The following is a 66,564-nucleotide window of genomic DNA, read 5'->3' as shown; positions in this document are numbered from 1 at the left end:
CTTCCCTTCCCTTCCCTTCCCTTCCCTTCCCTTCCCTTCCCTTCCCTTCCCTTCCCTTCCCTTCCCTTCCCTTCCCTTCCCTTCCCTTCCCTTCCCTTCCCTTCCCTTCCCTTCCCTTCCCTTCCCTTCCCTTCCCTTCCCTTCCCTTCCCTTTCTTTTCCCCTTTCCCCTTCCCCTATCCCCTTCCCCTTTCCCTCACTCCATTCCCTTCTCCTTCCTTTCTTCGTCCCCTTCCTTCCTTTTATCCCCTTCCCTTCTCCTTCCTTTCTTTTTCCCCTTTTCCTTCCCTTATCCCCTTCCCCTCCCACCCCCAGGAACGAGCACAGCCCCCCCCCAGCCCCCCCAGCCCCCCAGCCCTGCCCGGGCGGGCACCGGGGGTCCCCGCGGTGGCAGCAGGGAAGTGCCACCCGTGTCACCCGTGCCCAGGGCCGGGGGTCCCCAAATCTCCAGCCGTGCCCACCGCAGGAGCCGCCCACCCCCTCCCCAGAGCCCTCCCACTGCCGCTCCTGGGGACCCCCACAAGGGTGGGGGGATGTCCTCCCTCCCCATCCTCCCCCCGCCCCATTTAACCCTTCCCTCTCTCGGGGGTTCTCCCCATCCCCTCCCCATCCCCTCCCCATTCCCTGGCACTGGTGGCACCCCCAGCCCCGGTGCCCCTCTCTGCCGGGGGCTCCGGGCAGTGCAGACCCCCAGGGACGGGCAGAGACCCCCAGGGAAGGTGAGGCGGGTCCTGAGCTTCTCCTCTGCTGGTGCCTCCCGAAATATCCCCCACAACGTGAGCCTTCCTCAGGAAATCCCCTGAAATCATCGTCATCATCATCATCATCATCGTCATCATCTTCCTCCTCAGCCGCGGGGGACAAGGACAGCGCCACCAGGATTTAGGGGGAGGTGGAGTCCTCCCGAAGGTTCCAGAAACTGAAACTCGGGATGCTCCCCCAGACGATGCCCCACCGGGCTGCTCCCCCTGGAAAAGGGGATGCAGCCCCCCCAAAGCCGCGGACGGAGCCGAGCTGGGGCTGCCGGCAGCGAGGGGAGCCCACCCCACCCTGTCCCCGCGCCCCCCCCCGGGCCGGGGCCCCCGGTGCCCCCGCGGGGCTGGCAGGGAGGGCGATTTCCAGGGCAAATATCGGGAAAGGGCCCCGCGGCCCGGCTGGCATTCCTGGGCCCGCGCGGAAGCGCAATTAGCGCGTATTAACGGGGTCTAATTTAATCCCGGCAGCTGCGCCCTGGCCGCGCCATTTGCATGACACTGGGGAATGCAATTAGGGAGAAGTGAGGGGCTGGGGGGCCCCGGGCTTGGGGAGGGCGGGGGGCTGCGGCCAGCGCTCGCTGACCCCTGCTTGTCACTTTGAGCGATGGTGGCACCGGCGGGAGGGGGCGCGGGGGCGGCGGGGACAAAGGGACGCTGTCCCTGGGGTCCCCCTCGGCTGCGTTTTGGGGTGCCCGACCCCAAACGGGCAAACCAACCGCCGGGTCCCGGAGGCTCCGGGGGGAATTTCCCAACCCCGATGGAAATTGTGGAAATGCTGGAGAAGGGACACGTCAGGGGCTGGGGACACTCGGGGGGAGCCTCCTGACCCCCCAAAACCTGCGGGTGCGGGTGACAGAGTGGGGGGCGCCTGAGATGTGCGGACGGAGCCTCCCGCACGCCTCCTGCCTCAGTTTCCCTTTCCTCAGGTTCCCCTTCCCCATTTTCCTGCTCCAGTTTCCCGGACCTGGGAGAGCGCACATCCCCCCAGGAAGGGGCAGGGAAAAAACAACTTTTTGGAGCAGAACCCCCTCAGAGGGGCTTTTCCTGCTGGGAACCTTCCAGAAATCCCTCAGAGGGAATTCTTCCTGCTGGGAAGATGGCTCGTGGGGGGTCCTGGGTGGGCTGGGGTCCTTCGTGTCCCCCCGCGGGGGAAGGTGGCAGCGCACGGGGAGTCGCGCGTGGAATCAGAGCGGGAATCACCCGCGGAGCCGCACATGGAGCCGCACGCGAGCGGCTCCCGCATCCCCGGGCCGGAGCTGACCTCTGCTGGCGGGAGCCCTCAGCAGCCGAGCCCCCCCCGGCTGTCCCCCGGCCCGCTCGGGGGGTCCCCAGCGCCCCCACCCCGGCGGCCGCGGGGATTTGGGGGAGCCGGGACTGGTCCAGGCTGGGATCCGCGGGCGGGGGCTCGAGAGGACCCGGGGGTCTCTGCCGTGTGGGGCTGGGGTTCGGCACTGCCCGGGGGGGTTTGGAGAGTCGGGATTTGGGGTGCTGGGGGGATTGGGGGGTCCCAGTAGCGGGGGCACAGCGCAGCTCTGGGGTCACAGGACGCTGGGACAGGCGCGCCCCGCACCCCTGGGTGCCACCCCGGGGTGCCCCCGCTGCTGTTTGGGGCCGCGGCCCCCGCTCAGACCCCCGTGGGGTCACAGCGGGACCCCGGGGGATCCCCACAGGGGGGTCCCCCCTTCCTGGGACCGGTTCCTCCCTGCGCGGGAGCTCCCGGCGTCTGTCGCGACATTCCCAGGGCATGGAAAAGGTTCCTCCCCAGCCGCGCCGCCCCCGGCCGGGCTCGGAGGAGGAGGAGGAGGAGGAGGAGGAGGAGGCGGCCTTGGCACAGGCGGGGGCACTGCTGGCTGGACGGCGACCGCGGGCCCCAGATGTTGAGCTGCGGGCACGGCTTTGCCCGTTTGGCAGCGTCCTCGCCCAGCTGCCGCCCCTGTCCCGCGGCTCCGCAGCCGGGGCTGCCGAACCCCCCCGGAACGGCCCCGGCTGTCCCCGGGGCCCGCGGCGACACCTGGGCCAGCCTGGCCCCGACCCAGGCGTGGAGCCGCGCCGGCATTCCCGGAGGGAACGGGGATCCGCGCCAGCTCCCGGAAAATCCCTCGGGACGGGCGGCCCCGGCCCCTCCGCGGACCCCGGGGTCGGGCGGGCCTGGGGGGCGTTTCCGAGGGCCAGGGTAGAGACCCCTGGGGACCCCCGGCTCCCCGCGCGGCTCCGTGCAGGGAACGGGGATTTCCCGAGCCTTCCCAGGCAAGTCCGTTAATTACTCGATGAACCGAAATTAATTAGGATCGGTTCCTCCGAGTGCGGCTGCTCCGAGTCGGGTCCTTGCTGAGGATCCAGGATCCACATCCCAGCTGGTCCGGGGGGGCTCCCGAGGGGACCGGGCCTGGAGGGGACATCCTGGGGTGCTCCTTGCCCTGCTCCTTCCGAGGGACCCCCAGACCCACCCCCATCCATCCATCCATCCATCCGTCCATCCGTCCATCCGTCCATCCGTCCATCCGTCCATCCGTCCATCCCACCCCATCCCCAGCCCGGCCTTCAGAGCCAGGACAAACCTTCCCTGGCCCCGGAGGTGCGGGCTGGGGGCTGGGCCCGAGCCCCCCCAGTGTCCCCAGCGCCCCCAGTGTCCCCCAGTCCCTTTACTGGGGACATCGCGGCCTTTTGGGGCCACCGCCCCGGGCCGGGACATCCCGAGAGCCGGCAGGAGGTCACGTGTTTGGATGTCACCACCTGGGAGCTGATGACGTCGCGCACACGTCACCACCTGGCAGCTGCTGATGTCACCTGGATGTCACCACCCTGCTGATCCCAAATCTCTGTGGGCTCCGCTTCGTTTTTTCTGCTCCGTCCTTTATTTGAGGTCAATTCCCGGGATTTGGGGACCGCGTCACGCCCGGCCCCGCGCCCCAGGTGGCCGCAGGTGACATTTGCACACCGGGCGGCCCCACCCGGGTGGGTCCCAGCAGCCGGAGCCTGATCCCAGCCCCAAATCACGCTCGGTTCCCCCTCGGGGGACAACGACAGCGCCAGGAGCTGTCGGGAGCGACTTGTGCCACCTCCCTGGGGACATTCCCCGCTGCGGCAGCGCCGAGCCCGGCCCTGCTCACCGCGAGCCTTTTCCTGGGGAAAAAAACAGAAAAAAACCCCAACCAGGCCAGCCGGAAAAGCAGATTTTTGTGAAGCTGTGAATTCTCTCACCTGCGCTGGGAGCTCGCACCGAATTCATTTTCCCGCCCCCTCCGCGTCCCGGGGCCGGCTCCGCATCCCAGAGCTGGCACCAGGCGCCTTTCCCCGGGAAAAACGGCTCAAAAAACGCCGGGTTTGGGAAAAAAGCTGCCCGGCAGCGGTGGGAGGAGGCGCGGTGAGATGTCAGCCAGCGAGGAGGAGGAGGAGGGTGAGGATGAGGCAGCTCTTCACACCGGGATGAGGCATTTCCCCGCGCCGGGAGGGGCCGGGTTTGTTCCTAGAGGGGATTTATTGAGGGGAGAATCAGAAATTTCGAGTGTTCCCCAGCCTCGGAGAGCTGAGGGAGTCGGGGGTGACCGGGGAGTGGAAACAGAACCAGATGTCCTTTAGCGGCCTCCCAAACTGGAAACCAGTAGGCGCCAGTTCAGCCGCGGGTCCCGAGCCCCTGGGGGGGTTTTGGGGGCGGCGACCCCGAGGGCTCACGGAACCGGGACCGGGCTGATCCCGGTGGGGCCGGGGTCCCTCGGGAGCGTCCCACGGCTCCCCAAGACCACAGAGCCGCTCCCCCCCTCCCCCGATCTCCCGCTTCCCACGGAGCTGCCACCTCATCGCCGTCGCCATGGAAACCGCAGCCCCCCGCCCCCCCCGGGCACAGCCGGGGGGTGTCAGAGCTGCCAATCCAACCTCGGCCCCCACAGGACACCCGTGCGGGGGGGATGGGACCCGCCACGGCACCGGGGACATGGCCAGGGTGGTCCCCAGGGATCGTCTGGGACCCCCCCCCCAGGGCTGGCGGTCACCCCCGCAGCGAGGAGGGACGGGAAGGGACAAGGACAGGAGGCGCTGGGTGTGGCAGAGGGGACCGAGCTGTCCCCGGCCACCCCCCCGGCCGCCCAGGGGTCCCCGCGTCCCACCCCCCTGAGCTGGGGACCCCCGCGGGGACCCCGAGCTGTCCCTGCCACCCTGGGGGAGCCTCGGGAGACCCCGACCCCCCCCCAGTGAGGGCCGGGCCCAGCTCCTGGCTGGGACGGGGAGTTTGGGGACAGGGGAGGGGTCAGAGGGGGGGGTCTGCGGCTCTGGGGTTTGCAGGGCCCAGAGGCACAGCTGGGCACAGCTGGGCACAGCTGGAGGGGTCCCCCATCCCTGGAGGGTCTCCGGGCTGGATGAGGATGGAAGACACGGCCGAAGACCCCAAAAGGGGCACCGGGATGGGGTGGGGGATCCTCGGTTCATTGTGCTGGACCCCAGGCCAGCCCTCAGCCCCATTCCCCCCACCCCCGGGACAGACGGCAGGACACGAGGGGCGGCGTTTGGGATCGGCTTTATTCGGGATGTGCGGGGCGGGAGGGGGTGCCTGGAGCGGGGAAAGCGGCGGGACGAGCCGGGAGCTCGGCGGGGGCAGCGGGATCCGTCCCCGGCGCTGGGGGAGCGCTCGCGGTGCTCACTGTTCACCTGGAAAAGAGAAAACACAGCAGAGCTCAGCCCCGGCCCAGCCCCCCCCATCCCCCCTTGGGACCCCCCCCAGCCGCCCCTCACCCCCCAGGCGCGGGGAGGGGCCGGGGGCCGTTCTGGGGCGCTGACCTCGGGGCCGCAGCCCGAGCCCCCGTGCGCACCCGAAGAGGTGATTGCTCAGATGGGTCACGGCCCAGTTGATGGCGTCCATGAGATGAGACAGGATCCCCTCGTTCTTCTTGCCTTCCTGCGCCTCTGCGGGGGCAAAACCGGGGGTCTCCAGCACCCCGAGGGGCTCCTCGCCCCCTCCTCGGGGTCCCCCGCCCACCCAAAGCGGTGGCAGTGACACCCGGCATGTCCTGAGCCCCGTGTGACGCCCCGGCGGTGTCACCGTCCCGATCCCGGCTCCGTCTGTGCCTCGGGGGGTCTGACCCGCCCGTTCCCTCCCCCTCGGAGCCGGGACAGGGATTCGGGATCGTTCCCAACCCTCGGGAACAACCTGACCCGGCAGCACCAACCCCGCCTTGGAACAGAGACAGAACCCAAAGATCTGCCCTTCCCTGGGGGGTCCGGGAGGATTTAGGGGATCCCAAACCAGATCTGCCCTTCCCTGGGGGGTCCGGGAGGATTTAGGGGATCCCAAACCAGATCTGCCCTTCCCTGGGGGGTCTGAGGGGATTTAGAGGGTCCCAAACCAGATCTGCCCTTCCCTGGGGGGTCCAGGGGTTTTGGGGGACTTGCAAACCTTTCAGTTTGTTTGCCAGGTCCATCAGGACACTCGGATCCACACTGAGCTCCTCGGACTGCTCAGAGTCCTCTTCGGGATCCTCAGATTCCTCAGGGCTCTCCTCGGGTTCCTCGGATTCCTCAGGGCTCTCTTCGGGCTCCTCAGGCTCCTCCGGGCTCTCCTCAGGATCCTCCGATTCCTCCGGGCTCTCCTCGGGTTCCTCAGGCTCCTCAGGGCTCTCTTCAGGATCCTCCGATTCCTCTGGGCTCTCTTCAGGATCTTCCAACTCTTCAGAGCTCTCTTCAGAATCCTCTGACTCCTCAGGGCTCTCTTCAGGATCTTCAGACTCTTCAGGGCTCTCCTCAGGATCCTCGGACTCTTCAGGGCTCTCCTCAGGTTCCTCAGGCTCCTCTGGGCTCTCTTCAGGATCTTCTGACTCCTCTGGGCTCTCTTCAGGATCCTCGGACTCTTCAGGGCTCTCCTCGGGATCCTCGGGTTCCTCTGGGCTCTCTTCAGGATCCTCAGGCTCCTCAGGGCTCTCCTCGGGTTCCTCAGGCTCCTCAGGGCTCTCCTCGGGTTCCTCAGGCTCCTCAGGGCTCTCTTCGGGTTCCTCAGGCTCCTCCGGGCTCTCTTCAGGATCTTCTGACTCCTCTGGGCTCGCTTCAGGATCCTCGGACTCCTCTGGGCTCTCTTCGGGTTCCTCAGGCTCCTCCGGGCTCTCTTCAGGATCTTCTGACTCCTCTGGGCTCTCTTCAGGATCCTCGGACTCTTCAGGACTCGCTTCAGGATCCTCGGACTCCTCTGGGCTCTCCTCGGGTTCCTCAGGCTCCTCAGGGCTCTCTTCGGGTTCCTCGGACTCCTCTGGGCTCTCCTCGGGTTCCTCAGGCTCCTCTGGGCTCGCTTCAGGTTCCTCTGATTCCTCTGGGCTCTCTTCAGGATCTTCAGACTCTTCAGGACTCTCTTCGGGATCCTCGGGCTCCTCGGGGCTCTCTTCGGGTTCCTCCAGGCTCTCTTCAGGATCCTCAGATTCCTCAGGACTCTCTTCGGGTTCCTCAGGCTCCTCTGGGCTCTCTTCAGGATCCTCGGGCTCCTCTGGGCTCTCCTCAGATTCCTCAGGACTCCCTTCGGGTTCCTCAGGCTCCTCCGGGCTCTCTTCAGGATCCTCAGATTCCTCAGGGCTCTCTTCGGGATCCTCTGACTCCTCTGGACTCTCCTCAGGATCTTCAGACTCTTCAGGACTCTCTTCGGGATCCTCGGGCTCCTCGGGGCTCTCTTCGGGTTCCTCCAGGCTCTCTTCGGGTTCCTCGGATTCCTCAGGGCTCTCTTCGGGTTCCTCAGATTCCTCAGGACTCTCTTCGGGTTCCTCAGGCTCCTCTGGGCTCTCTTCAGGATCCTCGGATTCCTCTGGGCTCTCCTCGGGTTCCTCGGGTTCCTCCTCGGGGCTCTCTTCGAGTTCCTCGGGTTTTACAGGGCTCAGCTCAGGAAAATTCACCTCCTCGGGTTCCTCCTCGGGGTCCAGCAGCAGCCCTGGCAGCTCTTGGGGTTTCTCGGGTTCCTCCTCGGGGTCCAGCAGCAGCCCCAGCAGTTCCTGGGGTTTCTCGGGTTCCTCCTCAGGGTCCAGCAGCAGCCCCGGCAGCTCTTGGGGTTTCTCATCGGGGTCCAGCAGGTCCAGGGGTTCCTCATTGGGGTCCAGCAGGTTGCCGAGCTCCGCCAGGAGCCCCTCTGAACTCGGCTCCTCCACGGGGCCTGCGGGAGGAAGAGGAGAGGTGGCATCGCCCGCCTGGGTGGGGGTTGGGAGCCCCAGGACCCCTCCCCTGTCTGGGGACACTCCGGGCACCCTGACCTCCCTCCTGCACCCACCGGGACCCCCCACGCCGCCACCCCAGTGCCACCCCGCTGCCACCCCGCTGCCACCCCGCTGCCACCCCAGTGCCACCCCGAGTCCCCGGCTCACGGGCAGAGGCCAGGCTGCCGGCGAGCCCGGCCAGCAGCAGCGCTGCCCAGAGCTTCAGCATCGCGGCGATTGCGGGCACGGATCAGACGCAGCCGGGAGAGCCGGGGATGAGCCGGGCACGGGCGGGATCGCGGCCGGGAGAGCCGGGGATGAGCCGGGCACGGGCGGGATCGCGGCCGGGAGAGCCGGGGATGAGCCGGGCACGGGGGCTCTGCCCTTTATGAAGGGACCGGGGCAGGGCTGGGGCACGTGGGGATTTTCCAGGTGTGGGCAGGTGCCCGTGCCAGGGCGGGATTAGCCCGGATTAGCCCCCAGCCCCCCCGGGCCAGCCCAGCCCCAGCCCGGAGCAATTCCTGACCCCTCCAGAGCTCCGTGGATCCCACTCTGGGCACCCCAGAGTCCCCCAGGACACCCCTGGACACCCCACACGCCCTCCCAGGCCCCCACACCCTGCAGCACTGGATTTTCAGGCACCTGATGGGGAAAGGACGGGAGGGGACATTTGGGGACATGGGGGTTGAGGGGACACGGGGGTTGAGGGACAGAGGGGATGGAGGCACAGAGGGGATGGAGGGACAGAGGGAAGGGGCGTGGGTGTGGGGTGGGAATGGGGCTGAGGAATGGGATGGAGGATGAGGAGAGAAATGGGATGGGAATGGGGATGGGATTGGGGATGGAATTGGGGATGGAATTTGGGGATGGAATTGGGGATGGAATTGGGGATGGAATTGGGAACGGAGAGGGGCTGGACATGGATGGAACTGGGGATGGAATTTGGGATGGGGATGGAATTGAGGATGGAATTGGGGATGGAACTGGGGATGGAATTGGGGATGGAATTGGGGATGGAATTGGGGATGGAATTGGGGACGGAGAGGGGATGGACATGGATGGAAATGGGGATGGAATTAGGGATGGGGATGGAACTGGGGACGGAGAGGGGCTGGACATGGATGGAACTGGGGATGGAGAGGGGACGGCCGTGAGTGGGGATGGGGCAGGACGTGCTGCCCCTGGGGATGGAGCTGGGGATGGATGGGGCAGGACGTGGCGCCGTAGGGACAGAGAACCCCCCGCAGCAAAGCCAGCCCCAAATGTAGGACACGGGGCCCTGCTGGCAGCTCCCCCCACTCCTTCCCTGCCCCCCCAGCAGCTCCTGCTCCCCGTGGGAAGCGGCTCCCACGGCTTGGCCACATCCTTCCTCTTGGCTGCCGAGCCGGGGGATGAATCCTGGGTGTTTTCCATCATCCCAGTGCCCGAGGGAGGATTTGTGGCACCTTCCTGCCTGTTCCTGGTGGCTCAGAGAGCCCCGTTCATTCCCGGTGGGAAGAGGAGGGCGAGGAGAGCCCAGCCGTGCCCCGGGCAGGGATTTGGGGCAGCCAGATCCGGGAGGCAGAGCCAGAGCCCCCAGCAGGGAATTGGAATCCTGGATCAGGGAGTTAATCCCCAAACGCCTCACGGCAAGAGGAGCCTCTTTGTGCTGCACCAGCACCCAGAAGTTCCCCATCCTAGAGGATTAATTAATCCTAAATGGCCCCAGAATCCCCCTAAAACCCTCCTGGGAAGCACCGAGGGCTCCAAGGTGTCCATGAAATGTGCTGGAGCTGCTGGTCTCTCCATGGAGAGCCGAGGAAGATGTCCCAGTGTGTCCCCGACCCCATCCCTGTCCCAGCCTGGTTCTGGGTGGGATGGGACAGGCCCCGGCTGTCCCAGAGGTTGGTGACATCCCCAGGGGTGCTCCCTGAGCTCAGCTCTGCCCACCGAGGCTCTCCCAGAGGTGTCCACAGCCCCTGCAGGCTCTCCCAGCTAATCCCGGGTTTATTTCTGGGCCGAGCCAGGCCCGGGCAGAGCCGGGGCAGGGAATGGGAGCCGGGATGGGAACCGGGCTGGGGCTGGCACTGGGGGGTCCCGGCACCGGGGGGTCCCGGCCACACCCCGGGGTGGGGTCCCACCCTGTCCTCAGTGAACCCAGACCAGCCGGCTCCATCCCAGGCCACCCCCCCGGGATTTGGGATGCGGCCCCGGTGGGACGGGACCCTCCCCCGGGATTAGGGATGCAGCCCCGGTGGGACGGGACCCTCCCCCGGGATTTGGGATGCGGCCCCGGTGGGACAGGACCCTCCCCCGGGATTTGGGATGCGGCCCCGGTGGGACAGGACCCTCCCCCGGGATTTGGGATGCGGTCCCGGTGGGACGGGTCCCTCCCCCGGGATTTGGGATGCAGCCCCGGTGCCGGAGGGGCCGCGGGATAATCCCGGATGATCCCGGCCTGGCCGCTCTCCATGGGGAAGCCCCGGGGCTGTTGATCCTCCGGGACTTCCCTTTCCCAGGAGCTGCAGCCGGTGCCACCCTGGCGCCCCGAGGGTCCCGGGGGGCGGCCAGGACGGGGACAGCGGCGGCCCGGCCACAAAGGGACCGTGGTGGCTCCTTGCCGAGGTCCTGGGGTGACGCAGGACCGGCCCCTGTCCCCTGGGTGGGGGCTGGGCATGATCCCACCCCCCCAGCACGGACACGGCCACCGCCATCTCCTGGGGGACTTTATTGTGTCCTCACCCCCCTCTAGTGTGACCAACCAAAGTGCAAGTGACGTCTCCAAGGGCTGGGGACACGTCCCCAAGGGCTGGGGACACGTCCCTGCTGTAGGCCCTGAGGGGACGAGGGAGGGACAAAAAAATGGGGCAAAATCCCAAGTCCGGAGGTTTTCCTGTGCCAAACACCCACACGTGCACCCACACACGCACACACACACGCACACGTGTCACACGCGTGTCCAAAACGTCCGTGGGACACCCGGCCGAGGCCACGCGTCCTCCGGAGGTGGCCTCAGGTCACGCAGTCGGGGCCGGGAGCGGCTCCTCCCCGAAGCCGCTGCTGTCGGAGCGCCCGTGGGGCAGGGAACCTGCGGGGGACACGGGGGGACAGGTGGGGACATGGGGGGGACAGGTGGGGACACGGGGGGCCACGGGGGGGCCACGGGGGGGCCACGGGGGGGACACGGTGCCACCGGGCAGCCCGTGCCCCCCAGGAGGGTGGGGAAGACCCCAACTCACTCCTTCGGGTCCTCATGAAGGGATGGGGGGACTGGGCGGCTTCCTCGGGGGCATCATCATCATCCTCATCATCATCCTCCTCCTCCTCCTCCTCGCTCGGCACCTGCGGCGGTGGGTGCGGGGCTGAGCGTGTCGCCGCTGCCGTGACAAAGGTGTGGCACGGCCTGGGCCGTCCCTCGTGTCCCCACGCGTGACCGGGCCGGGCTGTGCGTGCCGGTGCCCGCGGGGGGAGGTGACCGCGCTCCCCCCGGGCCGGCTCCGCCCGAGCTCTGAATCATTTAAACCTTAAAAGCCGGCGAAGCTCCGGGGACATTTCCCGCTCCAGCTCCTTCCCCGCGCCAGCCGGGCGGGCCCTTCCTCCCCCTCCTCCTCCTCCTCACCTCCTCCAGCTCGAAGGACTCCGCCGCTCCTCGGGGGTCGGGGGGCGAGGGGACCCTCCCGGGGGGCTGCAGCCCGGCGCGGTGTCCCCCGGCCCTCGCGGTGTCCCCCGGGTGGCACCAAGAGCCGAGGCCCGGGGGTCGCTGGGGGGTGACCGCCACCCTGCTGGCGTGCGGGGACACGGTGACATGGCCCCACGGGTCCCCTGTGTCCCCCCGCGCTGCCGTCGCCGGGCACGAAGCCCCCCCGCGCCCCCAGACCCCCCGGCCGTGGGGACAGGAGCGCTCGGGGTGTCCCCGAGCTGTCCCCACACGGGGTGGCCTCGGGGACAGCCACCACCGCCCCGTGTCCGTGTCGCCGTCCCCCCGGCAGCCCTCGGGGGCCACCCCCGGGCCCGGGGCGCTGCGGGGGCCGGGGGTCGCCCCCCGGGCCCCCCGAGGGATGTCGCCGGGGCGTCCCCCCCCCGTGTAGAGGCACAGCGAGGACACCGCGCGCTTCAGGCGCTCCCCGGGCCGCGGCCCGCGGGGCTCGGCGCTGTCGGGGATGTCGCGACAGGGCCGGGGCGGGGCGATGCGCTGCAGGGGGGTCCGCGACACGTAGGAGTAGAGGCAGAAGAAAGCGTCGGCGGTGGCAGCCAGGGCCTGGACCTGCTGGAAGCGACCTGGGGGCGACATCGGGGGGTCAGGGGGCTCGGGGGGGCCTGGGGGGGGACTGGGAGGGTCTCCCCAGCTCCCGCCTGGGGAAACTGAGGCACGGCAGCGATTTCCCACCGCCGATGGGAGCGGTTAGTGCGTCCCACCCCACAGCTCGGAGGGCTCGGGGTGACCCTCCGATTCCCGCCCGGGGAAACTGAGGCACGCGAGCGTTTCCCATCCCCCCCAGAGGGCCGCTGGCGGGCCGGGGACAGCGGGGACAGCGGGGACAGCGGTGGCACGCACTGGCCAGCAGCAGGCAGGGATCCTCCAGCTCCAGGCGCCGCGCTTGGGCCCGCAGGAAGAGCCCGAGGTCGATGCCGCTGGCGCGGGACGGGCCCGAGAAGAAGCGGGGGGGGACCCGGGACGCGACCCCCGGGTCGCTGCCCACGAAGCCCAGGTTGTGCAGGATCTCCTCGGCGTCCGACTGCCACCAGGCCAGCACGGCGGCCAGGCTGCGGGGGGACAGCCCCGCCTCAGCCCCGCGGGGCGACACCGGCGCGACACCGATCCCCGAGCGGCCCGCCCCTACCTGGGGCTGCTGGGGACACCGGAGGGGACACCGGAGGGGACACTGGAGGGGACACTGGAGGGGACACTGGAGGCCGTGCTGTCCCCAGGCCTGAGCCGCCGGTCCCACTGACTCCTACATGGGGAGGGGACAGTGCCAGCAGGACACACAGGGACAGTGTCCCCCCCCAGCCTCCCCCGAACCCCAAATCTCACCTGCCCGCGGCCTGCGGGGTCCCCGGGAGCAGCAGAGCTGGAAAAAGGAGCGGGGGGGCAGCAGGGGGTGACTCGTCCCGCTCTTGTCACAGCCCCGGGGGACACAGAGCTTGGGGACAGCCCCGCCACACCGGACCCCTCCTGGAGGAGCTGATGGTGGCTGTCCCCAGCCCCGTGTCCCCTCGGGGGGTGGCGGTGACACCGCGGGGACCCCCGGCGGGGGCGGTACCTTCAGCTCCCAGGCTCAGCTCGTCCTCGAGGCTCGTCCCGCTGCTGCCACACTCTGCGAGAGAGGGAGGCGACACTCCGCGACAGCCCGGGGACCCCCAGGGCCACCGGGACAGGGAGGGGACAAGGCTGACGTACCGCAGGGTCCCCGCGATCCCGGCTCGTCCAGCGCTGCCGCCCTGCGCCAGAGCACGGCCCCGGTCACGGCCCCGGTCACGGCCCCGGGCACGGCCCCGGTCACGGCCCCCGAGCCCGACCCCGAGCCCAGCCTGAGCCCCCGGCCCGTCCCGGGGCACCGGAGGTGGCGCAGGACAGCAGAGCACGGCGGGGTGGGGACAGGGACACGCAGGGCACAGGCGGGGACACGGTGGCTTTGCTCCTTTTCGGGTCTCCTCGGCACATCCCCAACCCCAGGGACCCCAGACCCCTGAGACCCCCAAGGCGGCGCGGGGGGAAGGTGCCACCACCCCCGCCCAGCCCTGGGGACATCCCGGTGTGGCCGCGTGGGGGTCACACGTCGCTGTCCCACCCCCCCCCCCCCCCCCCCCGCCATGTGCAGCTCCCGGAAGGGCCAAACCAGAGCCTCGCCCCCTCCCCAAATCCCCTGGGAGGGGGCTGTGACCCCGGTGACCCCCGGGGGTCCCCCCTCACCCGCAGTCCCGCAGCCACGTCCGGACCCTGCAGCAGAGGCCACCTGGGGGGACACAGAGGCCCTGAGGGGACCCGGTGAGGGGACCCAGCCCGGGGGTCCCCCCGTGCCCCAGGGTGGCCCTGACCTTCCAGGACAGCGCGGTCCCGCTGCGGGGGCGTCTCCCAGGGGACAGCGGCCTCCTCCTGCTCCTGCTCCTCTTCCTCCTCCTCCTCCTCCTCCTGCTCCCGCTCGCCCTCGGGGCCTCGCCAGCCCCGGCTCTGCCGGGCCCACGCGAGGCGCCTCTGCCACGAGGAGGGGCCGAGCACCGAGGGTCCCTCCATGGCCGGGGGGGTCCCTGGGGGACAGGAGGGACGTGAGGGACCGGAGGGTGGGGGGGGAGCCACGGGGGGCTCCACGGGCATGGCAGGGTTGAGTCGGGGCAGTTCAGGGTGGGCTCGGGGCAGTTCAGGATGGGCTTGGGACATCCCAAGGTGGGCTCGGGGCTGTTCGGGGTGGGCTCGGGGCATCCCGGTTGTTCCTCCCGGGTGCCAAAGGGCGCCGAGGGGCGGAGTGGGACGGGGCCGGAGCTGCCGGAGCTGCCGGAGGGGCGGAAGGGATGCGGGGCCGAGATAAACGCGTGGAGCTGCCCACGAGGCGGAGAGAGGGGCACGGATCCCCCGGGGCTCCTCATCGAGGCCACCTCACCTCAATCCCCCGGGGCACGTGGCCGGGAATCCCCTCGGGACCCCCGGGACCCCCGGATCCAGGAGGTGCCGTGACCCCCCCTGTGCCCATCCCGACCCCCCGGCTGGGCCTGGCACAGGGAATGTGGGTGGGGGTCCCCGCCAGCGCTCGTGTCCCAGAGCACCCCCAGCCCCATTCTGCTCATCCTGCTCATCCTCCTCATCCTCCTCATCCTCCTCATGCTCCTCATCCTCCTCATCCTCCTCTCCCCACCTGCTCCTCCCGCTGGGTTTCCCATCGGCTCCGGGTGCTTGAATCGCCTCTCTTGGTGCCCCCGTCACCCCCACGGCCCCGTCCCTTCCCTCCATCCCCAAGTCCCCAAATCCCCAAATCCTCAAATCCCCCATCCCAGACCCCTCGGCACTGACCAGCTCCAGGGCTGCCTGGGCAGCCCCCCCTGCAGCCCCCATCCCAAATCCCCCATCCCAAATCCCCCATCCCCAATCCCCCATCCCAGACCCCTCGCACTGACCGGCTCCGGGGCTGCCTGGGCAGCTCCCCCTGCAGCCCCCATCCCAAATCCCCAATCCCCCATCCCAGACCCCTCGCACTGACCGGCTCCGGGGCTGCCTGGGCAGCTCCCTGTGCCCGGCCGGGGCCCGTGGGCAGCCGCCTCCTGCCCCCCCGGCGCCCCGCCCGGCCCCCATCCGTCGTCAGCGGAGCGGGAGGAAACTCATCAGCTTGGAAGAGGAAATTAAAAAAAAATCAACAGCCCAAAGCTCAAACGTTGCCCCACATCCGCCCCCGCCGCGAGAAAAGCTCCGTGCCGCACCGGCGGGGGCTGGGGACAGCCCGGGCACCCCTGGCCCCTCCCGAGGGGTCCCCGGCCCTCCCGCGGGGTCCCTGATCTTCCCAAGGGGCCCCTGATTGTCCTAAAGCGTCCCCAACCTTCCCAAGGGGTCCCTGATTGTCCCAAGGTGTCCTCAACCTTCTCAAGGTGTCCCCAACTTTCCTAAAAGATCCCTGATTGTCGCAAGGTGTCCCCAACCCTCCCAAAGGGTCCCTGATTGTCCCAAGGTGTCCCCAACCTTCCCAAAGGGTCTCTGATCTTCCTGAGGTGTCCCCAACCTTCCCAAGGGGCTCCTGATTGTCCTAAAGCGTCCCCAACCTTCCCAAAGGGTCCCTGATTGTCCCAAGGTGTCCCCAACCCTCCCAAAGGGTCCCTGATTGTCCCAAGGTGTCCCCAACGCTCCCAAAGGGTCCCTGACCTTCCCAAGGGAAGGGGGTGACGGTGAAGCCACCCCGGGTTTGCTGGGTGACAAGGAGGGGCTTTCCCTGGCAGGTTTTTTCCGAGCTGGGATGGCAGCTCTGATGCCAGAGGGGCAGCACAGGGTGACAGGGACATCCCCAGCAGGGTGACAGGGGCAGGGTGACAGAGACATCCCCAGCGTGGGGGACAGCGCAGGGTGACAGGGACACCCCCAGCAGGGGGACAGCACTCACCTCACGGCCACAGAGGTGCCACCTCTGGCTCCTCACCCATTCCAAAGGGTCCCCAAGGGGCTGGAATTCCCTGGAGCTGGAATTCCCTGGAGCTGGAATTCCCCGGAGCTGGAATCTCCACAAGCCGGGATCTCCAGGAGTTTGGGCCCCCAGCAGCTGGAGCTCTCGGAGCTGGACCCTCAGGCCCTGGGATGCCCGGGACCCGCACAGCCCAGCGCCTCGGTCCCCAGGGCTGTGTCCCCGAGGCTCAGGTGCCACCAGGGACAGTGGCTCGAGCCCCGGGCGCTGCCCCGGCCGCGATCCCGTCAAAAAAGGCAAAGCAGCTCCGGGCCGGGAGCGCCGCGCCCGCGCCTCGGGATATTTTTAGCCCGGGAGTGTTTGTGGATAAAGCCCCGAATTAAGCGATCCTTCAGCCCGGCCCGGGCGGGGGGGCGGGAACCGGGGGGGGAACGGGAACACCCCGGGAGGGACGGGAATAACCCGGGGGGGAATGGGAATAATCCCGGGAGGAACGGGAATAACCCCGGGGGGAACGGGAACACCCTGGGGGGAACGGGAATAACCCCGGGGGGAACGGGAACACCCTCAGGGGAACGGGAATAACCCCGGGGGGGACGGGAATAACCCCGGGAGGGACGGGAACAACCCCGGGGGGAACGGGAATAACCCCGGGAGGGACGGGAACAACCCCGGGGGGAACGGGAATAACCCCGGGGGGAACGGGAACACCCTCAGGGGAACGGGAATAACCCCGGGGGGAATGGGAATAACCCCGGGGGGAACGGGAACACCCTCAGGGGAACGGGAACACCCTCAGGGGAACGGGAATAACCCCGGGAGGAACGGGAATAACCCCGGGGAGGACGGGAAGAGCCCTGGGAAGGACGGGAATATTCCTGGGGAGGATGAGAATATTCCTTGGAGGATGGGAAGAGCCCTGGAAGGATGGACACATCCCCAAGAAGGATGGACAGATCTCCGGGAGGCATGGACAGATCCCCGGGAGGGATGGACACGTTCCCGGGAAGGACAGACGTGTCCCCGGGAAGGACGGACACCACCCTGGACAGATCCCGGCGGCCTGGCCCGGGCTGGGAGCGGGAGAACGGCCCCGTCTGTGCCCCCGTCACATCCCGCACACGGCTGTCCCCAAGGATGTCCCCAAGGGGGTCCCAAGGATGTCCCCAGGGTGTCCCCATGGCCTGGCCTGGCCGAGGGACCCGCAGTGCCACCGGGGCGTGGCCGTTGGCCCTCGCTGGCAGCCGCGGGGGGGTTCCCGGTTCAGCACAGCCCCCCCGTATCCCCTCATCCCATCCCCCCCCGTTCCCTCGGGCGGGGGGGGGGGTCGGGGGGGCCTCTCCCACCAAAAATTCCCGGCGTACCCCGGGATGGGGCTGGGGGCGTCACGCCGGACTTTGGGGAAGAAGGGGGGGGTCCATCTGCCTCCCCCCCCTCAGAGCTGGGGACCCCCCCCCCCAAAACCAGCACACCTTTATCCCACCCCCGGCACCCCCGGGATGCCCGCGCTGCCCCGGTGCCCCCCGGGACCCCCGGTGCTGGCGGGGGGGGGCACGGCGGGGCTCGGGCGGCCCCCCCGGGCACCCCCCCCCGCCTGACCTACTTAGCGGATTCCTGCCGGCAGATCCCGGCAGCCGCCCGGGCTCCGGCTCCATGAATAAGTGATGGGACACGCACTCATGGCTGCGCCGGGGGGGCGCCCGGCCCCCAACCCCCGGGGCCGGAACCCCAACCCCCGGGCCCGGAACCCGCAACACCCCGGCCCCGCACCCCCAGACCCCCGGGCCTGCACCCCCAACCCCCCCCGGCCGGGAACCCCCCGGCCCCGCAACCCCAAACCCCCGGCCCCCAACCCCCCGGTCCCGCACCCCCAGCACCCGGGCCCCGCACCTCCAACCCCCCGGCCCCGCACCCCCAACACCCCGGCCCAGAATCCCCCGGCCCCGCACCCCCACCCCCCCCCGGCCCGGAATCCCCCAGGCCCCGCACCCCCAACCCCCCCAAACCCCTGGGGGTGTCACTGGGGGGTACATGGGGCTGTGGGGACACTGCACCCCCAGGACAGAGGATTGGGGACACCCCCAGCCCACGCTGTGCCCCCCCCTCCAATCCTAAATTGGCCTTTTTGGGGTTTTTTGGGCTGTCCGGGCTCTGCTGGGACAGTCCCCAAGTGCTGGCCTTGTCCCCTTGTCCTGGAGCCGGGGGGGGATCCATGGTGGGACTGCCCCTGTCCCTGACTGCGGGGGGAGGTCCTGTCCCTGTCCCATCCCTGTCCCTGTCCCTGTCCCTGTCCCTGTCCCCCTCCCTGTCCCTGTCCCTGTCCCTGTCCCTGTCCCTGTCCCTGTCCCTGTCCCTGTCCCCCTCCCTGTCCCCGTCCCTGTCCCTGTCCCTGTTCCTGTCCCATGTCCCCCCCACAGTCTGTGTGTCTGTCCCAGGGCCTGTCTGTCCGTCCTCATGTCCCCATGTCTGTCTCAGCGTCCCTGAGTCTGTCCTTGTGTCTGTTTTTCTGTCCCTGTGCCCCAGGGTCCCCCTGTGTGTCCGTCCCTGTGTTTGTCCCCATGTCCCTCTGTCTGTCCCCGTGTCCCTGTGTCTGTCTTCGTGTCCCAGCTCAGTGCGTCCATTCCCGTGTCCGTGTGTCCCTCCTCACGTCCCTGTGTCTGTCTCAGTGTCCCAGGCTCTGTCCCACTCTCCTGACTCTGTCCGTGTGTCCCTCCTCATGTCCCTGTGTCTGTTCCTGTGTCTGTCCGTGTTCCCTGTGTCCCTCCCCATGTCCCCGTGTCTGTCCCCGTGTCCCTGTGTCTGTCCCCGGGTCCGTCCCGGTGTCCCAAGCCCTGTCCCCGTGTCCAGTTGTCCATCCCCTTGTCCCGCGCGCGGGGCCCGGGGCGAGGCGTGGCCTCCGCGGGGCGTGGCCGGGGCGTGGCCGGGGCGTGGCCGGGGCGCGGCCGCTCGGAGCCGCCGGAGCCGCCGGAGCCGCCGCGCCCGCGATGGAGCCCAACAGCCCCCGCAAGATCCAGTTCACGGTCCCGCTGCTGGAGCCGCACCTGGACCCGGAGGCGGCCGAGCAGGTGCGGGGACACCGGGGGGACACCGGGGGGACACCGGGGGGACCCGGGGGGGTCGCGGGGCCGCGCGGAGCAGCGAGTCGGGGGGGCTCCGGGGGGCTGCGGGCACGGCAGGGGCACGGCCCGGGCGGGGGTGGCAGCGCCGGGGCCGGGGGTGACGCGGGGACAGCGGCGACAGGAGGGTGCAGCCGCCGGTCCCGGGGCCACCCCCGCGGAGCGGCCGCCGCTGTCCCCGGAGCCCCGCGGGGCCGTGGGGCGGGGGGTGACGGTGCCAGGGCCATGTGCCGGCTCTGCGCGACGCCACCGGGGCCGCCCCGGGACCCCCCGGGACCCCCCAGCCCCTGAAGCCCCTGCCCAGCCCCTGCTCCCGGCAGGGCCGGTCCCGGAACGGCCCCGGGCACGGGGAGACCCGGCGGGGACACGGCCGGGACCCCCCGGGCACCCCGAGCCCCTCCTGCCACCTCCCCGGGGGCTGCAGGGGACAGAGGGGTTCCGGGGGCCCCTCGGCCCCACATCTCCCGCGGGGGCTTGAGGGGTGTGAGGAGAAGAGGGGGGTCCCTACCGTGTCCCCCCAGCCGGGAGTCCTGGGGGTGGGGGGCCAGGATCCCCCCGGTGCCAGCGGAGCGGGGGCGAGCGTGGCACTGTCACCGACTGTGCCCATCTGGGGCCACCACCCGGCTCGGGGCCAGCAGCGTGGGGTCCCCAGGAGGGAGAGGGAGAGTTGGGGGTCCCCAAGAGGGAGGGGGAGAGCAGGCCGGTGGGCACGACCCCCCCAGCACCCAGCAAGGGGCACCCCCAGCCCCGTCCCCACCACAGCCGGCTCGGGGGCTCGGGCACTGCCCTGCCCCGGGCACCCCCTGCCCTGCCCTGCCTCAGTTTCCCCTCCCGGGGGTCTCACCCGGCGCCTCTCCGGGCCCTGGGGTGGGGGTGACCCCGGCCCCGTGCGGTGGCAGCAGGTGACGCTGCCGATGTCCCCTGCCGGCTCCTCTTTCTGGGGTGCCCCTCGCAGTGACGGGGGCCTCGGCCGTGCCACCCCTCTCCGGGTGGCACCGCGGTGTCCCCGCGTCCTGCGGGGCCATCCCCAAATCTGTTCGGCCCCACCCTCCCGAAGGACCTTGTCCCCCCCGTGTCCCCCCGCAGGTCGGGCAGCCCCTGACCCCCATCCCAGCGGAGCCCCCCCCCGTTTGCCCCCTGGCTGCCCCCCCGTTTTGCCCCCCGTTTGCCCCCCTGGGTGCCAGGCCCGGCCCAGGCCTTTGTCCTGTCCCCCTGCCCGTGTCCCCAAGTCCCCCCGAGGCCGCGGGGACAATCCCGGGGGGTTTTGCCCGGCCGTGCCGAGCCGAGCCGGGCCGGGCCGGGCCCCTCCCGGTGCCGGTGCCGGTGCCGCTGCCGGTGCCGGTGCCCGCTGCCGGTGCCGCTGCCGGTGCCGGTGTTGGCCCCGTCCCGGCTGCCCCCGGATCGCGCCGCGCTCCTTAATCGATGCTGGAGATTGATCTAAAAATAGCGCCGGGAGGGAGCGGGGATGGAGGGATGGAGGAGGGATGGAGGATGGAGGAGGGAAGAGGGAGGGGAGGAGGGAGGGAGGGAGCGGGTGGGGGGGAGGACCGGCGCATCCCCTCCCCGGAGCATCGCCGGGATCCCCCTGCCCGCCCCGGACCCCCGGAATGAGGGGGGGGCTCAGCGGGGGTCCGGCTCCACCCGGGTCACCTTGGGCAGGTGGCACCGCTGTCCCCTCCCCATCCCCGCCCCGGGGGTCGCGCCGGGGGGGGCTCGGCCTCGCCCCGCACCCGCGGGAGGCTCCGGTGGGGCTGCGGCGTCCCGGGGGGGCCGCGGCTTCCCGGGGACCCTCCCGGAGCTGCGGGGTCTGGGGGTGACCCCAAACCCTCCCAGCCCCATCGCGGGGGGGCCGGGGGGGACCCCGACCCCAAAGTGGGGGGGCTCGGCCGTGGGTCCGCGGCGGGGCCGGGGCGATTCCCGGCGATTCCCGGTTCCCGCTAATCTCCGGTTAATATCCAGCCCGCGTTTCCATGGCAACGGGGCCGGCACGGGAGGATGCGCCGGGGGCCGGGGGGGTGGGCAGGGGCCGGGGGAGGTGCGGAGGGGCGGGGGGGGCTCCTGGCCGCTCGCCCGCCTCATTAGCATCTCATCAGCATCTCATTAGGCAGCCCGCCTCATTAGGGAATCCTCGCTGGGAAATCCGCTTGTCGGAGGCGCTCAGTTACTGGGTCAGCGGGGAAAGGGGGCGCGGGGTCAGCGCTGTCCCCACCGCCACCGCCGTCCCCACGGCCACCGCCGTCCCCACGGCCACCGCCGCCCCCGCCGCGGCCACTCCGCGGCCACCAAGCCCCCGAAGGGCAGCGGCGGGGCCGGAGCGGCTCCGGGTGACCTTGGGCAAGGGCAGGGCCGCGGAGGAAGGGCAGGGCCCGCCGCTGTCCCCGCGGTGTCCCCACGCCGCTGTCCCCACGCGCTTCCCGCCGCCGGGTATAATTAGCTCCGGGATGGAAAAGCCACGTGTGTCCGTGTGTCCGTCCGGCCGCCGCTGGCCCCGCGGGGCCGCCACCACCCCGGGCACGGCGACACGGCGGGCACAGGGCCAGCGGGGCCCGGGGGGCCGGGGCACGGCCGGGGGTCCCAGTTCCCTGTCGGGGGTCCCAGTTCTGTGTCTGAGAGTCCCAGTTCCCTGTCCGGGGGTCCCAGTTCCCTGTCCGGGGGTCCCACTCGTCTCTTCTGTCCCCCCAGATCCGGAGGCGCCGCCCGACCCCGGCCAACCTGGTCCTGAGCAGTGACCAATCGTCCCCAGGTGGGTCCCAGCGGTGTCCCCACGTCACCCCCTGCCCCAGCCCAGCCAGGGACCCCCAGAGTGCTCAGGGACCCCCCCAAGGTGCTCAGGGACCCCCCCAGGGTGCTCAGAGAGCCCCCCAACGTGGGCAGAGACCCCTCCACATGATCAGGGACCTCCCAAAAATGCTCAGCGACCGCCACATGACACTCAGGGCCCCCCCCCACATTCCAGGACCCCCCCCACACCCCGATTCTCAGGACCCCCACTCACGGCAGGGAGGTGGGACCCCAATCCCTGCGACAATGAGGGGGGGTGGGGGTGGTGGCACTGTCCCCACGACACCCCCAGGGGACAGAGACCCCCGGCGGGGCTGGATGGACATCGGGGGGTGCAGGATGAGCCCCCCCACCCTTTGCTGACCTCGGGGGTGCAGGATGGGCCCCCCCACCCCGTGCTGAGCTCGGGGGGTGCAGGGTGGGCCCCCCCACCCCCGCTGACCTCCTGCCCCCCCAGAGATCGACGAGGACCGGCTGCCCAACCCCCTGCTGAAGGTAGGTGACACTGCCCGGGGGGGCTGCGGGGGACCCCCGGGGGACCCCCCCTGAGCCGCGCTGTCCCCCCAGTCCGGCCTGGCCATGTCCCCCCGGCAGAGGAAGAAGGTGTCCCGCAGCACCCCCACCATGAAAGGTACACGGGGGGGACACGGGGACACTGGGGGACACTGGGGGACACGGGGGACACTGGGGGGGCACGGGGGAACACGGGGGACACTGGGGGGGCACGGGGGACACGGGGGGCACGGGGGGTGACAGCGTCCCCAACACCACGGGGGACGGACGGCTGGATGTCCCCCCCCCGCGCTGGCCTCCCTCCCCGCCACCACGAGGCCACCCGGGCGGTGTCGCCGGGAGGGTGGGGACGGTCACCAGGGCCCCCCCGCGCCCCCCCAGCGCCCTCCCTGCCCGGCAGAGCTGCAGATGATGGTGGAGCATCACCTGTGCAAGCAGGCGCAGGGCGGCGACGACGACGACGAGGGGGCGGCCACCGCCCGCTGCCACCGCGGCGACCCCGAGCCCGAGCACCGGCACGGCCCCGGCGCGGCCCCGGGCGGCCACCGTGAGTGGGGGGCGCGGGGGGCACTGGGGGCACTGGGAGGGACTGGGGGCACTGGGACGGACTGGGGGGCCACCGGGGGGGCACTGGGGGGGGACAGGGACACTGGGGGGCACTGGGGGGGACTGGGGGGGTCACTGGGGGGGCACTGGGGGGGACTGGGGGACACGGGGGGGCACTGGGGGGGACTGGGGGGGTACTGGGGGACACGGGGGGGCACTGGGGCACTGAGGCACTGGGGGGGGACTGGGGGGTACTGGGGGACACGGGGGGGCACTGGGGCACTGAGGCACTGGGGGGGTACTGGGGGGCACGGGGGGGCACTGGGGGGACAGGGGCACTGGGAGTCACTGGGGGGCACTGGGGGGACACTGGGCGGCACTGGGGGGACAGGGACACTGGGGGGGCACTGGGGGGGACAGGGGCACTGGGGGCGCTGCTGGGGGACACAGGGGTGACTGGGGGGCTCTGAGGTCACCCCCTGTGCTCTGACACCCACAGGGACCCCCGGGGATGGGACTCCTCAGGCTGGGACCCCCCAGGCCGGGACCCCCCAGGCCGGGACCCCCCGGGCCGGCACCCCCGGGGCCGTGCGGCGCAGCCGGGCTGAGGACGGGACCCATATAGAGCCTGGGGACAGCGCGGGCAGCGGCCACTAGGTACGGCCTGGGGACACTGGGGACACTGGGGACACTGGGGACACACTGGGACACTGGGGACACTGGGGACACTGGGGACACTGGGGACAGCACGGGCAGCGGCCACTAGGTACGGCCTGGGGACACTGGGGACACTGGGGACACACTGGGGACACACTGGGGACAGCGCGGGCAGCGGCCACTAGGTACGGCCTGGGGACACTGGGGACATTGGGGACACACTGGGGACACACTGGGGACACTGGGGACACTGGGGACACTGGGGACACTGGGGACATTGGGGACACACTGGGACACTGGGGACACTGGGGACACTGGGGACACTGGGGACAGTGCGGGCAGCGGCCACTAGGTACGGCCTGGGGACACTGGGGACACTGGGGACACTGGGGACATTGGGGACACACTGGGACACTGGGGACACTGGGGACACTGGGGACAGCGCGGGCAGCGGCCACTAGGTACGGCCTGGGGACACTGGGGACACTGGGGACACACTGGGGACACTGGGGACACACTGGGGACACTGGGGACACCGGGGGACAGGGGGGGACACACTGGGGACACTGGGGACACACTGGGGACACACTGGGGACATTGGGGGGTGCTGGGGACACACTGGGGCACACTGGGGACAGTGGGGGCATTGGGGGCATTGGGGACACCAGGGTGGCACTGGATCACTGGGATGTCACTGGGATGTCACTGGGGTGGCACTGGGGTGGCACTGGGACATTGGGATGTCACTGGGGTGGCACTGGCGTGTCACTGGGATGGCACTGGGGTGGCACTGGGGTGGCACTGGGGTGGCACTGGGACATTGGGATGTCACTGGGGTGTCACTGGGGTGGCACTGGGGTGGCACTGGGGTGGCACTGGCGTGTCACTGGGATGGCACTGGGGTGGCACTGGCGTGTCACTGGGGAGGCACTGGGATGTCACTGGCGTGTCACTGGGACACACCCCAGCGCTCTGCAGGGACAGGGGCAGTGCCGGGCCAGGGTGGCCCTGCTGGCACAGGGACAGCGGTGTCCCCTCCCCCGGTGGCCAGCGCTGTCCCTGTCCCTTGTCCCCAGGTGTGGCCGCAGCAGCCGGACGCCAGCACAGCAGATTTTTTTATTCCATTTTCTAAGATTTCGGGGCTGCCCAGAGTTCTTTGGGGATTTTATTTTATTTTTATTTAATTTATTTTATTTTATTTTATTCCCACGGGCAAGTCCCCACTGGGGGGCGGGGGGGGGGGGGGTCTGGGGACAACGCCAGAGCTGTCCCCTCCCCCTGGGGACCTCAGGGCAGGTGACACGTGCCACGCACCCCCCCACCCCCCACTGCCACCCTTGGGTGACACCGGGGACACTGATGACACCCTGCGTGCCCCCCCCCCCACTGCCAGCCCCGAGGGTCCTCAGGGCAGGTGACACTGGGGACACGGCGCAGCCCCGCCCCTCACGGCCACCCCCGGGGTGTCCCCTGCCCCCGCCCCCACCTGTGCACACCTGGGGGGGACACCTGAGCACGGGGAGGGGACACGGGGAGGGGACAGGGACACCGCGTGCACACGGACACGGGGGGGGCGCGGGGACCCCCCCCAGCCGGAATTAAAGGGATCCTTTCCCCCCCCGCCTCCTGCTTGGGCCGCGCCGTGGGGGGGGGACCCCCTTTTGGGGGGGGGGGGGGCTCCAGGACCCCCTTTTGGGTGGGGGGGGGCTCCAGGACCCCCTTTTGGGTGCTGAGGGGGGTCTCCAAAGCCCCTTTTGGGTGCTGGGGTGGGGGAGGGGGGGTCCAGGATCCCCCTTGGGGGCCCCCCCCCATTCCCGGGTTCCGCCCCCTCCCCAAATTCCGCCCCCCCCAGTTTCCCCCCCAGCCCCCCCCACCCCCCGACCCCCAATGGCCCGAGCGCGGCCGTGGTGGCGGCGGCGTTTATTAATTAACTCATTAATTAATTAATTAATTGCTCGTTAGCGGCGGCGCGGGGGGGACACATGCGGGGGGGGGAGCTCTGCCAGCGGTGACCGAGGGGGGACACGGAGGGGACACGGAGGGGACACGGGGGGGGACACGGGGTACAAAAATACAAACACGGGGGGGGCGGGGCGGGGCGGGGCCGGGGCCGGAGCGGGAGGGGCTGGGGGGGGGGGCGGTCCGGGCGTTCCCGAACATTCCTGAGCATTCCCGGGACGTTCCCGAACATTCCCGGGGGGCGGGGCATCCCGGGAGTCCGGGATGGCAGGGGGTGCTCGAGGGGCAGCGGGTCCGGGATTCTGGAACATTCCCAAGGCTTGATCCAGGGTCCTGGGACATTCCCAGAGCCGGGATTCTGGAACATTCCCAGATCCGGGATTCTGGAACGTTCCCAAGGCTTGATCTAGGGTCCTGGGACATTCCCAGATCCGGGATTCTGGAACATTCCCAAGCCTTGATCCAGGGTCCTGGGACATTCCCAGATCCGGGATTCTGGAACATTCCCAAGCCTTGATCCAGGGTCCTGGGACATTCCCGAGGGTGGATCCGGGATCCTGGAACATTCCCAGAGCCGGGATTCTGGAACATTCCGGGATTCCCGGGCCTCACCGGAGCTGGAGGAAGTGGCTGGGCCGGGGGTGTGGGAGCATTCCGGAACATTCCCGGACATTCCCGAGCTCTCCCGGGATGTCACAGGGAGCGGGGACATTCCAGGGACGCGTCAGAGCTGGGGGACACTGGAGCGGGATCCGTCCCTGTCCCCAGGGCCACCCGCGCCGAGCCGGATGGGACCTCCCTGTCCCTGTCCCTGTCCCTGTCCCTGTCCTGTCCCTGTCCCTGTCCCTGTCCCCGTCCCTGTCCCTGTCCCAGTCCCTGTCCCTGTCCCAGTCCCTGTCCCTGTCCTGTCCCTGTCCCCATCCCGGTCCCCATCCCTGTCCCTGTCCCCGTTCCTGTCCCCTCTCCTGTCCCTGTCCCTGTCCCTGGGTGGGATGAGGACAGGGCACAGTGCCACCCTCACGGTGTCACCAGCCAGACCCCACGGGCACCAAGGGGAGCCTGGTGGCCCTGTCGGTGACAGCGTGTCCCCCTGGCTGTCCCCAGTGTGTCCCCCTCGGCTGTCCCCAGCGTGTCCCCCCTGGCTGTCCCCAGTGCCACCGTCCCCGGCCCAGCCCCTCCCGAGTGGGAAAAGCGTTTTTAAAAATCCCAAAGGACCGACCCGGCGGGGGGCCGGGGGTGGCAGTGAGGGACCGGTGGCACCGGGACAGAGGGGACAGCCCGGGGGGCCCCTGGCACAGCGGTGACACCAGACCTGGCATGGAGGTGACACCGGGCCTGGCACAGGGGTGACACCAGGCCTGGCACAGCAGTGATACCAGGCCTCGCATGGCGGTGACACCAGGCCTGGCACGGCGGTGACACCAGGCCTGGCACGGCGGTGACACCGGTCCTGGCATGGTGGTGACACCAGGCCTGGCACAGGGGTGACACCAGGGCTGGCACAGGGGTGACACCGGGCCTGGCACAGCGGTGACACCGGGCCTGGCACAGCGGTGACACCGATCCGAGCCCGGCCCCGGGCGCTCCTGCCCCGCGGATGGTGCTGAACTCGATGGCATCGAACACGAGACGGTGTCACTCGGCCGGACAAGGACCTGCCGGGAGGGGACAGTCACCGCCGTGTCCCCGCCCCTTCCCGGTGTCCCCACCTGGCTCCTCCCACTGTCCCCGCCCCCTGCCGGTGTCCCCGCCCCTTTCCCGGTATCCCCACCCCTTCTCCCGGTGTCTCCGCCCCCTGCCGGTGTCCCCACCTCTCTCCTCCCGGTGTCTCCGCCCCCTCCCGGTGTCCCCGCCCCCTCCCGGTGTCCCCGCCCCTTCCCGGTGTCCCCACCTGGCTCCTCCCCCCGCTATTCCACGTCCCCGTTCTCGCTGTGGGTCCCGGTGGCCGCGGGCTCCTCGCACGGGGACAGCTCATCGATGGATGCCTGGTTGGTGATGCCTGGGGGGACACGGGTCACCAGGGTCACCGGGGCCACCCCCCAGGCAGCCCGGGGCCACCTGCACCGTGTTTGTGCCACCTGCCCGTCTGGAGACACTGGGACAGAGCTGGCCCTGAGCAGTTCATAGTGGTCCCCAGCCCCTCCCTGGTGGCCATGGTGGCCGTGGTGGCCATGGTGGCCACGGTGGCCGTAGTGACCATGGTGGCCATGGTGGCCACGGTGGCCGTAGTGACCATGGTGGCCTTGGTGGCCTTGGTGGCCCATAATGGCCGTGGTGGCCATGGTGACCATGGTGGCCTTGGCGGCCCATAATGGCCGTGGTGGCCATAGTGGCCATGGTGGCCCATAAATGGCCGTGGTGGCCCATAATGGCTGTGGTGGCCGTAGTGACCATGGTGGCCACGGTGGCCATGGTGGCCTTGGTGGCTCATAATGGCCGTGGTGGCTGCAGTGACCATGGTGGCCGTGGTGGCCCATAATGGCCGTGGTGGCCGTCCCCTACCGCTGGCCGCCCTCTCCTTCCACTTCTGCTTGTTCTCCTGGATGTGCTTGGTCCAGGTGGAGCGGAACCCGGCCAGGTCGGCTTTGATGTCCTCCAGGTGCTCGTCCAGGGATGGCTGCCGCCACTGCGAGCTGGGGGACAACGGGGACAGCTGGCAGCGGGCCAGGGCCACTGCTGCCAGCACCGGGCACGAACCCTGGGGACGGGGACGGGGACGCCCACCTGGGCTGCTGGGTGGCCGCGGGGTTGCCCTTGGCCTTGGAGCCGTCCTCGGCCAGCGGCGTCACCAACTTCTCGGCCACGTCGGTGAGCACCGAGAACGTCGGCTCCACGATGAAGTCGATGAAGCCTGGGGACAGGAGGGGACACGGCGTTGCTGGGGACACACCGGGGACGGCGTGGGGACAGCACGGGGACAGGATGGGGACGGGACCTCGCCCGGACTCACCGATCTGCGACTGGGCCACCAGCGTGGAGGTGCGGTCGCAGAGCGGCGAGAAGGGCAGCCCCAGCTCGGCCTCCTTGTCCCCCTGGCAAGGCAAGGGACATCGGTGGTGTCCCCACGGGGTGTCCCCCGCGTCCCCCCCCCGGCCCCGGCCCTACCTGCCGGAAGAACTCCTCCATGAGGGCCTTGGTCCAGCGGCTGTGCACCGCCCACTGCTTGGTGGGGTGGCTGATGTCGGCCGCGTGCAGCAGCAGCGACAGCACCTTGGACTTGTCCAGCCTGGGGACAAGGGCCCAGATTGTCCCCAAAGCCACCCTGCCACCCCTGGGGACACAGCTGGGGGCCACCCCCACCCACCTCTCCAGCTGCTGCAGCGCCGTCTTCATGGACTTGACCTGCTGGAAGTGGCAGGACATGTCGGTGGCCAGGACCATCTCGATGACCAGCGCCCGCAGCTCGCTGGGGAGGGAGGGGACACGGTCAGGGGACAGCGCGGGGACAGCGAGGGGACGGCAAGGGGACGGCAGTGGGACAGCAAAGGGACCTTACGCGAACTCGTCCTTGGTGAGGTTGACGAAGATGTTGAGCTCCTCGTCCTGCATCAGGCGGAACACGGCGCTGATGTGGTGGTTCTCCAGCACCGAGCGGTCGTTGTACAGGATGGCGGTGTCCGACCTGGGGACACCGTGGGGACACCGTGGGGACACCCTGGGGACACCGGGCACGGGGACAGGGCCCCCACAGCTAGGGTGGCCCTGGGTGGCAGCACGGCTGTGTCCTGGCTGTGTGGGTGGGTGGCCCTGAGCGTTCCCCTGGTGTCCCCAAGGTGCCCCACGGTGTCCCCTGGATGGGTCCGCAGCCCTGCTGGGGACACGCCGTGCCACCCACGCTGTGCCGTGCCACCCGAGCCACGCCGTGTCACCTGTGCTGTGCCCATCTGCTGTGCCACCTGTGCTGTGCCATGCTGTGCCACGTCTGTTGTGCCACCTGTGCCGTGCTGTGTCCCCCATGCCATGCCGTGCCACCTGTGCCATGTCCCCTGTACCATGCCGTGTCCCTGTGTCATGTTGTGCCACCTGTGCCATGTCCCCTGTACCATGCCATGTCCCCCGTGCCATGCCATGTCCCTGTGCCATGTCCCCCGCGCCCTGCCGTGTCCCTGTCCCCGTGCCCTCACTTGGTCTGGATGTGGAAGCTGTTCGTTGTCCCTGTGTGCTCGAAGTCGTGGATGGCGGCGGCGAAGACGATGGCCAGGAGCTCGATCTCGGACAGGCAGTGCTGGGGACAGGGAGGGGACAGGGACGGCCAGTCAGGGACGGGGATGGGGACAGGGACAGGGACAGGGACGGCCAGTCAGAGACAGGGATGGGGACAGGGACGGGGACAGGGACAGAGAGTCAGGGACAGGGATGGGGACAGGGATGGGGACAGGGATGGGACAGCGAGTCAGGGACAGGGATGGGGACAGGGATGGGACAGCGAGTCAGGGACAGGGATGGGGACAGGCCCACCCCCACCGTGAGTGTGACACCCCGCGTGTGCCGTGACAGCCGCGTGGGGACAACGGGCAGCACATGCACCAGGCGCCACCCCACGTGTGACAGCCAGCTGGGGACAGTGGGGCACAGACATGTGCCAGGTGCCACCCCACGTGTGACAGCCCCATTCCGAGTGCCACCCCACGCGTGTCACCCGGTGCCACCCTGGGGACGTTCCCATGGCAACGAGCAGCGCGGGGCGGTGGGGCCGGGCGGGGGGCGCGGTGCCAGCCTTGGGGACAGCGCTGTCCCCGTGTCCCCGTGTCCCCGTACCAGCATGCCGGTGCGCAGCAGGAAGCAGTGCACGGTCTGGGTGACGTCGGCCGCGTGCACCTGGTTGTGGTAGGGGTTCCGGAACTTTCCGTAGCCGCCCTCCAGCGCCTCCAGCAGCGACGTCAGGAACGCGCCGGGGATCTGCCAGAGGGGACATCGGGGTGACACGGGGGGGGGGACAGTCCCCGAGGGGCAGCCCGGGGGTCCTGAAGGGGAGGTTGGGGGTACCAGGGTGGAGTTTGGGGGTCCTGGGGTGAAGCTCAGGGGGTTTTGAAAGGGTTTGGAGTTCCTGGGAGGGCTTTGAGGCTGTTTTGGGGGTTTTGGGGGATGTTTTGGAGGATTTTGGATGTTGGGTCACAGCTTGAAGTGCCTGTCAAGGGTGCTGGGGGAGATTTTGGGGGATTTTGGGGTGCTGGGCACACCTTGAAGCGGCTGTTGAGGTTGTGGGGGGTATTTGGGGGTATTTTGGGGGATTTTGGTGGATTTTGGGGTGCCGGGCACGCCTTGAAGCGGCGGTTGAGGTTGTGGGGGCTATTTTGGGGGTATTTTGGGGGATTTGGGGCCCACCTTGAAGCGGCTGTTGAGGTTGTGGGAGCTATTTTGGGGGTATTTTGGGGTATTTTGGGGATTTGGGGCCCACCTTGAAGCGGCTGTTGAGGTTGTGGGGGCTATTTGGGGGATTTTGGGGACATTTTGGGGCCCCGGGCACACCTTGAAGCGGCTGTTGAGGTTGCGGGGGCTATTTTGGGGATTTTGGGGACTTTTTGGGGCCCCGGGCACACCTTGAAGCGGCTGTTGAGGTTGTGGCGGGTATTTGGGGTATTTTGGGGATTTGGGGCACACCTTGAAGCGGCTGTTGAGGTTGTGGGGGGTATTTGGGGGTATTTTGGGGTATTTTGGGGATTTTGGGCGCACCTTGAAGCGGCTGTTGAGGTTGTGGCGGGTGAAGAGCTCGAACACCACGGTGCGCAGCGAGTGCTCCTCGGCCGCGCGGTGCAGCGAGAAGACGTCAAAGCACCACTGGTCCAGCCCCTGCGGGGACACCGGGGACACGCTGGGGACACTGGGGGACACCGGGAATCCCAGGGACAGCCGGGCGCTCCAGGGGTGCCCAGCAATTCCCAGCAAAGCCCAGCAAAACCCCAGCGGAGCCCGCAATTCCCAGCTGTTCCCAGCAATTCCCAGCGACTCCCAGAGATTCCCAGAGATTCCCGAATTCCCAGCGATTCCCAGCTGTTCCCAAATTCCCAGCGATTCCCAGAGATTCCCAGTAAAACTCCAGCGATTCCCAGCCATTCCCAGAGATTGATTCCCATTGATTCCCAGGTATTCCCAGATATTCCATTGATTCCCAGTTCTTCCCAGTGCCTCCCAGTTATTCCCAGTGCCTCCCAGCCATTCCCAGCGCCTCCCAGCCCCTCCCCCCCGGGGTTTTGGGGTGTTTTTGGGGTGTTTGGGGTGCCCCAGTACCTTCAGGCAGTTGAGGACGGAGGAGGAGTAGCTCGGCCCCACGGCCGTGTACGTCCGGCGGAACATCCTGGGGGGAGGCAGGGCTGGGGGGGCTGGGGGGGCTGGGGACCCCCGGGGCTGGGGACAGACCTGGGGACACCCCTGGCTACAGAGCTGGGGCTGGGGACACCCCCGGGGACACACTGGGGACCCGCCTTTGTCCTAAGGACCCTCCTGGGTTTTGGGGACCCACCTGGGGCTGGGGACAGTCCCTGGGTTTTGGGGACCCCTCTGCCCTCAGCTCACCTCCCACACTCAAACATCCCCCCCCAAGCTCTGTCCCCACCGTGTCCCCTCTGTGCCCTGCTCGCTGTGTCCCTGTCCCCTCTGTGCCCTGCTCGGGGTGTCCCTGTCCCCTCTGTGCCCTGCTCGGGGTGTCCCTGTCCCCCCATGCCCCCCTCGGTGTGTCCCTGTCCCCTCTGTGCCCTGCTCGGGGTGTACCCAGTGGTGACCCCCTCACTGTGTCCCTGTCCCCTCATGCCCCCCTCGCTGTGTCCCTGTCCCTGCCATGCCCCCCTCGCTGTGTCCCTGTCCCCTCTGTGCCCCCCTCGCTGTGTCCCTGTCCCCCCATGCCCCCCTCGCTGTGTCCCTGTCCCCTCTGTGCCCCCCTCGCTGTGTCCCTGTCCCTGCCATGCCTCCCTCGCTGTGTCCCTCTCCCCTCTGTGCCCCCCTCGCTGTGTCCCTGTCCCTGCCATGCCCCCCTCGGTGTGTCCCTGTCCCCTTTGTGCCCCCCTTGCTGTGTCCCTGTCCCCCCATGCCCCCCTCGCTGTGTCCCTCTCCCCTCTGTGCCCCCCTCGCTGTGTCCCCTGCGCCCCCCTCGGTGTGTCCCTGTCCCCTCTGTGCCCCCCTCGCTGTGTCCCTGTCCCCTCTGTGCCCCCCTCGCTGTGTCCCTGTCCCCCCATGCCCCTCTCGCTGCGTCCCTGTCCCTGCCACGCCCCCCTCGCCGCGTCCCCAGGCCGTGTCCCCTTTGTCACCTCTCCACGAAGATGCCAGCCTGCACGGCGTGCACGATGCTGCGGAATTTGGGTTTCTCCTCGGCGCGGCGCCCCTTGGCCCGCGCCTGCTGCGTGAAGGTGGCGGCGAGCCAGTCCCGCACCTCGGAGGGCACGGCCGCGTCCGAGCCCATGTCCCGCAGCTCGTCCTCCGTGTCCAGCACCTGCCTGGGGGCACGGCGGCACTCAGCGCTGCCGGCTGTCCCCGGCTGTCCCCCGGTGTCCCCCGCGTGTCCCCTGCGTGTCCCCTGCCCACCTGGTCTCGTCGATGCAGACGGCCTCGAGCAGCGAGGCCGCGTACTCCAGGTTCCGCTTCAGCTCCTCCACGCTCACCTCGCCCGCCTCGAGCTGCTTGACCAGGAACCGGAGCCTGGGGGCGCGGGGGGCACCCCCGCAACGGGGGGACAGGGTTGGGGACGGCCGGGGACCCCCGGAACGGGGGGACAGGGTTGGGGACAGCCGGGGACAGAGGGGACAGTGGGGACCCCCGGAACAGGGGGGACAGGGTTGGGGACAGCCGGGGACAGAGGGGACCCCCGGAACGGGGGGACAGGGTTGAGGACAGCCGGGGACAGAGGGGACAGTGGGGACCCCCGGCAGTGGGGGGACAGCGGGTTGGGGACACCCGGGGACAGCCCCGTGGGGGGACAGCAGGCTTGGGATACCCTGGGACAGAGGGGACAGGGTGGCATTGACCCCCAGGGACAGAGGGGACACGAGGGACAGGGTGACAGGGTGTCAGAGACCCCAAGGGACAGCCCCGGTGGGGGACAGTGGCTTAGAGATCCCGAGGGACAGAGGGGACAGGCCCCCCGGATTGGGGACAGGGGGGTCACAGGAAGGGGACAGGGAATTGGGGGACTCCTGTCTGGGCAGTGCCACCCCCGCAGCCCCCGCAGGGCTGGCACGGGTGACACGGGGCGGCACAGGTGGCACAGGGTGATACAGGTGGCATGGGGTGGCACAGGTGGCAGAGGGTGATACAGGTGGCATGGGGTGGCACAGGTGGCAGAGGGTGGCATGGGGGGGCCCAGGGTGGTGACAGCGTGGGGACACGGGCGCTGCCACCCTGCCCACACCCGTGCCAGCACAAGGACACCCGTGTGGCCGCCGCGGTCACCGGAGCCACGCGCTGGGGAGGGGCCACCACGTCCCCCGGTCACGGCGACAGTGACGGTGACAGCGAGGGGGGCCGGGGGGAGCGGGGGGGGCACAGACGTCACCAGCGCTGCTGTGACCTTGGGGACGGCGATTGTCACCTTCCTGCGCCCGGCCCCCCCCGGGGGGACCCTCAGGGACCCCCCTTGGGGACAGCCACCCCCCGGCCCCCAGCCTTGGTGACCCCCGTGTCACTCGTGGGGACAAGGGAAGGGGGTGGGGCTGTGCCACCCTGCCGGGTGCCACCCCCTGGGCCACCGTGCCCCCTGCCAGTGACCCCCACGTCCCCAGGGCCACCCCACGGGTGACAGGGTGGCACCCCCGGGTGCCGCTGCCCCTAGGAATGCTGGGGGACACCGGGGGGGGTCCAGGAGGGGGCCGCCCCCACTTTGGGGACACACGGTCACCCACCTGTGGGAGCGACACGTGGGGACACACGTGTGACACCCCCGGAGTGCCACAGCCCCCCCTGCAGCGTGTGTGACACCCCCAGAGCGTCCCCCCCCGTGTCCCCTGGCACGCTCAGGTGTGTCACACGCAGCCCAGGTGTGTCCCACGCCTGTCCCCCCCCGCCCCCCGTGTCCCACACGTGTCCCCACGCGTGTCCCCACGCACGTGGTGCCCCCCGGGCCGCCCCCGCCCCACGGGGACCCCCCCGCCCCCCCCGGGCGCCGCACGTGCCGCAGGTGGGCGCGGGGCCACGTGAGCTCCCGGCGCAGGTGAGGGGGTGGCACTCCCGGCAGCCCCCCCGGGGGGCACCGGTGACACGGAGGTGGCACCTGCGGCACCTGCGCTGTCCCCGCAGGCTTGGGGACACCCCGGGCCCTCTGTCCCCCCGCGGTGACACCCCCAGAGTGCCACGAGGGGCGAGGAGACCCCCAAATCTGTCCCCAAGGGGGTCCCAAATGGAGGCTTGGGAGGGTCCTGGTTTGGGGGTCCCAGTTTGGGGGTCCCGGTTTGGAGTTTGGGCGTCCCGGTTTGGGGGTCCCAGTTTGGGGGTCCCGGTTTGGGGGTCCCAGTTTGGGGGTCCCAGTTTGGGGTTTGGGGATCCTGGTTTGGGGGTCTCGGTCTGGGGTTTGGGGGGTCCCAGTTTGGGGTTTGGAGGGGTCCCGGTTTGGGGTTTGGGGGTCCTGGTTTGGGGTGTAAGGGTTCCAGTTTGGGGGTCCCAGTTTGGGTCTGAGGGGTCCTGGTTTGGGGGTCCTAGTTTTGGGGTCCCAGTTTGGGGTTTGGGGGTCCCAGCTTGGGGTCTGAGGGGTCCCGGTTTGGGGGTCCCAGTTTGGGGTTTGGCTGTCCCGCTCTAGGGGGGGGTCTCTCTCTCCTTGGGGGGGGTCTCTCTCTCTTTGGGGTTGGGGTCTCTCTCTCTTTGGGGTTGGGGTCTCTCTCTCTTTGGGGGGGTCTCTCTCTCTCTTTGGGGTTGGGGTCTCTCTCTCTTTGGGGTTGGGGTCTCTCTCTCTTTGGGGTTGGGGTCTCTCTCTCTTTGGGGGGGTCTCTCTCTCTTTGGGGTTGGGGTCTCTCTCTCTTTGGGGGGGTCTCTCTCTCTTTGGGGTTGGGGTCTCTCTCTCTTTGGGGTTGGGGTCTCTCTCTCTTTGGGGTCTCTCTCTTTGGGGTCGGGCTGTCTGGGTTTGGGGTGTCTCTCTCGGGGGGTCCCCCGGGGCTCTCTTTGGGGTGGGGGTCCCGCGGCCGGGGGGTCACTCACAGCGCCCGCAGCTTGACCCAGACCTTCCTGCCGGGCACGGCCCTGGAGTCCAGCGGGGACGGGCACCCTCCGGCCGCGTCCAGCGCCGGGCGCTCCCGCTCCAGCCCCGGGAGGCTCCGCGGCGGCTCCATCGCCCCTGGGCGCCGGCAGCGCGGCTCAGCCCGGCCCGGCTCCCCCCGGCAGCCCCCGGCTCCTTCCCGTTGCCCCCCGGTCCCTCCCGGTCCCTCCCGGAGCCCCCCGCGCCTCCCGCGGCCCCGGCTCCCGGCGCCTCCCGTAACCCCGGAGCCCCCGCGGCCCCGGCGGCTCCCCCGGCCCCGGTTCCCGGTGCCTCCTGCGGGCCCCGGTAGCGGCCGCAGCCCCGGCGGCCGCCCCCCCGCCCCGGCCTCCCCCCGCCCCCCGGTAGCCGGCGGCTGCGCAGGCAGCACCGGAGCCAAGATGGATCCGGGCACCGGGGGTGGGAGCACCGGCAGGGGAGAACCGGGGAGAGCCGGGAGGAGAGGCCGGGAACGGAGAGCCGGGAATGGAGAACCGGGAGGGGAGAACGGGGCTGGGGGAACCGGGGATGGAGAACCGAGGATGGAGAACCGGGGATGGAGAACGGGGGACGGAGAACCGGGGACGGAGAACCGGGAGCGCCGGGGCCGGAGGGAGCCGGGGAAGAAGGACCGGGAGGGGAGCGGAGGAGCGGGGATGGGCAGCGCCGGGATGGGCAGCGCCGGCGGGGGCACCGGGGATGCTGCGCGCTCCTACCGGGGGATGCTCGGCCGGTGCCGCCGGTGCCGCCGCTGTCGCCTAGTCCCGGTGTCGCCGAGCCCCGGTGTCGCCGAGCCCCGGTCCCCCGCGGCCACCGGCGCTGCCTCCGCCGCCCGGGGCTCGCCGCAACTTTCCCCGAGCCGGCACCGGCACCGGCACCGGCACCGGCGGGCGGGGCGGGGCGGGGGGAGCCGGGGGCGGGGGCCGGGATCGGGGGGTCCGCCCAGCCCCGCGCGGCGCCGGGACCCCCAGGGGAACGCGGGGGGGAGGGGGGGCTGCCCCGGGACCCTCCGAGGGGAGGGAGGGGCCCGGGACCCCCCCGGGGGCTGGGGGAGGGGAGGGACCCCCGGGGGGCAGCCGGGACCCCTCTGGGGCTGTGCCCCAACCGGGGGGACCCCAAAACCTCCTGAAACCACCGGGGGGGGAGGGGGGGGTCAGGACCCCCGGGATCCGCGGGGGCAAAGGGGGAGGGGCAGGTGCCCCGGGACCCCCGCGGGTTGTGGGGGCGCCCCTGGGTTTGGGAGGGGTCAGAGCCCCCCGTGACCCCCCCGACCCTCCCTGTGCGACCCCCAGCCCCCCCCGTGCCCCTCAGCCCCGTCGCCCCCCGACCCTCTGTCCCCTCCCCTCGGGGGGGGGGGTCAGCAGCCCTCCCCCCAAATTATCGCAGGTCGTACCCAAACCCCCTCACCTGGGCTGGGGGGAGCACCTGGAGCTCGAGGAGACCCCCCCACACCCCCTGCCCCCCCCCGAGCCCCCCCAAACCCCCTGGAGCCCCTCGGGGGCGCTGCCGGCCCGGGGGGGTCTCAGAGATGGTCTGGGGGGGTCTCGGGGCCGGCCCAGGGGGGGTTTGGGGTGCGGAGACCTCAGGGCTCCCCGGGGGGGTCTCAGGGTGACCTGGGGGGTCTCAGGGTGACCCGGGGGGGTCTCAGGGTGGCCCGGGGGGGGTCTCGGGGGCGGCGGGGGGGGTCTGGGGCCATCCCGGGTGGTCTCAGGGCTGACTGGGGGGGGGGGGGGGGTCTCAGGGCCGGCCATGGGGGGGTTTGGGGTGCGGGAACCCCAGGGCCGACCCAGGGGGTCTCGGGCAGGCCCGGGGGGGGTTTGGGGTGCGGGGCCCCCCCGCAGCCTCCCCGGCAGGCGCCGAGCGCGGCCCCCGAGGATGTCAATCAGCCTTTATGTAACGCCGTGGGTGGGAGCGGCGCCCACCTCGGCTCCGCGGGGGGGCGGGTCAGCCCCCCCACCCCTGGGTGCCCCCCACCCCGGAGTGCCCCCCCCGGGCCCCCCAACCCCGCCCCGCCACCCCCAGGGTCTCCCCTGTCCCCTCCGGCGGCGGATTCTGGGGGGGGTCCCTCTGTTTCACCCCCCCAAAATGGGGGGGGCTCCCCCAGGGGGGTCCCCGGATTTGCAGCCACGGGACCCCCCCGGGCTGAGCCCCCCGGATGGGGCGTGGGGCTCTGGGCCCCCACCGGGGACACCTTGAGGGCCAAGACCCCAAATTTGGGCTCCCCCAGCCCCTCCTGGGGGGGACCCCCGACTCATTTTGGGGTCCTCAAAGTGATTTCGGGGGTCCTCAGAGGGATTTTGGCTTTCTTGAACCGATTTTAGGGGCCTCCAACTCATTTTGGGGGTCTCAAACCCATTTGGGGCTCCTCAGACTGATTTGGGGGTCCTCGAACCGATTTTAGGGGCCTCCAACTCATTCTGGGGTCTTCAAATCAACTCGGGGTTCCTCAAAGTGATTTCGGGGCTGCCCTACTCATTTTGGGGGTCTCCACCTCCTTTTGGGGGTCCCCGACTCCTTTTGGGGGTCTCCACCTCCTTTTGGGGCCCCAAAATCGCTTTTGGGCCCCCCGAGCTGCTCCTGTTGGGCCCCCCCAGCCCCCCCCGCTCGTTTTGGGGCTCCCCGGTGGATTTCGGGGTTCACGAACGCCCCAAATCTTCACTTCGGCGGAACTTTGCGGGGGGAGGGGCAGAGTTTTGGGGTGGGGGCGGCCCCGGGGGGGGTCCGTGGGCGCGCGCGAGACAAAAGCGGGGAAGGGAACGGGGGGGGGAGGGAAGGGGGGTGGGGGGGGGTTCGGGAACGCTCCGGGCTCGTGATTGACGAGCCTGAAATAAACGGGAATAAATGGAATTAAACGGAATTAAAGGGAATTCAACCCGTGCCGGGAGCGGGGAGGGGGCGGCCGAGCCCCCCGGGAGCGCGCGGGGTGGGGGGCGGGGGGGTCGCTCCGCACCTCCCGCGCCTCGGGGGGGGAAGATTTGGATTTTTTGGGGTTTTTTTTTGGTTTTGTTTTATGGGGTTTGGGGTTTTTTAAATTTTTTTTGGTTTTAAGGCGGTTTTTGCCGGGCGCTTTTTCGGCGCCCCCCAGGCCGGGTTTTTGGGGGGGGGGTCTCGGTCACGGGGGGGTCCTCGGGGGGGCGCGGCGGGCGCTGTCGCCGCTGCCGGTGACTCATCCCGGAGCAGCCGCCGTGCGCGGAATGGCAACGGCCGCGGCCGCCTGCGCCCCATTAATCCTGCCCCGCCACGCTGCACGGGGGGGAAACCGAAAAAAAACCGGGGGAGGGGGCGTGGGGGGCTCGGGGGGAGCGGGGAACGTGACTGGAACCGGCCCCGGGGGCGAGCGGCGCGGGGGAAACTGAGGCACGGCCCCGGCGGGAGCGAGCGGGCTCGAAACGGGGGGAGCGCCCCGAGGGGAGCTGGGGGGGGGCGCCGCGTCCTGACCCCCCCGGACAGCCCGGACACCCCCCCGGCTCCCCCGGACCCCCCAGAGCCCCCGGAGGGTCCCCGGGGGGATCCCAGGGTGGGCGGCCCCTGCGGACCCCAATAATGGCCGAGAGGTGAATTTGGGGTGGAAAGAGGATTTTAGTGACAGCGGGGGCGCCGGGGGACACCTGGGGACACCTGGGGACACTTGGGGACACTCGGGGACAGCCAGCAGTGAGGGGGGGCGGGGGGTGCGGTGAGGGGGGGGTTTGGGGGTCGTGGAGGGGAATTCGGGGAGGGGCAGAGGGGACAGGGAGGGGATTTGGGGGTCGGGGGGGTCCTAGGGGGGAGTTTGGGATCTGGGGAGGGGATTTGGGGGGTCCTGGGGGGGGCAGGGGTGGAGATTTGGGGTGGGGGGTCCGGGGGTGGGTGGGTGGGTTGGGGAATTTGGGGAGGGGCACGGGGGTCGCCCGGGGGTCTCGGGGTGGAACACGGGGGGGCCCGGCGAGGTTCAGGCGGGGTCCGGGGGCGCGGTCAGTGGGGGGGGGGGGCCCGGCCGGGGGATCTGGGGGGTCCCGATCAGTGGGGGGGGGTCTCGGCACGGCTCGGGCGGGGTCCGGGGGGTCCTGGTCAGTGCGGGGTCCCGGCTGGGGGGTCGGGGGGGTCGCGGTCAGTGCGGGGCCGCCCGGCCGGGCGGGTCCCGGCACACCTGGCCGGGGGGTCCCGGGGGTCCCGGGGGTCCCGGGGGTCGCGGGGGTCGCGGTCAGTGCGGGGCCGCCCGGCCGGGCGGGTCCCGGCACACCTGGCGGGGGGGTCCCGGGGGTCCCGGGGGTCCCGGGGTCCGGGGGTCGCGGTCAGTGCGGGGCCGCCCGGCCGGGCGGGTCCCGGCACACCTGGCGGAAGGCGTTGCGCAGCAGCGCGTACGGGAAGCAGCTCTCCAGCATGTCCAGCGTCAGGAAGGAGGATTCGGCCACGATCTTTGGGGGGGGGGGGGCGCCCATCGTGACCCCTCAGAGCCCCCCCCCCCCTCCTGCGGACACCCCCGCCCCCGACCCCGCCCCCCGGCCCCGGCCGCTTCCAGAGGGGACACTCGGGGACATTCCTGAGCCCTCCCGGGGGACAGCAGGACCCTCCCAGGGGACATCGGGACCCCAGAACCCGCCCAGGGGGACCCCTGAGCCCCCCAGGTGTCCTCACCTGGTGCCCCCCAGGTGTCCCCGGTGTCTCCCCAAGGAGTCCCCATGTCCCCCCAGGTGTTGCCATGTCTCCCCCACGTGTCCCAGGTGTCCCCCCCAGATGTCCCCAATGTCCCCACCAGGTGTCCCCATGTCCCTCCCATGTCCCCCCAGGTGTCCCCATGTCCCCCCCAGGTGTCCCAGGTGTCCCCATGTCCCCCCCATGTCGCGCCATGTCCCCCCAGGCGTCCCCGGTGTCTCCCCCAGGTGCCCCCATGTCCCCCACAGGTGTCCCCGCTGTCGCCCCCATGTCCCCCCATGTCCCCCCATGTCCCCCCCAGGTGTCCCCGCTGTCCCCCCCATGTCCCCCCATGTCCCCCCTGTCCCCCCATGTCCCCCCCATGTCCCCCATGTCCCCCCATGTATCCTGCTGTCCCCCCGGTGTCCCCATGTCCCCCATGTCCCCCATGTCCCCCATGTCCCCCATGTCCCCCATGTCCCCATGTCCCCATGTCCCCATGTCCCCCATGTCCCCCATGTCCCCATGTCCCCCCATGTCCCCATGTCCCCCCATGTCCCCATGTCCCCCATGTCCCCCATGTCCCCATGTCCCCCCATGTCCCCCATGTCCCCCATGTCCCCATGTCCCCCATGTCCCCCCATGTCCCCCCATGTCCCCATGTCCCCCCATGTCCCCATGTCCCCCATGTCCCCATGTCCCCGTGTCCCCACCAGCTGCAGCAGCAGCACGATCGAGTCCTGGTTCCGCGCCCGCGCCTTGTCCGGCTCCTGGGCCAGCTGCAGGAGGCTGCTGGAGGCCAGCTGGGGACAGGGGACAGCCACAGGGACAGGGGACAGCCACAGGGACAGGGGACAGCCACGGGGATAGCCACAGTCGGGGACAGTGACAGGGACAGTTAGCGACAGTGGGGACAGCGGGGACAGGGTCAGGGAACCCACAGGGACAGGGGAAACCCAGAGGGGACAGGGACAGCCTGGAGGGGACAGGGCCAGTCCCGGGGAGGGGACAGGGACAGCCCGGAGGGGACAGGGCCAACCCGGAGGGGACAGGGACAGCCTGGAGGGGACAGGGCCAACGGAGGGGACAGGGCCAGTCCCGGGGAGGGGACAGGGACAGGGCCAGTCCCGGGGAGGGGACAGGGACAGCCTGGAGGGGACAGGGCCAACACGGAGGGACAGGGCCAGTCCCGGGGGGGACAGGGAGAGTGCCACCCCCGCGGGGACAGTCCCGGGAGGGGACAGGGACAGTGCCACCCCAGCGGGGACAGGGACAGCCTGGAGGGGACAGGGCCAGCCCAGAAGGGACAGGGCCAGCCCGGAGGGGACAGGGACAGCCTGGAGGGGACAGTGCCACCCCCGCGGGGACAGGGACAGCCTGGAGGGGACAGCGCCACCCCCGCAGGGCCAGTCCCGGGGAGGGGACAGCGCCACCCCCGCGGGGCCAGCGCCGCGCCGGGCTCACCAGCAGGAACTCCTGCAGGTGCGTCTCGATGTTCTTGCCGTGCACGGTGAAGAGCGCGGCCGAGAGCTGCACCACGGCCTTGGCCAGGCAGTGCAGGTTGTTGTTGTGGCCTGGGGACACCGGGGACACCGGGGGGACACGGGGGGACACGGGGTGGAGTCAGTAAAGGTGGGGACACCGGAGGATTGGGGATTCGGGAAGGCGGGGACATGGGGAGGGGTTGGGGACACAGAAAGGTCTGGGGGACACAGAAATGCTGGGGGCGACCCAGAGCGTCCATCCACAGTGCCACCTCCCTTGGTGACAGTGCCGGTGTCCCCCTGTGCCCCCAAACCCTCTGCTGTGACAATGGGACAGTGAGAACTGCTGGCATGGGGACACGGGGACATGGGGATACACAGAGGGACGCACAGAGGGACACACGGGACAGGGGACATGGGGACCCAGGGACACAGAGGGACACGGGGACATGGGGACATGGAGACACACATAAGGACACGGGGACACACAGAGGGACACACGGGACAGGGAGCACAGGGACATGGGGAGATGGGGACAGGGGACATGAGGACACACCGAGAGACATGGGGACACAGGGGACATAGGGGCATGGGGACACAGGGGACATGGGGACATGGGGACAGGGGACATGAGGACACACTGAGGGACACGGGGACATGGGGACACAGGGGACATAGGGACATGGGGAGATGGGGACAGGGGACATGAGGACACACCGAGGGACACGGGGACATGGGGACAGGGGACATGGGGACACGGCCCCGCTCACCGTCCAGCTCGGGGCTGTAGAGGGACGCGGGGTCAGCGGCCAGCAGGGGCAGGGACACGGCCACGAAGACCAGGAGCAGGCAGGACACCTTGTAATCCTCCTCGGGGGACGAGCCCTCTGCGGAGCGGGGACAGCGCGGTGACAGCGCGGTGACAGCGCCGGCCCCGCGGCGGCGCCACCCGCGGTGTCCCCAGAGCCACCCGCACCTGTCCTGGGCGCGGCCAGCGCCGTCACCAGCGCCGGGTCCACCTCGCACGGGACCCCCGCGGCCGAGGCCAGCTCGAAGATGCTCAGGGTGACCTGGGGACAGGGGACACGTGGTGACAGGAGGTGTCACGCGGTGCCACGCGGCCAGGCCCCCCCCCCGTGTCCCTGTGCCCACCTGGATGTCGGTGTCGGGGGTCACCACGTCCGCCAGGCACTCGATGGGGCCCATCAGGAAGGGGCAGTGCTGGGAGAACACCTGGGGGGGGCGGGGGTCAGGGGGGGCTGGGCCCCAAATGGGGGGGGACTGTGTCCCCAAATGGGGGGAGGACTGTGTCCCCAAATGGGGGGGGGACTGTGTCCCCAAATGGGGGGGGACTGTGTCCCCAAATGGGGGGGGACTGTGTCCCCAAATGGGGGGGGTCCTGTGTCCCCAGATGGGGGGGGGTCCTGTGTCCCCAAATGGGGGGGGGGTCCTGTGTCCCCAGATGGGGGGGGGGACTGTGTCCCCAAATGGGGGGGGGGTCTTGTGTCCCCAGATGGGGGGGGGGTGCTTGTGTCCCCAAATGGGGGGACTGGAGGGAGTCCTGTGTCCCCAGATGGGGAGGCTGGGGGTGCCCCAGGGGGGTCCCAGGGGATCCCAGGGGGTTCCCAGGGTCTGGGGGTGCCGGGGGGGTCCCAGGGGGTGCCGGGGGGGTCCCAGGGTCTGGGGATGTCCTGGGGATGGCTCAGGGGGGTCCCAGGGTCTGGGGGTGCCGGGGGGGTCCCAGGGGATCCCAGGAGGGTCCCAGGGGGGTCCCAGGGGGTCCCGGGGGTCCCACCTCCCGGAGGCCCTGCTGGGCCATGGCGCGGAAGCTCAGGATCTCCCCGATGATGGTCATGCGCTTCAGGACATTCTCAGCCGCTGCGGGGACACGCGAGGGACAGCGGGGTGACACGTGTGCCACCCCTGTGCCGCCACCCCTGTGCCACCCCGGTGCCACCCCGGTGCCACTCACAGCTCAGGCGGGGCAGCAGCGCCGGCCTCTGCTCGGCCCGGCAGCAGCGCAGCTGCACCAGCGTGTCCATGTTCTCCACCACCAGCTTCTGCGGGGACAGGGGACACTGGGGACACCGGGGACACTGGGGACACTGGGGGACCTGGCATGTCCCACCCTCCCAAGGGGCAGGCAGGGACAGGGTTGGGGTGACACCAGGATGGCCCTGCCTGCCCTGTCACGGTGCCACCGCATCAGCCTGTTCCCAGCCCCTGTCCCCTGTCCCTGTCCCCTGTCCCCTGTCCCTGTCCCATCCCTGTCCCCGTCTCCTGTCCCCTGTCCCTGTCCCCTGTCCCCTGTCCCTGTCCCATCCCTGTCCCCGTCTCCTGTCCCCTGTCCCTGTCCCCTGTCCCCTGTCCCCTGTCCCTGTCGCTGTCCCTGTCCCTGCCCCCTGTCCCTGTCCCTGTCCCCTGTCCCCTGTCCCCTGTCCCTGTCCCTGTCCCCTGTCCCTGTCCCTGTCCCCTGTCCCCTGTCCCCATCCCTGTCCCCATCCCTGTCCCCGTCCCTGTCCCCTGTCCCTGTCCCCGTCCCTGTCCCCTGTCCCATCCCTGTCCCCGTCCCCGTCCCCGTCCCTGTCCCCGTCCCTCTCCCCTGTCCCTGTCCCCTGCCCCCTGCCCCTGTCCCCTGTCCCCTGTCCCTGTCCCCTGTCTCAGCCCCTGTCCCCTGTCCCTGTCCCCTGTCCCTGTCCCTGTCCCCTGTCCCCAGCTCCTGTCCCCTGTCCCCTGTCCCCTGTCCCCTGTCCCTGTCCCTGTCCCCATCCCTGTCCCTGTCCCTGTCTCAGCCCCTGTCCCCTGTCCCTGTCCCTGTCCCTGTCCCTGTCCCCATCCCTGTCCCTGTCCCTGTCTCAGCCCCTGTCCCCTGTCCCCTGTCCCTGTCCCTGTCCCTGTCCCTGTCCCCATCCCTGTCCCTGTCCCTGTCCCTGTCCCCATCCCTGTCCCTGTCCCTGTCCCTGTCCCTGTCCCTGTCCCCATCCCTGTCCCCTGTCCCTGTCCCCTGTCCCTGTCCCTGTCCCTGTCCCCTGTCCCTGTCCCTGTCCCTGTCCCTGTCCCTGTCCCTGTCACCTGTCCCTGTCCCTGTCTCAGCCCCTGTCCCCTGTCCCTGTCCCTGTCCCTGTCCCTGTCCCTGTCACCTGTCCCTGTCCCTGTCTCAGCCCCTGTCCCCTGTCCCCTGTCCCTGTCCCTGTCCCTGTCCCTGTCCCTGTCCCCGTACCTTCAGCTCGGTCACCTGGGACCCCACGTGCCACATCAGGTTCTCGCTCAGGAACCTCATCCCGTAGGGCCCGATGAGCTCGGCCAGCGCCCGCATCTCTGCAGGAGGGGACAGGAGGGGACAGGTGGGGACCCTGTGGGGACAGGGGGTGACAGCCCCCCCTCCCCAAAGCCCCCCAGCCCACCTGAGACGTCGGAGAACTCGGCGGCGCTGAACGGGGGCTGCTCCTCGCGGGGCACCGTGGTGAAGGCCTGGAGGGCGGGGGACAGGAGCACGGCGCCGGTGCTGGCCTGGCGGAGCAGGGCCTCCAGGTACCTGGGGGACAGCGCTGTCACCCACGGCAGTGTCACCCCTGGCAGTGTCACCCCTGGCACTGTCACCCATGGCACTGCCACCCACAGCGCCGGTGCTGGCCTGGCGCAGCAGCGCCTCCAGGTACCTGCGGGGACAGCGCTGTCACCCACGGCAGTGTCACCCATGGCAGTGTCACCAATGGCAGTGTCACCCCTGGCAGTGTCACCCCTGGCAGTGTCACCCCCGGCAGTGTCACCAATGGCAGTGTCACCTGTGGCAGTGTCACCCCTGGCACTGCCACCCACAGCCCCGGTGCTGGCCTGGCGCAGCAGAGCCTCCAGGTACCTGGGGGACAGCGCTGTCACCCATGGCAGTGTCACCCATGGCAGTGTCACCAATGGCACTGTCACCCCTGGCACTGTCACCCCTGGCACTGTCACCCATGGCAGCGCCACCCACAGCACTGCCACCCATGGCACTGTCACCCCTGGCACTGTCACCCCTAGCAGTGTCACCCCTGGCACCCCTGGCACTGTCACCCCTGGCACCCCTGGCACTGTCACCCCTGGCAGTGTCACCCCTAGCAGTGTCACCCGTGGCAGTGTCACCCACGGCAATTCCACCCACGTCCCTGCCACCACCACCCCGTCCCCCTGTCCCTGCTGCCGCCACCACCCCGTCCCCGTGTCCCCACCCCTGTGGGTGACCCTGCCACCCTGTCCCCGTGTCCCCAGCCCTGTGGGTGACCCTGCCACCCCGTGCCCGTGTCCCCAGCCCTGTGGGTGATCCTGTCACCCCGTGCCCGTGTCCCCAGCCCTGTGGGTGATCCTGCCACACCATGCCCGTGTCCCCAGCCCTGTGGGTGGCCCTGTCCCCGTGTCCCCAGCCCTGTGGTGGCCCTGACCAGTCGGTGTAGATGGCGGTCAGCGTGGGCTGCCCGCTGGCGTCGCGGGGGTGGCTCTGCTGCAGCAGCACGGCGCGCAGCAGCCGCCCCGTGTCCAGGGCCACCAACTGTCCCAGCCGCTGCACCAGCCCCATGTAGGCCACCAGCCCGGCCAGCACCTCCGAGGGACGCGCCACCTCCTGCGTGGCCTGGCTGTAGCCGGCCATGGCCACGATGGCCCTGCGGGGACACGGGGGCAGTGAGGGACGCGCCGTGTGTCCCCCGGCCCCGCGTGTCCCCTCGGCCCCCTGCGTCCCCCCATGTCCCCTCGGCCCCCCATGTCCCCTTGGCTTCCCTGTGTCCCCTCTGCCACACGTGTCCCCCTGGACCCCGTGTCCCCTTGGCCCCCTGTGTCCCCTTGCCCCCCCCCCCCATGTCCCCCCTGCCCCGCCTGTCCCCGGCGTGTCCCCACTTGGTCAGGCGCGTCTCCAGGTGGCTGCTCAGGTACTCGGCCGGTGTCACCGTGTGCCCGAAGACGGTGAAGTTGGGGACATGGTTGAGGCTCAGGGACAGCTCGGCCAGGGTCAGGTGCAGCTTGTCCATGCTGGGGGACAGTCACAGTGTGAGCCCGTGGGGACAGTCACCATGTGACCCCGTGGGGACAATCACACCGTGTCCCCGTGCCACACCCAAGCTCTGGTAGCTTCAGGTGAGCTCCTGGAGCCCCCAAAGGCCACCAAGACCCCAAAGGTCCTGGAGCCCCCAAGGGCCACCAAGACCCCAAAGGTCCTGGAGCCCCCAAATCCACTGAGCCCCCCAAGGTTCTGGAGACCCCCAAAGTCCCCAGAAGTGTGACCCCGTGGGGACAATCCCTCCCGCGGGTGGCGCTCACTTGGTGGTCAGGGTGCGGTCCCGCCGCTGGCTCTCTGTCCCCGGTTTGTCCCTTTGGGGGTCCCCCTTGCGGGGCGGCTGCTTCGGGGCTTTCTTGACGCGGGCCCTGCTGATGGTGGCCGCGCAGTGCTTGGGCAGCAGCTGCGGGGACATGGGGACAGGGGTGTGGGGACATGGGGACAGGGTCCTGGGGACATGGGGACAGGGGTGTGGGGACATGGGGACAGGGTCCTGGGGACATGGGGACAGGGTCCTGGGGACATGGGGCCACCCCAAACGGGGCCACCATGCCCCAGGGCTGGGTCAGGGGATGCCCCACCAGGTTGGGGAGGAACTTCCCCATCCTGAGGGTTTGGGGGGGACAGGGGGACGAGGGGGCAGAGAGGCCACGGAGACCCCGATGGCCACAGGGACAACAGAGGTTGTGGGGGCCCCAAAGGCCACAGAGATCCCTCAAGCTGACGGAGACCTCAAGGTGGTGGAGACCCCAAAAGCCAGAGGGGTCCTGAAGGTGTGAAGACCCCAAAGACCACTGAACCCCCAAAGATGCTGGGGCCCCCAAAGGCCACCAAGACCCCAAAGGCCACTGAACCCCCAAAGATGCTGGGGCCCCCAAAGGCCACCAAGACCCCAAAGGCCACTGAACCCCCAAAGATGCTGGGGCCCCCAAAGGTGACCAAGACCCCAAAGGCCACTGAGCCCCCAGAGGTCTTGAAACCCCCAAAAGTCCTGGAGACCCCAAAGGCCACCAAGACCCCAAAGGCCACTAAGACCCCAAAGATCCTGAAGGCCCCAAGGGTCACCAATCCCTCCAAAAGTCCCCAACCCCCCGGACTCCCCCAAGCCCCCCAGAGGTCCCAGATCCCCCGAGGGTCCCAGGCCCCCCAGACCTGCTGGCTCAGGTTGTGCTGCTCGGCGCAGGCGTCCAGGACGCAGCCGCTGCCCACCCGCGCCAGCTCCTCCAGGAACTTGTGGCACAGCCCCAGCGCCGCCGCCTCCAGCTGGGGGTACTGGGGGGGACACGGCAGCCCTCAGAGCCGGGACAGGGCTGGGGGACCCCCCGGACCCCCCCCCGGGCGTCACCCACCTCCTCGGGGCACATGGGGTGCGCGCAGCGCGAGAAGTGGGCGCAGAGCAGGGGGAAGGCGATGGCGAAACGCAGCATGGACGGCTCGTCCAGCGCCAGCGCGAACATCCGCTCCAGGGGCCGCGGGTGGAAACTGCGGGGGACAGTGGGGACAGTGGGGACAGGGACAGGCACAGGGGACACCACAAACATCCGCTCCAGGGGCCGCGGGTGGAAACTGTGGGGGACAGGGGGGACAGAGGGGACAGTGGGGACAGTGGGGACAGGGACAGGGGACACCGCGAACATCCGCTCCAGGGGCCGCGGGTGGAAACTGCCAGAGGGGACAGAGGGGACAGTGGGGACAGTGGGGACAGGGACAGGGACACTGCGAACATCCGCTCCAGGGGCCGCGGGTGGAAACTGTGGGGGACAGGGGGGACAGAGGGGACAGTGGGGACAGGGACAGGGGACACCGCGAACATCCGCTCCAGGGGCCGCGGGTGGAAACTGCCAGAGGGGACAGAGGGGACAGTGGGGACAGTGGGGACAGGGACAGGGGACACTGCGAACATCCGCTCCAGGGGCCGCGGGTGGAAACTGCCAGAGGGGACAGAGGGGACAGTGGGGACAGTGGGGACAGGGACAGGGACACTGCGAACATCCGCTCCAGGGGCCGCGGGTGGAAACTGTGGGGGACAGGGGGGACAGAGGGGACAGTGGGGACAGGGACAGGGGACACCGCGAACATCCGCTCCAGGGGCCGCGGGTGGAAACTGCCAGAGGGGACAGAGGGGACAGTGGGGACAGGGACAGGGACACTGCGAACATCCGCTCCAGGGGCCGCGGGTGGAAACTGTGGGGGACAGTGGGGACAGTGGGGACAGTGGGGACAGTGGGGACAGTGGGGACAGGGACAGGGGACACTGCGAACATCCGCTCCAGGGGCCGCGGGTGGAAACTGCCAGAGGGGACAGAGGGGACAGAGGGGACAGTGGGGACAGGGACAGGGGACACTGCGAACATCCGCTCCAGGGGCCGCAGGTGGAAACTGCCAGAGGGGACAGAGGGGACAGAGGGGACAGTGGGGACAGGGACAGGGGACACCGCGAACATCCGCTCCAGGGGCCGCGGGTGGAAACGCAGGAGGGGACAGGGATGGGGACAGGAACAGGGAGAGGGATGGGGACAGGGACAGCGGGGACAGGGACAGGGACAGGGACAGGGACAGGCACAGGGGACACCACAAACATCCGCTCCAGGGGCCGCGGGTGGAAACTGCAGGGGACAGGAGGGGACAGAGACAGTGGGGACAGTGATGGGGACAGGGACGGGGACAGTGATGGGGACAGGAGGGGACAGGGACAGGGTCAGGGGCTCACCAGAGGTGGGACAGGTCGGAGGTCTCGTCCAGCAGCTCCTCGGGCCGGTCCAGCAGGCGCGTGTGGAACACCACCAGGCTCATGGCACGGCCAACGTCCGCGTTGGAGCCCAGCGGCAGCGCGGCCTTGGCCACACTGGTGTAGGCCTGGGGACAGCCAGGGGACAGCCAGGGGACAGGGGGACATTGGTGGGGACAGCGGGGACATGGGGACAGCCAGGGCATAGGGTCAGGGGAACAAAGATTGGGACAGCAGGGACAGGGGAGAAATGGGATTGGCACAGGGATGGGGACATGGGGACAGGGACATGGGGACAGGGACATGGGGATGGGGACATGGGGACAGGGACAGTGCCAGCACCTGGAGCCGGAACCAGTCCAGGCGCAGCGCGGTGAAGTCAAACTGCTCCTGGTCGTCGACTGCGGGGACAGACAGAGGGACACGGGGACAGGGCTGGGGGTGGCAGTGCCACCACAGGGGACACCCTGCAGCTGCCACCCTTCGGGGGGCCCGGGATTGTCCCAGAGCGCCCGGGACAGCGGGGACACGGAGCTGGGGTGGCACCTGCGACACGGTGAGGGGACACTCCGGGCTGGGAGGGGACACTCCGGGCTGGGAGGGGACACCCCGGGCTGGGAGGGGACACCCCGGGCTGGGAGGGGACACTGCGGGCTGGGAGGGGACAGCCCGGGCTGGGAGGGGACAAACCCGCACCTTCCTTGGCCGAGAGAGCCGAGAGGGAGCTGACGAAGGACGAGAGGATCACGGACTCCTCCTCGGGACACACCGAGAGGTTCTGCGGGGACAGGGCGGGCTCAGGGGACAGCGAGGGCCCGCAGGAGGCTCAGGGGACAGGGCCACCCCCCGCAGGTACCTGGATGACGTCGCTGAGCACGAGGGCGTCGAAGCGGGCCAGGTACTGCCGGTGGTAGCGGCGCAGGAGCCGCAGGTGCCGCCGCACCAGGGCCCGCAGCTGCTCCAGCAGGAACAGCAGCTCCGCCAGGCGGCTGCGCCGGGGGGGCGGTCAGAGACCCCCCGAAACCGCCCCGGGATGCAGCAGCACCCCCCGAGTCACCCCGAAACTCCTGAGCACCCCCAGCGACCCCCCCGAGTCACCCCGAAACTCCTGAACCCCCCCAGTGCCTCCCCGAGTCACCCCGAAACTCCTGAGCACCCCCAGCACCCCCCCGAGTCACCCCGAAACTCCTGAACCCCCCCCGTCCCCTCCCGAGTCACCCCGAAACTCCTGAGCACCCCCAGCGACCCCCCCGAGTCACCCCGAAACTCCTGAACCCCCCCCGTCCCCTCCCGAGTCACCCCGAAACTCCTGAGCGCCCCCAGTGACCCCCGAACCCCCCGGAACTCCTGAGCCCCCCCCAGTGCCTCCCCGAGTCACCCCGAAACTCCTGAGCACCCCCAGCGACCCCCCCGAGTCACCCCGAAACTCCTGAGCACCCCCAGCGACCCCCCCGAGTCACCCCGAAACTCCTGAGCACCCCCAGTGCCTCCCCGAGTCACCCCGAAACTCCTGAGCCCCCCCAGTGCCCCCCGAACCCCCCGGAACTCCCGAATCCCCCCCAAAACCTCTGAAGATCCTCAGAGCCCCCAAGAACCCCCCGGACCCCCCCAGCGTCCCTCCCAACACCCCCAAAAGCCGCTGACCCCCCCCAAACGCGGGGTCCCCTCCCTGTCCCCTCCCTGTCCCCTCCCTGTCCCCACCTGTCGCTGAAGTCCTCGGGGTTCTTGCTCTTGGTCACGTGCTCGGCGTGTCGCGACAGCCAGCTCACCTCGTCGCGACACAGCGACAGCGCCACGAACACCAGCAGGGCCTGGGGGAAGGGGGGACAGGGGTCGGGAGCCCCCAAAATGCCTCCCAGAACCTCCGAGAATCCCCCCCAAATCCCCCCAAATCTCCCCGAATCCCCTCTAATCTCTCAAATGCCCCCAAATCTCTCAAATCCCCCAAAATTTCTCAAATGCCCCCAAAATTTCTCAAATTCCCCCCAAATCCCCCCCAAATCTCCCGAAATTCCCCCCAAATCCCCCCCAAATCTCCCCAAATCCTCCAAAAATGCCCCCAAAATCCTCCCAAAATGCCCCCAAAACCTCTGAGAATCCCCCCAAATCTCCCGAAATTCCTCCCAAATCCCCTCCAAATCTTCCAAAATCCCCCCAAATCCTCCCAAAATGCCCCCAAAATCTCTTAAATGCCCCCAAAATCTCTCAAACGCTCCCCAAATCCCCCCAAATCTCCCGAAATTCCCCCCAAATCTCCCAAAATCCTCCAAAAATCCCCCCCAAATCCTCCCAAAATGCCCCCAAACTCTCCCCAAACGCCCCCCAAGTTTCCCCGAGCCCCCCGAGCCCCCCGAGCCCCCAGCCCCACCTTGGGCCCCAGCAGCCCGGGCTGATCCTCCAGCAGCGCCGCCAGCTCCCGCACGGCCCCGCGCAGGAAGGAGCGGCGGCCCCGGTGCAGCGCCGGGCTGGGGGGGCACCGACAGGTCTGGGGGGGCCCGGGGGTCCCCGGGGCCGGGGGGACACGGGGGGGACACGGGGGGGACAGGGGGACAGGAACCAGGGGCGGCCCCATGGGGATGGGGGAGGGTTGAGGGGATTTGGGGGGTCAGGATGGGGATTTGGGGGGTCAGGATGGGGGACAAGGGGGGCTCAGGATGGGGGACAAGGAGGGGTCAGGATGGGGATTTGGGGGGGTCAGGGCCAGGGTCACCCCGGACACCCCCAGGGGACAGCGCGTGTGGCAAAGGGGGCGGTGCAGGGGAAACCAGGGAAGAGACACCTCCCCCCCCAGGACCCCACCGGTTTTGGGGTGCTCTGGGACATCCCATCCCCCCGGGACCCACCCCCAGCCCCCCAAACCCCCCGGGACCCCCCAGCCCCCCGGACCTGTGCGCCGCCGCGTGCTCCCGGCACTCCTTGACATCGGCCACGCGCTTCCCGTACCTGGCGAGGGGCACCTGGACCTGGCACCGCCCGGAGCCCCCCCGGGCACCCCCGGAGCCCCCCGGGCACTGCCCCAGCCCCTGGTACCCCCTGGCACCCAGGAGAACCCCCCGAGCACCCCCCGGTACCCCCAAAATCCCCCTGACCAGCCCCCAGTGAAGCCCCCAGAACCTGGCACCGGCCGTGCCACCCCTCCCGTGTCCCCATCCTCACCGCATCCCCCCTGGCAGTGCCACCCGCGGTGTCCCCATCCTCGCCCCATCCCCACGGGCAGTGCCACCCGCGGTGTCCCCGTCCTCTCCAGCCCCTGGCAGTGCCTCCCGCGGTGTCCCCATCCCCCCGGGCAGTGCCACCCGCGGTGTCCCCATCCCCCCAGGCAGTGCCACCCGCGGTGTCCCCGTCCCCCCGGGCAGTGCCACCCGCGGTGTCCCCGTCCCCCCGGGCAGTGCCACCCGCGGTGTCCCCATCCTCTCCACCCCCTGGCAGTGCCACCCGCGGTGTCCCCTTCCCCCCAGGCAGTGCCACCCGCGGTGTCCCCGTCCCGTCCCCCCGGGCAGTGCCACCCGCGGTGTCCCCGTCCCGTCCCCCCGGGCAGTGCCACCCGCGGTGTCCCCGCCTCACCCCTTGAGCCCCCCCAGCAGCTCCTCGGTGACCTTGTGCACCGCGATGGCCTCGTCGCGCACCAGGGTGACAAAGAGGGACCCGCGCAGGGCCTGGCGCCACAGCTCCTGGCACGGGGGGGTGGCCAGGGCCCCCGGGCACACCAGGAACCCCACTGGGGGGGACAGAGGGTCAGGGACCCCAGGGACCCCAAAACGGGGACAGCCCTGTGACAGGGACCCCAAGGACCCCACTGGGGGGACAGAGGGTCAGGGACCCCAGGGACCCCAAAACGGGGACAGCCCTGTGACAGGGACACCAGGGACCCCACTGGGGAGTGGGACAGAGGGTCAGGGACCCCAAAATGGGGGGACAGTAGGTCAGGGACAACAGGGACCCCAAAACGGGCACCAGGGCTTGGGGACACTGCCAGGAGGGTCTGGGGACACTGCCCAGGAGGGTTTGGGGACACTGCCAGGAGGATCTGGGGACACTGCCCAGGAGGGTTTGGGGACACTGCCCAGGAGGGTTTGGGGACACTGCCAGGAGGGTCTGGGGACACTGCCAGGAGGGTTTGGGGACACACGGGCAGTGCCAGCACTCACGGATGATCCAGCGCTCCATCACCTCCAGGGACAGGTACTCACAGGCCATCTGGGGACACAGCAGTGCCACCACGTCACTGTCCCCTGAGCCCCCAGTGCCCGTGTCCCCGTGTCACCATACCCCTGTGCCCGTGCCACTCACGCTGTCGCAGGTGGCCGGGCTCAGCCTGTCCCCATGTCCCTATGTCCCCATGTCCCCATGTCCCCAGTGCCACTCACGCTGTCGCAGGTGGCCGGGCTCAGCCTGTCCCCATGTCCCCATGTCCCCAGTGCCACTCACGCTGTCGCAGGTGGCCAGGCTCAGCCTGTCCCCATGTCCCCATGTCCCCATGTCCCCAGCGCCACTCACGCTGTCGCAGGTGGCCGGGCTCAGCCTGTCCCCATGTCCCCATGTCCCCAGCGCCACTCACGCTGTCGCAGGTGGCCGGGCTCAGCCTGTCCCCATGTCCCCATGTCCCCACGTCCCCAGCGCCACTCACGCTGTCGCAGGTGGCCGGGCTCAGCCTGTCCCCCTGTCCCCATGTCCCCAGCGCCACTCACGCTGTCGCAGGTGGCCGGGCTCAGCCTGTCCCCATGTCCCCATGTCCCCCTGTCCCCATGTCCCCAGCGCCACTCACGCTGTCGCAGGTGGCCGGGCTCAGCCTGTCCCCATGTCCCCATGTCCCCATGTCCCCAGCGCCACTCACGCTGTCGCAGGTGGCCGGGCTCAGCCTGTCCCCATGTCCCACTGTCCCCCTGTCCCCATGTCCCCAGCGCCACTCACGCTGTCGCAGGTGGCCGGGCTCAGCCTGTCCCCATGTCCCCATGTCCCCAGTGGCACTCACGCTGTTGCAGGTGGCCGGGCTCAGCCTGTCCCCATGTCCCCATGTCCCCACACCCCACAGCCATGTCCCCACGTCCCCACAGTGCCACTCACGCTGTCGCAGGTGGCCGGGCTCAGCATGTCCCCCGCGGGTCCCAGCAGGCTCAGCAGCTGCTCCTGCCGCCACAGCTCCGCGTCCCGGCAGCGCCGCGCGAACGGGGCCCGCAGCGACAGCAGCGCGCTGCTCACGGCCTGGGGACAGCAGCGCCACGCTGGGGACACCGCCCGGCCGCGCGGGGCGGCCCTGCCGGGGGGTGGCCCTGCCGGGACCCCCGACCCACCTTGGTGTGGGGCCCGAACTCCTCGGGCAGCTTCTTCAGGGGGTGCTCGTACTCCAGCACCATCTGCGCCAGGCGGGCGAAGCCGGGCTCGCTGCGGGGACAGTGTTGGGGACACGTTGGGGACACATTGGGGACATGTTGGGGACAGCCCCGGGGCCGGTTCTAGTGCTTGGAACAGCCTGGGGGCCGGTTCTGCTGCTGGGGACACGCTGGGCACACATTGGGGACACGTTGGGGACAGCCCGGGGGCCGCTTCTAGGGCTGGGGACACGCTGGGCACACACTGGGGACATGTTGGGGACAGCCTGGGGGCCGCTTCTAGGGGACACACCAGACACATTGGGGACATGTTGGGGACAGCCCAGGGGCTGGTTCTGCTGCTGGGGACACGCTGGGCACACATTGGGGACACGGGGACAGCCCGGGGGCCGGTTCTGGTGCTGGGGACACGCTGGGCACACACTGGGCACACATTGGGGCCAGCCCCGGCACTGGGGACACACTGAGGACACACTGGGGACACAGTGGGGACAACTCCAGGACGACCCCAATGAGGCCACAGCCTTGGGGACACGCTGGGGACAACCTCGGCCTTGGGACACGGCCCTGGGGACAGCGCGGGGACAGCAGGGGTGGCCCTGGGGACAGCAGGGGTGGCCCCGGGGACAGCGCGGGGACAGCAGGTGGCACCTGGCGCCGTGGCTCATCTCGTGCGCGCACTGGTAGAGCCCCAGCAGCAGGCGCCGCTCCTCGGCGCGCGCCAGCAGCAGCACCAGCGACACGTAGGTGACAACCAGGTCCAGGTAGCCCTTGGTGAAGTCGTAGTTGATGTGCTGGCGGGGAGGGGACAGCGTGAGGGCGCGGCGACAGCGGGGACAGCGCGGGGCCGCGCGGGGCGGCACTCACGATGTCGAAGAAGCACTGGCTGGCGGCGATGGTGCTGAGCAGCTCGTACACGTGGTCCTGGGGACAAGGGGACAGCGCCGCGTGTCACCGCCGTGTCGCCGGCTCTGAGGGACCCCCGTGTCCCCCCCGTATCCCCTGTGTCCCCTGTGTTCCTGGCTCTGAGGGACCCCCGTGTCCCCTGTGTCCCCTGTGTTCCTGGCTCTGAGGGACCCCCGCGTCCCCCGTGTTCCCCCTGTCCCCTCTGTCCCCCCGTCCCCTCTGCCCCCCCTGTCCCCGTGTCCCCTCTGCCCCCCTGTCCCCCCTGTCCCCGTGTCCCCTCTGTCCTCGTGTCCCCAGTGTCCCCCCCGTTCCCCCGTCCCCTGTGTCCCCTCTGTCCTGTGTGTCCCCTCTGTCCCCCTGTCCCCTCTGCCCCCCCGTCCCCCCGCCCCCCCTGTCCCCCTGTCCCCTCTGTCCCCTCTGCCCCCCCTGTCCCCCCGCGTCCCCGTGTCCCCTCCTGTCCCCCCTGTCCCCGTGTCCCCTCCCGGCTCACCCGGAACTCCAGCACGTCCAGGAGGGTTTGGTAGAACGGGGCCAGCGCGCGCACGATGTCCCCTCTGTCCCTGTGCACCGGGCCCAGGTGCTGCTGCAGGGGACACGGGGACAGCGGCGAGGGTGAGAAGGGGACACCCAGGGCGAGGTGACAGCGGGGACACGCAGGGTGGGGGTGACATGAGGGTCACACCCAGGGTGAGGTGACAGCGGGGACACGCAGGGTGGGGTGGCACATCCCACAGGGGGTGGGGACACGGTGACAATGGGGACACGGGGACAGCAGGGGGGACACGGAGGTGGGAACGGGGGGTGGTGACACGGGGGGTGGGGACTCAGGGGGTGGGGACAGTGGGGACACAGGGGTGGGGACGAGGGGACAATGAGGACACAGGGGTGGGGACGCGGGGACAGTGGGGACAGTGGCTCACGGTGCTGCTGCGCACGTCCAGGTGCGGGAATTTCTTCAGGATGAACTTGGCCGAGGCCTCCATGGCCTTGTCCCCCAGGCAGGGCGGCCGCGTGCGGGGGTCCGAGCACGTCTGGGGGACCCCCGGGTCACACAACCCCCGAAATGACCCCAAAACCCCTCCTGGGGCTGAGACCCCCCCCAAAACAACCCCAAAACTGAGACCCCACCCCTCAGATCCCCCCAAAACCCCTCCCTGGGCTGCAATCCCCCCCCAAAAAAACACAAAACTGAGACCCCCCCCCACCATCAGGTCCCCCCCAAACCCCTCCCAGGCTGGGACCCCCCAAAACTCCCCCAAAACTCAGGTCCCCCCCTGCTCAGATCCCCCCAAACTCCCCCTCAAGGCTGGGACCCCCCAAACCCCCCTGTCCAAGCCCCTCCCTGCCCAGGACCCCCCCGAACCCCCCCTAAAGCCCCTCCTGGGCTGTGCCCCCTCCCCAAATCCCCCAAATCCCCCAAATCCCCCAAATCCCCCCGTCCCTCGCTCCCCCCATCCCCTCGGCTGCTCCCCACGGCCGGGGGGGGTTTGGGGACCCCGGGGTGTCCCCAGGGTGCCCCCAGGACCCCCCCAGACCTTTTTGAGGTTGTAGACGCGCACAAGGACCCCCCGGCCCCGCTCGTTGAGCAGCGTCAGCTTCTCGGCCAGCTTGTCCCCGTAGACCGAGGGCAGGGACATGGTGGCACCTCGGTGGCACCTCGATGGCACCCCCAGAGTCCCCAAAAGGCCCCAAACCCCAACTTCCCCTTCCTGGGCTGGCGCTGGGGCCACCGGGGCCACGTGACGGGGCCGCCACCGCCCCGTGACAGCGCCCTGGGGACAGCACGGGGGGACAGCACAGGGGGACAGCGGCCTTGGGGACAGCACGGGGGGACAGAGCCCTGGGGACAGCACGGGGGGACAGCACGGGGGGACAATGCTCTGGGGACAGCACGGGGGGACAGCGGCCATGGGGACAGCACGGGGGGACAGCACGGGGGGACAGCGGCCCTGGGGACAGCATGGGGGGACAGCGGCCATGGGGACAGCGGCCATGGGGACAGCGGCCATGGGGACAGCGCCCTGGGGACAGCACGGGGGGACAGCGGCCATGGGGACAGCGGCCATGGGGACAGTGGCCATGGGGACAGCACGGGGGGACAGCGGCCATGGGGACAGCACGGGGGGACAGCACGGGGGGACAGCACGAGGGGACAGCGGCCGTGGGGACACGGGTGGTGGCCAAGGTCACCGTCGGGGGCTCTGGCAGCCCCAGTTCACAGCCCTGTGGTGGGGCTGGGGCCCATATTGGGGTCATGGCCCTGTATCGGGGTCACAGCACTGTATTGGGGTCACGGCCCTATATCGGGGTCATGACCCTGTATTGGGGTCACGGCCCTATATGGGGGTCACGGCCCTATATCGGGGTCATGGCACTGTATTGGGGTCACGGCACTGTATTGGGGTCACGGCCCTATAAGGGGGCTGGGCCCTATATCAGGGTCATGGCCCTGTATTGGGGTCACGGCCCTATATCGGGGTCTGGGCCCTGTATTGGGGTCTGGGCCCTGTATTGGGGTCACGGCCCTATATCGGGGTCTGGGCCCTATATCGGTGTCACAGCCCCATATAGAACCAATTGGGGCCCATGGAACCCAAATTCACTCCCATTTGTGCCCCTTTTGGGTCCCATTTATCCCCAAATGGCTCTCATTTACCGCCAATCAGGGGACCCCAATCTGGGCCCTTTTACCCTAAACTGGGCCCATTTACCCCAGCCAGGGCCCATTTTACCCTAAACTGGGCCCATTTATCCCAATCAGAGCCCATTTACACCAATCTGGGCCCATTTTGCCCCAATTTTGTCCCATATGGCCCAAACCGTGTATTGGCCTATAAAACCCCAATTTTGGCCTATTTGACACCAATCAGGACTCATTTATTCCCAATAAAGGCCCGTTTACCCCAGATCTTCCCCTGTTGCCATCGATGCCTTAATTTTTAACTTTTAATGGTTTTTATTTAAGCAAAAGAATCCTTTTCATCCCAAAACCCAAGGACACCGGAGCAGCCTCAGCCCCACAAGTTGTAAACAACAGCGAATCAAAGAAATCACCCGGGAGGATGGAAATTCATAACCCAAAACTTTAATTAGACAATTAACCACAGTATGCAAATGCACCGAAAGTCACAAAAGTGTGAAAATACAAAAATATAAATTTCTTTTTCAGTCGATTTTGGGTCCGGCTTGGGTTTAGCCGTGGCCAGGCTCTTGTACCTCAAGGCCTTTTAATTAGGAATTTTTAATGGATTCTTAATTTATTTTGGGAATAAAACTTTTAATTTTTAATGAATTCCTCATTTACTTTTTAGCTCGTTCCAGGCGTCACCATGGAGACGGAGCCGCGGCGCCCCCCAGCGGCTCGGAGGACCCGGAAGCGGCGCCCGTTGCCGCGGTAACGGCGACGCTGCCGTAAAGCAAAACCGGCACTGGTGAGAGCGGACCGCGACAGAACCAGAACCAACCCTGGTGGGACCGGAACGGGACAGAACCGATCCTGCTGGCGCCGAACCGGCACCGGTGGGACCGAACCGGGACAGAACCGATCCTGCCGGCACCGAACCGGCACCGGTGGGACCGAACCGGGACAGAACCGATCTTGCCGGCACCGAACCGGCACCGGTGGGACCGAACCGGGACAGAACCGGGACCGAACCGGGACTCGTGGGACAAAACCGGGACCGCTGGGACGAAACCGCGGCCGGTGAGACCGAACCGGGACTGAACCGTGCCCGGTGGGACGTAACCGGTACCGAACGGTGCCCGGCGGTACCGAGCGGTGCCCGGTGGGACGTAACCGGTACCGAACGGTGCCCGGCGGTACCGAACCGAGCCCGGCCCCGTCGGGCCGCTCGGGCCCGCATGGAGCCCGACGCGCTCGTGCAGTGCCCGTACGACCGGAACCACCAGGTGCGCGTGTCCCGCCTGCCCTATCACCTGGTGCGCTGCCAGCAGGTGCGCACCGGACCGCGGGACGGGGGACAGGGGGACACAGCGGGGGGACAGCGGGACAGGGGGACACCCGGACACCGGGGACAGCGGGACAGAGGGACAGGGGGACACCCGGACACCGGGGACAGCGGGACAGAGGGACAGGGGGACACCCGGACACCGGGGACAGCGGGACAGAGGGACAGGGGGACACAGCGGGACAGGGGGACAGCGGGACACAGCGGGGGGACAGCGGGACCTGTGAGGGGTCGGTTTTGGGGTCCAAGACCTGCCGTGGGGAGGCCGTGAGGGTCTGGGCTCTGCAGGGGTCTGGGGTCTGCAGGAATTGGGGTTGGGGTCTGCAGGGGTCTGGGGTCTGCAGGAATTGGGGTCGGGGTCTGCAGGGGTCTGGGGTCTGCAGGAATTGGGGTCGGGGTCTGCAGGGGTCTGGGGTCTGCGGGAATTGGGGTCGGGGTCTGTGAGGGTCTGGGCTCTGCGGGAATTGGGGTCGGGGTCTGCAGGAATTGGGGTCTGGAGTCTGCGGGAATTGGGGTTGGGGTCTGTGAGGGTCGGGGGTCTGCGGGGGTTTGGGGTCGGGGGTCTGCGGGAATTGGGGTCGGGGTCTGCAGGAATTGGGGTCTGGAGTCTGCGGGAATTGGGGTCGGGGCTCTGCAGGGGTCTGGGGTCTGCGGGAATTGGGGTCGGGGTCTGGGAGGGTCTGGGGCCTGCGGGGGTTTGGGGTCTGGGGCCTGCAGGAATTGGGGTCTGGGGTCTGCAGGAATTGGGGTCGGGGTCTGGGAGGGTCCGGGCTCCGCGGGGGCTCCGGTTCGGGGCGCAGGGCGGGGCTGGGTGTGCCCGCCCCCCTTAGCCCCGCCCCCCGTGTCCGTGTCCCCAGAACAACCCGCAGGTGTCGCGCACCTTGGCCACGTGTCCCTTCAACGCGCGCCACCGCGTCCCGCGCGCGCTCCTGCGCGCCCACGTCACCTCGTGCCCCGACAAACTGCCGCTCGAGCTGCCCCCAGGTACGCGCCGGGCCCGCCCCCCCAGGTGTGCCCCGCCAGGTGTGCCCCGCCAGGTGTGCCCCCCTCCAGGTGTGCCCCCAGGTACGCGCCGGGCCCGCCCCCGCCAGGTGTGCCCCCCCCCAGGTGTTCCCCCATGCCCCCAGGTGTGCCCCCCTCCAGGTGTGCCCCCAGGTACGCGCCGGGCCCGCCCCCCCAGGTGTGCCCCACCAGGTGTGTGCCCCCTCCAGGTGTGTGCCCCCTCCAGGTGTGTGCCCCCCCAGGTGTGCCCCCAGGCACGCGCCGTGCCCCCCCCGGGTGTCCCCAGGTGCCCCCGCCAGGTGTGCCCCGGTGTCTCCAGGTGTGCCCACCCAGGTGTGCCCCGGTGTGTCCCCTCACTGCTGTCCCCTGTGTCCCCCCAGGTGTGTGCCCAGGTGTGCCCACCCAGGTGTGTCCCAGGTGTGTCCCAGGTGTGTCCCCTCACTGTCCCCTGTGTCCCCGCAGACCCCGAGGACACGGCCAAGACAGCCCACACCTGGCAGCCCCCCCCGTGCCAGGAGGACTGGGACGCAGGTGAGGCTCCCGCGGTGTCCCCAGGGCTGGCACCGTGTCCCCGTCGTGTCCGAATGGTGTCCCCCTCCCTGTCCCCGTCTGTCCCACCGTGTCCCCTCCCTGTCCCCATCTCTGTCCCCATCCTGTCCCCACTTTGTCCCCACGGTGTCCCCGTCGTGTCCCCATGGTGTCCGAATGGTGTCCCCCTCCCTGTCCCCATCCTGTCCCACCATGTCCCCTCCCTGTCCCCATCTCTGTCCCCGTCCTGTCCCACTGTGTCCCCCTCCCTGTCCCCACTTTGTCCCCATCCTGTCCCCGTTCCTGTCCCCGTCCTGTCCCCACTTTTTCCCCATGGTGTCCCCATCCTGTCCCTGTCCTGTCCCCACCGTGTCCCCTCCCTGTCCCCTCCCTGTCCCCGTCCTGTCCCCGTCCTGTCCCCGTCCTGTCCCCACTTTGTCCCCGCGCTGTCCCCGTGCAGAGCTGAGCGAGCTGGAGCTGGAGGAGCCCCCCCCGTTCATCCTGCACGTCACCAAGGGGGACCTGCCTGTCCCGTGCCCCAGGTAGGACCTGGGGACAGGGCTGGCACCCCCTGGGGACAGGGCTGGCACCCTTTGGGGACAGGGCTGGCACCCCCTGGGGACAGGGGTGGCACCCTTTGGGGACAGGGCTGGCACCCCCTGGGGACAGGGCTGGCACCCCCAGGGGACTGGGCTGGCACCCCTTGGGGACAGGGCTGGCACCCCTTGGGGACAGGGCTGGCACCCCCGGGGGCCGGTCGGGGGCTGGGAGTGTCCCCAAGTGTCACACTCAGGGGTGGGAGTGTCCCCAGGTGCCACACCCAGCGGTGGGAGTGTCCCCAGGTGTCACACCCAGGGGTGTGGGAGTGTCCCCAGGTGCCACGCCCAGGGGTGGGAGTGTCCCCAGGTGTCACACCCAGGGGTGTGGGAGTGTCCCCAGGTGTCACACTCAGGGATGGGAGTGTCCCCAGGTGTCACACCCAGGGGTGTGGGAGTGTCCCCAGGTGCCACGCCCAGCGGTGGGAGTGTCCCCAGGTGTCACACCCAGGGGCGGGAGTGTCCCCAGGTGTCACACCCAGGGGTGTGGGAGTGTCCCCAGGTGCCACACACATCTGTGTGAATGTCCCCGAGTGTCGCAGCTGTGTCGGTGTGTCCCCAAGCGCCACACCGGGCTGTCCCCCCCAGGACCCCCGGAGTGACCCCCCCGCCCCCTCTGTCCCCCAGCCCCGACCCCGCCGCCCCCCCGGAGGGGCTGCCCCCGCGGAAGCCCCGGCCGGCGACAGCAGGAGCGCGTTTGGGGACAGCCGGACCGCGCTGGGGGACAGCAGGACAGCGTCTGGGGACAGCCGGGCCCCGCGCGGGGACAGCGCGGCCCCGGCCGGTGACGGCGGGGGGGTCCCGGGGGGTCCCGGGGGCCGGGGGGGCCCCCCCGCCCGTCAAATATTTGCGGAAATAAAATCGCTCCGAGAGCCGGCGCTGTCCCCGGGGGGCGACAGGCGACACTGGGGGTGGGGACAGCGCCACCCCCATGTGGCGGGAAGGCGGGGACCCCCACCCTGAGCGGTGGCGCGTCCCCCCCCCTCCCGCGCTGGTCACTGCGGGCTGGTCGTGTCGCACCTCGGTGTCCCTGTCACCCCCGGTCGTGTCCCCACCCCCTCGATGTGTCCCTGCCCCCCCCCGGTGTCCCTGTCACCCCCTGTCCCCTCCCCCCGTTCCCTTTCCCCCGATCCGGCGCTCCCGGGAGCGATTTTGGGCTCGGGGGGGGCAATTTTGGGGCATCTTGCGCAAGGTCCCCCCCACCCTTGCCGGGGGGACCGGGACAGAGGCCCCGCCCTGGGGGGGAGGGGGACAAAGGGGGGGATCCCCATCCTGGGGGGGGACCCCACCTTGACCCCCCCCCACCACCACCACCCCCGGGAATCCTTCCCAAAAATTGTCACAGAGCGTCCCCACCCCCACCCCCGGGACCCCCAGCAGGGGGGAGATCCCCACCCCACCCCCCCCCCCCCAAATTCCTCCTCCTTTCCCTTCCCCCCCCCCCCTCCCCGCGCCGGGAGCTGCGCTCGGAGCCGCCGGATTTGGGGCGGAAAAAGTGGAAATGGGAATTTCTGTGTCACCGCCGCCTCCGGAGCCGCCACCCCCCCGCCCCCGCCCGCATTTTGGGGGAAAAAAAATCTCCTTTTTATCCCTTTTTGTCCTTTTCCCCCTTTCCCAGGGGTTCGCCCCGCTGGGTCCGGCTCGGGGTTGGGGGTGGGGGGGGGCCTGGAAAGTTCTGGAATTGTGGAAATTCCGGGATCGCAGCTGCGGGGCGGGATCGGGATCGCCACCCCCGCCCCGATCCCAACATCTGCTGCGGGCCCGGCCTCTGGCTGCGCGGATCCCGCTGCATTTCCCCAAAATCCCTTGGAATTCCTTCCTTGGGGGGGATTTCCCGCCCCCCCCCAGCTCCACCAGGACGCTCCCAGCGGGATTTATCCGCTCCCCCCATCCCAAATCCCACCCTGCACCCCAAGCGGGATCCCCCCAAAATCCCACCCAGCCGCAGGAGGGATTTTCCCCAATTTTTTTCCCAATTTTTTCCCAATTTTTCCCCAATTTTTTTCCCGATTTTTCCCAATTTTCCCCTATTTTTTATCCTATTTTTCCTATTTTCCCTATTTTTCCCTGTTATTTTTTCCTATTTTTCCCTGTTATTTTTTTCCTAATTTTCCAACCTTTTCCAACTTTTTCTAAACTTATTCCAAACTTTTTCTAAACTTCTTCCAAACTTCTTCCAAACTTCTTCCAACTTTTTTTCCATTTTTTTCCTCTTTTTTCCCATTTTTTCCCGGCTCTGCCCCCTCTCCCTGCGTGTCCCGGGCCTGGCCCGGAGTTTTTCCTGCCCGGGCGGATCCGGGCGGGGGTTGGAAAATCGGGATCGCCGTCCCCGCCTGGGAAAAAACAGGCGGCTCCCGCTTTTCCACCCATTTTTAATGGCGATTTTTGTTTTCCCTCTCTCCCCCGGGGCGGGAATTCCCTGGGCAGGGAGGCTCTGGAATGTTCCGGGGCCATCCCAAATGTCTGTCACCTCCCCCGCTGCCACCTTGGCTGTCCCCAGATCCCCGAGGGGATTCTGCCCCCGGCACTTTTGGGGGCATTTCCGGGGGTTTTGGGCTCATCCCGGGGGGGTTTGATGGATTCCTCCCGGATTTTGGGGCTGCTGGGCCCCCCCGAAAAAGACCCGAGGCAGGAATTTGTGGGGAAAGCGGGGGACAGCCCAAAACTCAACATTTCACCCCAAAACAGGGAGGGGGGGAGCGCCCCCGAATCCCCTCCTGCTGCCCCAGCGGGAAAATCCCGGATTTGGCCCCAAAAATGGACCCCGGGGGTGACCCCAAATGGGGCAGCGGGGAGGGGCACGGGAGGGGGGGCCCCGAATGAGGATTTGGGGACACGGGGACAGGAGGACACGGGGACACAGGGATTTGGGGACATGGGGACACGGGGACACGGGGATTTGGGGACACGGGGACTTGGGGACACAGGGATTTGGGGACATGGAAACACAGGGACATGGGGACACAGGGACATGGAGACACAGGGACATGAGGACACAGGGATTTGGGGACATGGGAACACAAGGACGTGGGGTTATGGGGGACACAGGGACATGGGGACACAGGGACTCAGGGATTTGGGGACACGGGGACACAGAGACACAGGGACATGGGGACACAGGGACAGGGGGACTCAGGGATTTGGGGACATGGGGACACAGGGACAGCCAGCACACGCGTGTGGCAGCTCCCTGTGCCATGGGCTCCCGTGTCCCTGTCCCCACGTGTCCCCAGAATGTCCAGCCACGCTCACACCCCCCGTGTCCCCCCCCGTGTCCCTCCCGTGTCCCCGGTGTCCCCCCCGGGCTGGCCCCGCTCCCGCCCCCCGGGGCCTCCAGCGCCTTTTTGGGAAGCGCCGGTGCCGGGGCCCCCCCTCGCCCCCCCCGCGCCCGCCCGGGCTCCCGGCCAGCCCCGACCCCCCCGCGCCCCCCGCCCCGGGGACACCGGGGGGACACCGGGGGGACACCAGGGGGACACCGCGGGGACACCGGGGGGACACGGCGGCACCGGCCCGCTCCGGGGGGGGGTCGCGGCGCCCCGGGACCCCCCAGGCGCGGCCCGGGGGGGCCGGGGGGGCGCGGGGGGTGACGTGGCCCCGCCGCCGGCCGGGCTATATACGGGACTGGCGGCGGCCGTGAGTCAGGCCCGGCCCCCCCGGGCCCCCCCGGTGACTCAGGGGCGCGTCGGGACCGGGATGGGCACGGGGGGGTGTGGGGGGGGTCCCCGCAGCGGGGAGGGGGCGCTGGGGGGACACTCCCGGGGCTGGGGGCTGTGGGTGTCCCCTCCAAAATGGGGCTGGGGGACACTGGGTGACACTGGGGACACCCCCGGGGGTGGGGGCTGTGGGTGTCCCCTCTAAAATGGGGCTGGGGGACACTGGGGACACCCCCGGGGGGGGAGGAGGGGTCTGGGGGGTGTCCCCGGGATGGGGCCCTGGGTGGGGGCAGCGCCCCTGGGGTGGGGGGACAATGAGGGGGCAGAGCAGGAGGGGATTGGGGGGCAGGGGTGGGACACGGGGGGTTGGGGACATTTGGGGACAGGGGGGTTTGGGGATGTGGGATTCGGGAATTTGGGGGTGTGGGAATTGGGGGTTTTGGGGAATTCAGGGATTCAGGAATTTGGGGATGTGGGAATTGGGGAATTTGGGGGTTTGGAATTTTAGGGATTCGGGAATTTGGGGGTTTGGGGACATGGGGGCACAGGGATGTGGGCGTGAGGGACTTGGGGACAGGGGGTCAGAGGCAGGACACGCGTGTGCTCCAGGGGACAGCGCCGGGCCACGCGCCCGCCCGCGGTCACCGTGTCACCGCACGCGTGTTCACACGGTCACGGCGTCGCCGCGCCCGGCCCCGGTGGGTGCCACCACGCGCGATCCCGGTGCCACCGCCCTGCGCGTGCCCGGGGCCGGTGCGGGGCAGGAAAGGCCCCGGCGCCAGCTCATTGTTCGACCCCCCCCCGCCGCCACTTCCCCCCCGGCCACGGAAACGTCCCCATTGTCCCCAGAGGGGCACAGCGGGCACAGCCGCGGGGACACGGGGACAAACCCACCCCCCGTGCCACCCCCCACCCCGGGCACGGCCGGGGCTGCCCTGCGGCGGGGTCCCCGGGGGGTGTCCCCTGGGGGTGTCCCCGGGGTGTCCCTGGGTGTCCCCAGGGTCCCCTGGGTGTCCCCCCGAGC

The 66,564-nt window shown here is 69.6% G+C and overlaps 4 protein-coding genes across 6 annotated transcripts; 1 reads left to right on the top strand and 3 right to left on the bottom strand.

Moving 5' to 3' along the window:
• Window positions 1–10,602: 10,602 nt before the first annotated feature.
• On the bottom strand, window positions 10,603–15,011 carry TESPA1 (thymocyte expressed, positive selection associated 1). The gene is made up of 11 exons (XM_084223470.1): window positions 14,998–15,011; window positions 13,927–14,136; window positions 13,802–13,844; window positions 13,289–13,329; window positions 13,152–13,205; window positions 12,923–12,959; window positions 12,729–12,842; window positions 12,443–12,651; window positions 11,507–12,165; window positions 11,127–11,229; window positions 10,603–10,975 (listed from the first exon to the last, which is right to left on the bottom strand). Exons 2-11 carry the CDS (start codon window positions 14,120–14,122, stop codon window positions 10,905–10,907), a joined length of 1,527 nt encoding a protein of 508 aa, XP_084079596.1. The 5' UTR covers window positions 14,123–14,136; window positions 14,998–15,011; the 3' UTR covers window positions 10,603–10,904.
• A 3,891-nt stretch (window positions 15,012–18,902) lies between these two features.
• Window positions 18,903–25,153, top strand: PPP1R1A (protein phosphatase 1 regulatory inhibitor subunit 1A). 3 transcript variants are annotated; one of them, XM_084223630.1, is made up of 7 exons: window positions 18,903–19,051; window positions 21,785–21,845; window positions 22,341–22,378; window positions 22,451–22,514; window positions 22,835–22,943; window positions 23,442–23,599; window positions 24,676–25,153. In XM_084223630.1, the coding sequence occupies exons 1-6, from the start codon at window positions 18,971–18,973 to the stop codon at window positions 23,548–23,550; spliced, it is 462 nt and encodes a 153-aa protein (XP_084079756.1). In that variant the 5' UTR covers window positions 18,903–18,970; the 3' UTR covers window positions 23,551–23,599; window positions 24,676–25,153. The 3 variants fall into 3 exon arrangements, with proteins under 3 accessions (XP_084079756.1, XP_084079754.1, XP_084079755.1); XM_084223628.1 differs by having other exon boundaries at window positions 22,797–22,943; XM_084223629.1 differs by having other exon boundaries at window positions 22,778–22,943.
• A 2,312-nt stretch (window positions 25,154–27,465) lies between these two features.
• PDE1B (phosphodiesterase 1B) lies at window positions 27,466–35,802 on the bottom strand (the record flags this gene model as incomplete). Its single annotated transcript, XM_084223618.1, has 14 exons — window positions 27,466–27,557; window positions 28,061–28,191; window positions 28,283–28,409; window positions 28,509–28,590; window positions 28,664–28,784; window positions 28,863–28,964; window positions 29,055–29,180; window positions 29,683–29,783; window positions 30,317–30,457; window positions 31,232–31,348; window positions 31,787–31,853; window positions 32,800–32,985; window positions 33,074–33,187; window positions 35,672–35,802. 14 exons carry the CDS (start codon window positions 35,800–35,802, stop codon window positions 27,466–27,468), a joined length of 1,638 nt encoding a protein of 545 aa, XP_084079744.1.
• A 4,085-nt stretch (window positions 35,803–39,887) lies between these two features.
• NCKAP1L (NCK associated protein 1 like) lies at window positions 39,888–57,462 on the bottom strand. The gene is made up of 31 exons (XM_084223609.1): window positions 57,329–57,462; window positions 56,714–56,824; window positions 56,284–56,376; window positions 55,755–55,811; window positions 55,539–55,681; window positions 54,849–54,939; window positions 54,622–54,759; window positions 53,706–53,754; window positions 53,122–53,275; window positions 52,444–52,500; window positions 51,926–52,022; window positions 51,259–51,368; window positions 50,414–50,546; window positions 50,254–50,335; window positions 49,900–49,958; window positions 49,540–49,685; window positions 48,179–48,311; window positions 47,982–48,101; window positions 47,093–47,232; window positions 46,673–46,804; window positions 46,222–46,440; window positions 45,208–45,338; window positions 45,024–45,121; window positions 43,776–43,863; window positions 43,599–43,681; window positions 42,956–43,036; window positions 42,780–42,873; window positions 42,574–42,690; window positions 41,784–41,893; window positions 41,033–41,122; window positions 39,888–40,102 (listed from the first exon to the last, which is right to left on the bottom strand). Exons 1-31 carry the CDS (start codon window positions 57,428–57,430, stop codon window positions 39,980–39,982), a joined length of 3,381 nt encoding a protein of 1,126 aa, XP_084079735.1. The 5' UTR covers window positions 57,431–57,462; the 3' UTR covers window positions 39,888–39,979.
• Window positions 57,463–66,564: the final 9,102 nt, after the last annotated feature.

The sequence above is a fragment of the Fringilla coelebs genome (genome assembly GCF_963513975.1).
Source record: "Fringilla coelebs genome assembly, chromosome: 30".
Lineage (NCBI taxonomy): Eukaryota > Metazoa > Chordata > Aves > Passeriformes > Fringillidae > Fringilla > Fringilla coelebs.
This window is presented reverse-complemented; position numbering and strand designations above follow the sequence as displayed.

What these genes read in the sequence shown, in the direction of transcription:
- TESPA1 (XM_084223470.1), bottom strand. Translation starts at nt 14,122, where the DNA reads ATGGAGGGACCCTCGGTGCTCGGCCCCTCCTCGTGGCAGAGGCGCCTC. An exon ending in GGTGTCCCCAGCAGCCCCAG is followed by an intron (nt 12,652 to 12,728) that starts GTAGGGGCGGGC and finishes GTCCCCCCGCAG; the next exon opens with CCTGGCCGCCGTGCTGGCCT. An exon ending in TCCCTGCCTGCTGCTGGCCA is followed by an intron (nt 12,166 to 12,442) that starts GTGCGTGCCACC and finishes TGTCGCCCCCAG; the next exon opens with GTCGCTTCCAGCAGGTCCAG.
- PPP1R1A (XM_084223628.1), top strand. Translation starts at nt 18,971, where the DNA reads ATGGAGCCCAACAGCCCCCGCAAGATCCAGTTCACGGTCCCGCTGCTG. An exon ending in ACCCGGAGGCGGCCGAGCAG is followed by an intron (nt 19,052 to 21,784) that starts GTGCGGGGACAC and finishes CTGTCCCCCCAG; the next exon opens with ATCCGGAGGCGCCGCCCGAC. An exon ending in CAGCACCCCCACCATGAAAG is followed by an intron (nt 22,515 to 22,796) that starts GTACACGGGGGG and finishes CCTGCCCGGCAG; the next exon opens with AGCTGCAGATGATGGTGGAG.
- NCKAP1L (XM_084223609.1), bottom strand. Translation starts at nt 57,430, where the DNA reads ATGTCCCTGCCCTCGGTCTACGGGGACAAGCTGGCCGAGAAGCTGACG. An exon ending in TGGACGTGCGCAGCAGCACC is followed by an intron (nt 56,377 to 56,713) that starts GTGAGCCACTGT and finishes TGTCCCCTGCAG; the next exon opens with CAGCACCTGGGCCCGGTGCA. An exon ending in CCCAGCAGGGCCTCCGGGAG is followed by an intron (nt 43,037 to 43,598) that starts GTGGGACCCCCG and finishes CGCCCCCCCCAG; the next exon opens with GTGTTCTCCCAGCACTGCCC.